Source organism: Gossypium hirsutum, chromosome D11 (assembly GCF_007990345.1).
Source record: "Gossypium hirsutum isolate 1008001.06 chromosome D11, Gossypium_hirsutum_v2.1, whole genome shotgun sequence".
Taxonomy (NCBI): Eukaryota; Viridiplantae; Streptophyta; class Magnoliopsida; order Malvales; family Malvaceae; genus Gossypium; species Gossypium hirsutum.
In genome coordinates this window covers 25,524,974-25,597,062 of record NC_053447.1, presented here as the reverse complement: position 1 = coordinate 25,597,062, position 72,089 = coordinate 25,524,974, and the positions used below count along the sequence as shown (strand labels likewise).

Sequence of the window (72,089 nt, the reverse complement as noted above, 5' to 3'; positions counted from 1 at the left end):
AAACATTTTTATACAATTTTTAATGATTTTCTAAACTCAGAACAGAGGACTCCAGAAACAGTTCTGACCTTGTCTCACTAAAATTCACATATCTTAAAATATAAATTTCCTTTTTCTACACCGTTATTTTTCCATGAAAATAGGCTCAACAAGATTTAATTCCATATATCATTCACCCTCTAATTAATTTTATACCATCCTAGGTGATTTTTCAAATTTACGTCACTGTGCTGCCTGAATTCTGTTTCTTTGCAAAATTTTATCCTTTCATGATTTCCATGCATAATTTATCACCTAATCTTTCATAACAACAAACACCTTCATACTTAACCATTTTAATGACCATACATCATCAAATACTTACACATCATTCTTTAGCAAAATCATAATTACAAACATGCAAATTGACTAAATCCCTATACATGCCATAATTCAAACGTGTTTCATCACAAAATACCGAGCAATTTTGGTTGATAGTGTGGACGATCTCCGACTTCTTTAGGATCCTTGAAGTAGCTTGCAATACTATACGAGGAAGAGAAATAAAGGAAGTAAGCATAAAGCTTAGTAAGTTTACTAGCAATAAATAACAACATTAAACACAAATAATTAAACTCAAATGTCTATATCTCTAGTTTACTTTTTAGTTAATCTCATTCTAGTTCTCTTACTTGTTTACTTAGAATACTTGTGTGCATAACTTTCTCAACTCTTGCTGCATCGTTGAACATCAATTGATAGTATAATAACTTCTTAACTCTTATAACTTACCTGAGCTTGCCATTTATGCTTTAAACTGAACTTTCATGAACATGATTCGTTTACAAGCCCGTTGAGCTACATTGGAATAATAAGAATACTCGGGTCTCTTCTGATAATAACATGCCAAAGCCATGTCCCAGACATGGTCTTACATGGGATGTTCTCATGTTGGTGCCCATGCCATGTCCCAGGCATGGTCTTATAGGGGACCTCTCATCTCGGTGCCAACGCCATGTCCCAAACATGGTCTTACATGGGACCTCTCATCTTGGTGCCAACGCCATGTCCCAGACATGGTCTTACATAGGACCTCTCATGATCTCAAGGATGCCAATGTCATGTCCCAGACATGGTCTTACATGGGATCTCTTTACCCAAATGTCATGACATTTGTATCCAGTACCATCCTTATGTATCAACGGGACTTTTTAATTTTTATTCTCTATCATCTCATGCTTGGATCATCATCAAATAAACTCATAAAATAAATTCATAATTGCTGGAAAATAACAGCATTAATAATAAATATTGAAATATTGCATTTATTTACCGTAAACTTACCTCGGTATCAAATATAGTCCAATTCACCAACTTAGTCTTCAACTTTAATCTTCCCTTTGTCTAACCTCGAGTTTCGTTCTTCTTGATTATGGAGCTTGGAAGCTTGAAAACCCTAACTATGGCTCCCCCCTTGCTGATTTCGTCCTAATGAAGAAGATGATGATTTTTGCCATCTTTTTCCCTTTTAATTCTTTTTATTACTAGATTACCAAATTGCCCCTAACTTAAAAATTTTCTATTTCACTTATTTCATGTCCATTTTTGTCTACCAAGTTACCAATGGTCTAATTACCATATAAGGACCTTCAATTTAAAGTTTCATAACAATTGGACACCTCTAACATGTAGAACTCAACTTTTGCACTTTTTACAATTTAGTCCTTTTGACTAAATTGAGTGCCCAAACGTCGAAATTTTCGAACGAAATTTTCACGAAATCATTTTGTGAAATCATGGACCATAAAAATATAAGAAAAATAAAATTTATTCATCGGATTTGTGGTCCCGAAACCACTGTTCCGATAATCTTAAATTTGGGCCATTACATCTTATCTCTATGAAGTTGCAGTAGAACAAATCATAGCAAGCCTTATCTCCCTGAAGTTGCAGTGGAGCAGACTGAAGATAGCAAATCTTATCTCTCTGAAGCTGCAGTAGAGCAGATTAAAGCCATAAACTTTATCTCCCTGAAGATACAGTAGAGCAGGATAAAGTTATTAATCTTATCTCCCTAAAGATGTAGTGGAGCAGATTGAAGATATTAATATTATCTCCCAAAAGTTGTAGTGGAATAGATTAAAGCTACAAGTTATAAATCTTATCTCCCTAAAGTTGCAGTGGAGTAGATTGAAGATAGCGAATCTTATTCCCTTGAAGTTGCAGCGAAGCGGGTTGAAGCTACAAATCTCATCTCAGACCAGGCAAAATTGGTCATTTTTTATGTCTTTGCTCCATTCCCGTTACACGACAATGAGTAAATAGGGGTAGCTGTAATAGGCCATTTTTGCCCGGGCCCAACAAAAAACAAACAAACCAAAAAAAAATAGTTAAAGTCCATTACAAAGAAACTAGACCCAAATTACCAGCCCAAATCTAAAACCTATTACCTAAATTACAAAACCTAAAAAAAAAACTAAAAACCCTAAAGCCTAAATGGCCTAAAACTAAACTAATTTTCAGCCAAAAAACGAAGGGCAAAAACCCTAGCCGCATGCCACGTTGGCATCGCTGCCTCTTTGCATGCGCCTGACCCCTCTGACACCACCGTCAGCCTCTGCCACCTCATGCAAAGAAGAACAAGCACGTAACAGCAAATAGTAGAGAAATAGATAAAAATAATATGTAAAAATTGACTATAAAGGCCGGATTAAAATGTATTCTTGAAAGAGGGAGAAATAGACAAAAAAAGGGCAGATCGAAAGAAAAAGATATAAAAAAAAATGCCATAGTTTTTTTAAAAACAGAGGTATATTGTTGTCTTTCTTCGCATATTTATTTTAGATATAGCATATATATATACGTATATATTCAAAAAATACAAAATTTTTTACCTTTCTTGCGATCAGAGAAGACAGGATCGAAAGGTTCTCTTTGATTTTTTTTTTTGGATTTTTAGGGCTTTTTTAAGGCATTTCACCCCCAAATCGGGTTTCTACTCGAAAAAAGAACAAAAAAGGGGTTTTTGGTGTTTTTCGGCCATCGCAGATGGTGGCGCCGGCACGGCGGCGATTAGCCGGACCGACGACTGGAGCTAGGCCGGAGAGGGAGGGCTGAGAGAGAAGAAAGGTTTTTTTTTAAGGGGAGGTTGCAAATGGTTTTTTTTAGGTTTTTTTTAAACTTATATAAACACCCTAAGCCCAAAACGGCGTCGTTTCAAGGATGACCCGACAACCCGACTCGGATCTCCTAGGATCCACATGTTTTTTAAAGGGGGTCTGTTTGCGCGAATAGTCCTTCCGCTTTTTAATTATTTTGTAATTAAGTTCTTTTATTTTTTTAATTTTTATCCTATAATTTATTTCGATTACGTTTTAGTCCATATCTGAACGACACCATTTTGGAGGAGAAGGGAGAATTTCCTGTTTAGTCTCTCCCTGTTATTAGTGCGTTCAGCTTAGTCCTTCCCTTTTTATTTATTTCTATTTTGCCCCCAAATCTTTGTTTTAAATTTCAATTTAGTCATTTTTTTGTTATTTTTGCTATTTTAGTATTAAATTAATCAATTTAATGTTATTATTACTATTATTATTTTCCCCTTTCTATTTATTTACTCATTATTATTACCATATTATTAAATTAATGAGTTTCGCAATTATTATTTCTATTATATTTTTTACCTAAATATTTTAAAATACATTTATTTTATTATATCGTTTTATTTATTTCTATCTTTTTATATATTTTCAAACTCTAGATTGTTTATTATTTATTATTCATATTATTATTAATATTATTATTATCATTATTATCTTTTTAATTTACATAGTATTTATTTATTCATTTGTTCACTATTAATTTTTTTATATATATATTTTCTTTTTTACTTATTTTTTTATTAGCTTGTTTGTTCTATTTATTTTATTCAATTTTCGTCTTTTCAATTATCATTCGTATTGACGCATTTATTATTCTATTATGCATATTAACATTGTACTTTATTTCTACCAATTCGTGTTACAAAAATCATTATCCAATACATAAAATTTTTTTAATAAGCAATATTTCGTATTTTAGAATTCGAAAGGTCGTTCTCTAATTTACGGGATTTCAATTTTCTCAATAAATCCGAATACACGACCTTTTTTCAAACATAAGTTTTAATAATTTAAGAAATTAAGAAAAGATCGTGTTCTAACTTACGGAATATGATTCCTTTTCTAAAGCCGAGATAATCAAATATCTTTTAAAGTAATAAAACTTTTGTATTTATTCTCGTTTCGGGGATTCAAGACATTACGTCCTAACTCACGGGATATAATTTTTTCCTCGATTGACGTGAAATACGCCCTTTTCTAAAGAATTTTCAATTAAGCGATATTTTAACAAAGGATCGTATTTTGAATCTCTTCAAAGTTTTGAAATTTTCGACATTAAGACATTAATTAATCAATTAGGTACTAATTTTTGGCGTTACGAGGGTGCTAATCCTTCCTCGTACGTAACCGACTCCCGAACCCATTTTTCTGAATTTCGTAGACTAAAATTGTTGTTTTAATAAATTAAATCATTACGAGGTGATCCGATCACACCTCATAAAAATGATCTGTGACGACTCCATTTTCGTTTTAAATAAAAGTCGACGACCTTTCCAAAAAATAGTTTCGACAAGTTCCATCATTGAATAAGTTGTGTTGTAAGTGAAATTACAAGGTTTAAAATAAAAAAGTTATGAACGCTAATTTTAAACAAAATTCTTGTCATAGAATTTGGTATCATTACCTTGCTGTCATTGCTTTGTAAAACCGACTGTTTGGTAACTAAGAAACCAAGGGAAAATATGAGAGACTGAGTAAAGATGATTATTTTATTTCTCTTCTTATTCTGAAACCATTCAAAGCTTACAATTGACTAACTGATGACTTTGACTAACTAATAGACTAACAACCCTGTAACAACCGTACCAGATTTTTCTACAAACCAACCCTAGTGGCTTACCGACTTATGACTGATCTCTAACATTCCCCTGGTTTTATTCATCTCGTTCAAACTTTTGCACACCAGTGTATGCAACTACTTCAAGCTTACTCCTCAACTTGTCAAAATTAGCTGGTATCATAGGCTTAGTAAGTACATAAATTATTTGTTCTTCAAATGGAATGAAATCCTATTTAGGACCTTTTCCCTAAGCTGCACAATGTAGATTCGAATTTACGTTCTTTTCTTGAGAATAAAATGTACTTTAATATTGTACCCAATACTTTTAATCGATAAAAAAATGATAAAATACAAACTATTATTAATATATTATAATTTCAATACTTTTAAGTGAAAGATTAAATATAAATTAACTAAAATAGTCATTATAAATTTTATCTTTAATTTTAAAATTGGGTAAACGGCACTTACCCCTTAGTGTTAGTATAAAATATACGTATTTCCCTATGATTTCAAGAATGTTCATTTTTTTCCTCAGGTTTGAAGCTACCTTCAGATATATTGCATGAAAATTTATTAAAAAAAACAAATAAAAGAAAATAAAAGAGAACACAAACAAAAAGTAATTATCATAACTAACAGTTTTTGAAAAAAATAATCTTACAGCTAACAAGGTCCTAACTTAATGGACAAGGTTAAAGACCTCACAACTTTAAGATTTCAATTTAAGTCGCACTCTGTATAAACCATGTGTGTTATTAGTATATATTTATTTTGATTTATGTCCCATAATATTTGGGTACAGTATAGAATATTTTTTGTGTATGTCTAAATATATTTTAGTTATCAATGTTTAATTCTAGTTATAATTATTTAAATATACATTTTGTAATTACAATGTGGTTGTACTCCTAATAGCAAGAAGATAACTTACATATATATTAATTGAAAATATGTTATGATTAATAAATGATTATATTTGAATATAAAGCGACTTATAATTCAATTTAACAATAATTAAGTATTTTTATAATTGATTAAAAATTATTATTTTTAATTGAAAATCATTGAAGATAAAAAATAAAATAATTAATAAGGGTGAAGCGCTTCATTCATTTAAAATTCTTTTAATAAATAAATTTTAGGTAAATTTGTGTATTTTTCATCAAATCTTAGAAAATAAGTGAGTATTTTTCAAACCTTTTGGGACTAAATTTTTTTTCTTTTCGAAGTTAAGAGGCTCCTTTAAAATTTTATATACTCATTAAAATTTAAAGGCTTCATACCTAAATTATCATTTTAATACCTCGATTTTTTTTATTAATTTAGTATGAATATTTTCATTTTATTTATCATGTTATCCCAACCCATACTTTCTTTAAAAAAATTTTATGCAACAATAAGAGGTCAATAAAACTTATTATGTATCCAAAATGTTACCTCAAAGCCACATCATCAATGCCAAGTTATAAATAAAAGGGAATTTTAATTAAAAAATCATAGAAATGCATGCAGTTCCAGAAACAAAAAAAAAATCTTTAAAAACTTTAAATTTTAGAATTTATTTTCTGATATTATAAAAAAATGAAATCATGAAGATGTAAAACATTTCAATGTTTTTTTACTAAATAAACCTTAAAATTCTAAAAGAAAAAAAGCTTAAAGAATTCATAAAATTCTTAAAAGTTAAGAAAGTTCTGAAAATTATTCATATCCTCTATTTTTTTTACCAAAACCAGATGTTAAAATTCTTCCTATAAGTGAACGAGATGGTCATTTGTAAATTTTCTTTTCGTTCTTATTTTACTATTATTTGATCTTTATAGAATTTAATACAATAATTACTCCTATGTTCATAATTTTTCTGGGTAAACTAATAATTACTCAACTATCAAAATTTTTTATTTTAAACACTTCAAATAAAAAAAATTGTTATTTAAGCACCCACGTTATATAATTCGATTATTTTGATCATTGATGTTAAAATCACAAATGGTAAGTTGACGTGGCAGTTAAAAATTGATAGAATAATAAATTTAGTCCTCAACTTTTACATATTATATCAATTTAGTCATAATTTTAAAAAGCTAACCTTCTAAATTTACAAATAGCCTCAATTTTATCCTAACTTGGAAAAAATCAAAGAAATATATAAAAATACATAAGTATTTTCAAATATATATAATAAATTTAAAATATGTCAAAATAAAAAATATTGTTGATAATAAATAATATATATTTAAAATATATAAGTATATATAAATATTTTCAAAAAATATAATAATAAATTTAAATTTTATAGTAATATTTTATTAATATTAAATAAATATAATTATATTAATATTAAATAAAAATCCCCCCAGTCCCTCTCCCTCTCCCTCTCCCCTCCCTTTCCATCTTCTCCTCTATGCCTCTTAGTTTTGGCGGCCGACTTTTTAATATATTTTGAAAGAAAACATTTGAGTATATGTGCTTTTCTTTTATTTTCTGATCTATATTATTTTTTAAAAGAGAAAGGAAAACACTTACTACAAGGCACGTTTTACATGTATACAGCTTTGGCCAACTATCTGAAGTGTCAATAAAGGTTTAGTATAGACGGGTAACCTGACACTTACATATATTTAGCTCGAACGAGCAACCCAAGGTCATTTAAAGGTTTAGCCCAGACGGGTAGCTTGACCTATATGTTACAATTCTTCCCAAGCTACTTGACGTGTCAATAAAATGTTTAACCCAGACGAGTAACTTGACACAGATGGATACATATATATGTTCAGCTCTGACGAGTGATTTGCAGTAATTTGGTATAGCAGGTTAAACAAGTCTCAAAAATTTATTTATAAGCCTTAGGATAACTCAGTTGTGTTGGCTAAATTATCTACGTTAGTAATATTACTTAAAGGTTAAATAAGTGGGACAGTATGAACCAATGTGATGTGTAACTATATTTATAAGTTCTGTACACATTGTTCGCCCAACTGTAACTCTGTTAGGCAGTATTACTAATAAGATGTATTTCTTTGAAGATTTGTATGTTTTAAGTATGAAGTCTGTAATAGTAATGTAACACCCAAGCTCTAGATCTAGTGAATTGAGTTGGGTTTAGGGTTTTACATGATTTGGTATCAAAGCCTAGATTTAGGCGACCCTCAGACTATAAAAGATAAAGGAGCCCTATATGCATAGTGTGTCAAGCCTGGCTTAGTTCCTAAAGAATGGTAGACTCTTCTTACCATGAAATTTGATTTTTCTTTAATAGTTAAATGATCAAAACGTTAAAGATGGAATAAAGACGCAAAGGAAAGGTAAAAGGATCATTTCGTTGATAAAAGATGCGGTAAAAAAAAAGGGAAGATAACTAAATAAAAAGTACAAGGTAAAGCAAGGTAAGGTGGGAATTTCGATTGTTTGGGGTGACCTTCAAAATTTTGTTCCACGCCTACTATGTCCCCTTCAGCACTCTCAGCAATGAGCATGGGTGGGACAAAAGAGACAGTAGACTATCTCCACTCCTCCTGAAAGGCTTCCCACTCTTCACTTTCGGGATTGTAAACATCAAAGTTGAGTGAGTCCATGGAAACGCCCTTTAAACGCTCGAAGCTTACGTTGCTCTGGTTGAAAGGATTAAGTTCACTTTCCACTTTGGAAGAGCCTCAATGAGATTTTTCTAGGTATCTTCTTGATATTTTCTCAGGGCCTCCTTTTGGGATTGGCGCAACTGCTCTACTTCAACTTTGTGCCTTTCCTCTTGGGCCTTAGACCTCTCCTCGAAGGCAGATTTTTCCTTCTCGAAGTGCCCAACCTTATCCTTAAGATGATTAATTTCAGTTTAAGCATACCCATACTCGTTCTTTAAAGCTGTAGGCTAGGCAGACAGCCTTGCCATTATGTCGTTCGAGTTTTGGTACTTCCGACGAATATAATTGACCGCCACCGAACGTACCAATGTCTAGAGAAGAAATTCTGCACAAAAGATGAGAAAAGTGGTAACCGCAAATATATGGGTTAGGTCTTAATATAGTTACAACGGAGTAGGGAAGTACTCTGAGGATTGTACCCAAGGGAGGCAAGCACTAAATTAATTCTAACCTAAGTGTCGAAACCACTTTTTTTTGTAAAATGGGTCGACTTGGATTTTGAAAAATGAAAACAGAGTCGCCACCAATCCTTTTTATTTAGGTGTGATCGGATCACCTCATAATTTAATCATTTTAATAAAAGTTTAAATTTACTAAAATGATAATTTTTGGTCTACAAAATCCAGAAAATGGATTCGGGAGTCTGTTACGCACGAGGAAGGATTAGCACCCTTGATACACCCAAAATTGGTACCTTTTTTATTAATTGGTGTCTTAATATTGAAAATTTGCAAAGATTTTAAAATACGATCCTTTTATTTAAAAAAACACTTGTATAAATCAAATTACATGCTAAGACTCTCTTATTTCGGAGAGATAAAATGTCACACCCAATGAGTTAGGATATGATATTTCTCATCCTCAAAAATGAGTTTGTCTTTTGATTTTTAAAACTCATGCAATGAAGTTTAAAAATGATATTCAATTGTTTAAGTCAGATGAAAAATCGAAGCCCAGTAATTTAGGGCTCAATTTCTCAACATTCCAAACATAGAATATTGCCTTTTTTTTAAAAAAATCATCATCTCGAGAAAATAAAATGTCATATCCAATGAGTTAGGACACAACGTATCGAATCCCCAGGAATGAGCTTTTTTATTTATGTGTTTTGATTTTTTTTTTAAAAAGATACTCGATTACTTAGATTCAACGAGGAAAATTGAAATCCAATAAGTTAGGCCTCAATCTTCTCGAAGATCCCAAATACCGAGTATTGCGTTATCTTCAAAGCTTTTGAATAAAATGATTTCAAAACTTAAACTATATTAAACGCAACTTTTTGAGCGAATAAAGCGAGATGGAATAATAATGTACTATGTGAAGCGATAATTTGTAAACTAAAATGTACTCTAATGAACTACAAATAATCAATAAATACAAATAAGCAATACAATACACATAAGAGTAATAATCTAGCATCACATATTATGTAAATATCAACATTAATATTTGAAGGCTAATGAAAAAGCTAATTTAAAAAAATACCAAGCAAATTAACACAAACACAAATAAAATGTACAAGTTTTTAAATAACTAAAAAATGAATGGTATGAAAGAAGGGAAATTTCAAATCATCCATATATAATCAATAAATTATACTTATTAAAATTTATTAAATAAGTGATTAATATGAAAACTTGAAATAGATAAAAAAAATAGGGTTAGAAAAAAAAAATAAAAAATAATATATAAATGAATTTTTAAAGTAAATGTTGCATAAGAAGGAAATCAAATAAGTAATATACTAAATAATATATATTAGTCTAAATAAGTAATACATATGAAATGATAATTTTAATATAAATAATAATATATAATAATATATATAAAAAATTTAAATAAACAAAGTATATATAAAATAGGGTTTAAAAATAGATATGTAAAACAATTTAAATAAGTGATAAAATAAATAAATAGTACATGAAAATGAGTTTTAAATAGCTAATATAAATCGAATTAAAGCAAATAGTATAGGATAATTTTAAAATAATTAATTTATAAAATAACTTAAAATAAAATAATATACAAAGCAACTCAACATAAATAATTTACAAAGCAAGTTAAAATAATCATATAAAAGTTTAATGTAATATATATAAGAGAAATTTTAAAATAAATAATTTACAAAGCAAGTTAAAATAATCATATAAAAGTTTAATGTAATATATATAAGAGAAATTTTAAAATAAAACAAATTAAAAATAAACAAATTTTAAAATAACATATAAAAAATGGTTTAAACTAAATAATATATATAAATAAAAAAATATGAAAAAAAGTATTTAATATTAAGTTTGAGCTCATTAAAAATAATAGGATAACAAATAGTTAAATAAATTAATAAATAAAGCTTAAATAATTTAATTGGGTAAGTAGGGATTTAATTGAATTTAAAACAAAATCAGAAGGGAAAAACAAAAATAAAATAAAGTTGAGGGGCAAAATGAAGCGCGCGAATAATATGGGGGACTAAGTGAGAAATATTTCCTGCCCACCAAAACGCTGCATTACAATATAGACCAAAATGAACAGTATTCAAAATAAACAAGATAAATAAAAAATAAAAAAAATGGAATTAAAAAAACGAACCAAAGCAGAGGGACCAGTGTCGTAAATAACCCTACTAAATTTACATCGGACTCAATGTTATTATTTAAAACCTGATCTAGTTTATTATTAACACTAGTTAATATTTCTTTAGACTCATGGTTTAAGTCTAAATCTTTTATATTACCTAAGTTATTTATTTTTTCTTCTACAGAACTTACTTTACTAAATAACCTACCAAAATAAAAAGAAGTCATATCAACAAGACTATTTATACCCTTACTCAGAGATGAAATGTTGTTTTCATTTTTAGAGTCTATATGCGTAATATGATCACAAGTTTTATCTTTAAACTGACACTCGATTTGCTCCATAACGTTTATTTCTGGTACCTAAGACTGGCCTGTTATCCTAACGTCTTCACACAACGCCTAACGTCCTCCCTGGACTCAACGGCAACAAGAAGACAGATAAACAGATATAGGTTTTGAAACAAACAACTGTGAAACAAACAGAAATGTAAATCCTCAGCCGCCTCTGGGTCGGGTCATCAGGTAAGGCTCAATACAACACCATTTTGGAGCCATTGAAATAGACTTTAAACGGTGCCGTTGCATGGCCTTTATAAAACTAAAAAAAAAGAAAAGTAAACAGGTTTCTAGCCATTTTGAATCAAATAAAAACCCTAGCTGCACGCTGTTTAGAGCCTGGTCGTTCGAAGGCCAATCGATCCTGGCCTGAACTCCGATTGTGACGGAGTGAGCAAGGATTCGACACCACTAGGTAATTTTCTTACCTCTAAATCATTTTTTTTTCCCTTTTTTACATACAATGAGTAAATAAATAGATGAGTCCAGAACAGAAAAGAAAAGCAACGAAAAGAAAAAAATGTCTCAAATCACTTTTAGAAAATTTTGATTCTTTTTTCCTTCTTCCATTTCTTTTTTTTTTCTTTACAGATTTTGTAATCGGCTTTTATAGCCGAAACGAAAAAAAGGAGAAAATAAATAAAAAAATAAAATCTATTTTTCACAGTTTGCTATTTGCTGTTGTTGCCTTTGTTTATGTTATTCCCTTTTTTTTTGTCATTGCTCGTTTGTGTGTGTATTTTGTAGGAACAAACCAGTTGTACTGACGTGGCGGGGCACGAGGGATGGGTGGCGCACATGGCTGTTGTGTGAGGGAGGAGCGGCACGCGAACAGCTTGCTGAGTTAGGGTTTGCTACTGTGTATTTTTCTGGGCTAGGTTAATGATTTGGGCCATTTGGGTTTATTATTTTGGTTAGGTTTATTATGTTTGGACTTGGGTTTTAGTTATTTGTTTTTTTTATTTGGACTGGTGTTATTTTATTTGGAATTTTATATTTGGTTTATTTTAGTTTGGGTTTAATGGGCCCGGGTAGAATTTGGGTTTTACAGCTACCCCTCTTTACTCATTGTCATGTAACGAGAATGGAGCAAAGACTTCCAAAAGGACAATTTTTTCCCGATCTCACCGAGTCTTGACTTCTTGGTACTGCTCTAATCCACTGTGTCTTATTGCTTCGATCCACTCCGCTGTAACTTCAGAGGTATAGGATTCATTGTTTTAATCTACTCCACAGCATCCTCAGGGAAGTAGGTTTAGTAGCTTCAATCTGCTCCACTGCAACTTCAGGGATATAAGATTGGTATCTCCAACCTGCTCCACTACAACTTTAGGGAGATAAGGCTGGTGGCTTCAATCTGCTCCACTGCAACTTCAAGGATATAAGACTTGTTATGGTAGATTTAATCCGACCTACTGTAACTTCAGAGGTATAGGATTCATTATTTTAATCCGCTCCACTACAATTTCAGAGAGATAGGATTAGTAGCTTTAATCTACTCCACTGCAACTTCAGGGAGATAAGGATTGGCTTTGGTGAATTTGATCCAAACTATTGCAACTTCAGAGGTATAGGATTTTTCATTTTAATCAGTTCCACTGCAACTTTAGGGAGATAGGATTAGTAGCTTCAATCTGCTCTATTGCAACTTCAGGGAGATAAGATTTGGCGTTGGTGAATTTGGTTCGACCTACTGCAACTTTAGAGGTATAGGATTTGTCATTTTAATCCGCACATTGCAACTCCAGGGAGATAAGATTGGTATCTTCAACCTGCTCCACTGCAACTTCAGGGATATAAAGTTTGATATAATCTTCTCTACTGCAACTTCAGAGAGATAAGATCTGCAATTTATAGCTTCAATATGTTCCACTGCAACTTCAGGAAAATAAGATTCGCTATCTTCAGTTTGCTCCACTGTAACTTCAGGGAGATAAGATTTGCCATAATGACTTTAATCCATCCCACTGCAACTTCAGCGGTATAGGATTTATGGTTTCACCGATCTCTTCTCTGAGGAACATGTCCTGTAAAATCCATTTCATGGGCCTATTTATGCCTAGTGATTAGGATGTTATGATTGGAATGAATCAAAATCTCCTAACTAGATGTGTATGAATGAATGCAGAATGTCATGAGAATGATCCCTTAATGTTTGAGTTGTTATTGCTCGTAATCAATGACCACGAAGATGAAACAATGCTCATTAGATACCTTCGGCGATATTGGCCCAATGACATCAATGCCCCACATAGAGAAATGCATGGAGAAGTCATAACGTGAAGAGGTGAAGGAGGTGCGTGTATTTTGTCTCAATAAATTTGGAATTTATGGCACTTCTTGGCATAATTGATACAATCTCCTTCCATGGTGGACCAGTAATACCCGATCTCATAATTTGTCTAGCCATTGGCATGCGTTCCGCAGATACCCTCATGGACTTCTCCAAGATTTTCCTAGCCTCTACAGCATCCACGCATCTTAATAGGACCTGATCCTTTCCCCTTTTGTATAAAATCTCTCCATCTAAGACATAGTCAATGGCTAGTCTCCTCAATGTCCTCTTATCATTCTTTGTTGCCTAGTCAAGGTACTCACGATTCTTAACATATTGCAGTATATCTTGGTACCAAGGATGGTCATCCCTTTCCTCTTCCTCGATACTGTAGTAATGAGCAGGGGTCTCATAAATGCTTATCTGGATAGGCTTCATGTCCTCTAGTTTGCTCACTTTGATTATAGAAGCTAGAGTAGCCAACGCGTCAGCCATCTGGTCTTGTAGGAGATAGCAAAAAGTAATGTTATCAAACTCATTAATCAATTCGAGAACCAGCTTTCGATAACTAATCAATTTGGGATTTCTTGTCTCCCATTCCCAATTTGAGTTGGTATATCACCAATACAGAATCCTCATATACCCTTAGCACTCTGATTTTACATTCTATGGCTGTATGAGTGCCCATGATGCACGTTTCATATTCTGCTATGTTGTTTGTGCAATCAAAACCCAATTTACTAGCAATAGGATAATGATCTCTGCTTGGGGATACTAAGACTGCCATAATTCCATTGCCCACAGCGTTTCAAGCTCTGTCAAAGTTTAACTTCCGAATGCGATCCACGTGGGAATTTTCTTCAGTGGTTGCCACATAAATCAAGTCTTCATTCAAAAAATCGAAATTTAAAGGCTCGTAATCCTCCAAGGCTCTACTAGCTAGAAAATTCGCTATTGCACTCCCTTTTACAGCCTTCTAGCTCACATAAAGTATGTCAAATTTGGAAAGCAAAATCTGCCATTTGGCCATCCTCCCATTCAAAGCAGTCGACTCCATCATATACTTTAAAGGGTCTAATTTTGAAATTAGCCAAGTCATATGGTACAATATGTACTGCCTTAGTCTCCAAGTTGTCCAGATTAGGGCACAACATAATTTCCCAATAGGCGAGTATCTCATTTCACAATTAGTGAAATTCTTACTGAGATGGTATATCACTCTTTTTTTCCTTCCTGTCTCATCATGTTGGCCTAGCACACATCTCATGGAATTATCAAACACTATTAAATACAATATCAATAGCCTATCTGGGCTAGGTGGTGACAGTACTGGAGTATTAGACAAATACTGTTTTATCTTGTCAAAAGCTTCTTGACATTCTTCATCTTATACACTTGGATTATGTTTCTTTAGAAGACAGAATATGGGGTCACATTTCTTGATTAATTACGAAATAAACCAGGTAATGTAATTCAATCTTCCTAGAAAACCTTGAATTTCCTTCTGAGTATGTGGTGAAGGTAAATCTTATATCGCGTTGACTTTGTCTGGATCGATCTTGATTCATTTTTCACTGACTATGAAGCCTAATATCTTTTTTGACCTAGCTCCGAAAATACATTTTGCTGGATTGAGCTTTAGCTGGAACTTCCTCAATCTTAAGAACAATTTTCTCAGGATTTGTACATGTTCCTTTTCCGTTCTGGATTTTGCAATCATATCGTCAACATAAACCTCGATTTCCTTATGCATCATGTCATGGAACAAGGTTACCATGGCTCTTTGATACGTTGCTCCCGCATTCTTTAATCCAAATGGCATCACTTTATGGCAAACGTTCCCAATAGGGTTACGAATGTAGTCTTTCCTATGTCTTCGGGATGCATCTTTATCTAATTGTATCTACAGAAGCCGTCCATGAAGGAAAACAGTGAGTAGCCTGTTGTATTATCCACCAAAATGTCAATGTGAGGCAATGGGAAATTGTATTTTGGGCTGGCTTTGTTCAATATCCTGTAATCCACACACATACGTACTTTCCCATCTTTTTTAGGGACTGGGACGATGTTGGCTACCCATTCTAAATATTTGACCATTTGTAAGAACCCAGCATCAAATTGCTTTTTGACTTCTTCTTTTATTTTTAGCACAATATTAGGCCTCATCCTCCGGAGTTTCTGCTGAACTGGCTTACAGTCCTCTTTTATAGAAAGGCAGTGTACTACAATACCCGTACTCAACCCGGGCATTTCTTGGTATGACCATGCGAAGACATCTTTGAATTCTTGGAGTAATTCAATGAGGTCTCGCTTCGTCTTTGGGGTAATGTCAGTTTAAATTTTCACCTCTTTTCCTTCTTTCAAGCTCACAATTTCCATTGATTCTTTGTGAGGTAGGATTTGTTTCTCCTCTGGTTCTACCATCCTTAACAAGTTCGGAGATAAGCCACAGTCTACGTTATCTTCAAAGTCATGGGATCCCTCTAAACACAAGTCTTGTTTAAAAGAAAATTCTAAGTCTGTAGCAGCATCACTCATGTCATTAATATCTAGGGACCTATTGTAGGTACAAAAGAATATACAAAGAATGTATGAATTTAAGAATAATTATTTATACAATATGATTATGAATGAAATGAAAGAAAATTTGGAAGAAAATATTCAAAAGAATGAAAGAATAATTACTCATATGAAAAGAACGAAAGAATATTTGCACAAAATAAATGCAAAGATGTACTTCATTAAAAATAATGATGTTTAGACATGAGCCTATTTCACAAAGGGGTTCTTATCACTTCTAGGCTAAAACCAATAAGAGTGTTTTGAACATTACTCTGGGTAAGTTCTAAAAACTACAGGAATTTCTTCTGTAGTCCAATTGTTTAGTACGCTCCTAGGCTCATAAGGGCAGATATCTAACAAGGTCCCTCCTTCAGTTGCTTCTTCGTATATGGCATTAACATTTAAATTCCCTAACATTCCTTCCGGGCCTGTAACTTCCTCAAGGAATTCCAACTCTTTATTATCCATCATGTCCTGAACCAAGACTCTGAATTCTATGCACTCTTAGATCTCTTGTCCCACTTCATGATGAAACTCACAATAGTTTCCTCTCTTTTCATAACTTCTTTCTGAATCTGAAATAATTAACCCCCTTCTTGACATCTCCTTCTAGACCCATCTCAAAAGAATTTTTACTTCTGCAATATCTACCTTGATTCTTCTCCCCATATTTTCACTCATTATGTTTACCTCATTATCACCATGATTGGGCAGCAGATTTTTCATACTGGATGAATCATCGAAATTGACAATGCCCATATTAATGAGCCTTTTGATTAACTTTTTAAAGGCAGTACAGTTTTCTATAAAATGCCCCGTAATTCCTACATGGTATTCGTATTGGGCATTTGCATCATACCATTTGGGGTACGGGGGTTGTAGAGGTTTTAAGTAGAAAATGGAAACAATGTGTGCATCAAATAAACTCTGATACAGCTCCCTATGCGACATTAGGATTGGCATGAATTGGAGCTTCTCAGTGTTTTGCTTTGTGCCGGATTCTTGTCTTGATGAACCTTATTGACCAGCAGCCACCTTTCTTGGCTGACTTACAGTAATCGATTTAGAGTAACCCTTATTATATGTACTTGTGTTGTTCACTTCATTTTAATTTTTCCTCGAGGCCGACCTTTTGTTACTTTCTCCGGCATCTATCTTCCCACTTCGTATGGCATTCTTAATCATCTCGTCATTCATGACTATATCTGAAAAACTTTTTGTAGTACTTCCTAGCATATATGATATGAACGGGGCTTTTAGCTTGTTGATAAAGAGTACCGTAGTTTCTTTTTCTAGGAGTGGTGACTGAACTTGGATGGAAACTTCCCTCTAACTCTGCCCATATTTCCTAAAACTCTCATTCGGTTTCTTCTCCATGTTCTATAGAGTAATTCTATCAAGAGTCATATCTGTTACATGACTATACTGCTTCATGAATGCTTAAGCTAAGTCCCTCCATGAACCAATCCTAGTACGGCTCAATTAGTTGTACCATTTGGATGCTGCCCCCACCAGGCTGTCCTGGAAGTAGTGTATTAGCAGTTGATCATTGTTGACATCTCCAGTCATCCATCTACAAAACATGGTAATGTGAGCCTCAGGGCAACTTGTCCCATTGTATTTTTCAAAATTTGGCATTTTAAATTTGCAAGGAAGTACTAAGTCTGGAACCAAGCTCAGATATTTAGCGTCAATTCCATAATGACTATCAGTGCTTTCTATTGCTTTGAATTTTTCCTCTTGCCATTTACACCTGTCCTCCAACTATTTTGGCAATTCTGCCTTTGCTTTTCCTTCTCTTCCACTTCATCAAAATCAGGGATAACAGGATTAATTGGGTTATCTCCTAGGTTTGAACTTGATCCAGCTTGAATGGTATTGGCATCGAAGTACCAGCCTAAAATTGTTGAGGTTTAATTGTGACGAATGGTCTCATTGGGTACATTTCAGCTTGGGTTTGTACATTTGGTGGAGTAAAACCCAGAAGATACAGTGGCTCCTCACTATCCTCCCCAGGATTGGCCACGGGACCTTTTCCCTTATCCATTCCCCCAGCCAATAAATGGTTCAACTGATTCATTATGTTTTTTTGAGATTCTAGCACTTTTTCCATCATATCTTTTTGGATCTTAGCCAGCTGCTCTTGCATTTGCATTTGTAGTTGGTCTTGCATCTCCCATTGAAGTTGTTCAAGTCTCTCTAATCTTTGGTCCATGTCTGTTGTCTTTGCTTGGGTACTGTAACGATGTTTGGTAGGTAGGTTTTTGTCGGTTTCCAGATTAACTGAAATATTTAAAAAAAAATTAGGATCTTTTGGTGGACTTTAATGCATATGATGTAATGAAATGTAATGCAGATGAATGGAATGAATGTAAAAAGAGTCGTTGATTCTGATTCAATTCTATTAGAACAATTTTACTAAAAAACAGATCTCTTTACATAAAGCAGATATATATACGACTTTGCCCTCATACACCTAGCGAACACATTGATCCTTTTCTTCATCTGGATGTTAAGATAAATCTCACAAATTTTCCAATGGATGTCTCTACTTGCTCATTTTTCTTTGATCTGGGCTGCGGCTCATTGCTCACTCATCCTCATGATGCCCATTAGCTTCTTTTCAAAAGGTCAGGAAGTTGACGACTCTCGAATAATCTTTGTCAACTTGAGTCATCGGGTAACAAAGCAAAGTCGTGTACTCCTCCGTTAGACTATCACCCTTCTCTTGTTGTGTTTTCTTAGAATATATTCAGGCAGTCGTATTATCTTCTACTTTATCAAGAAATCCATTTTCCATTACAAACTCTCTATTTAGCAACTGAACGTGAATCAACACCTCTTTTTTATGATGAAAAATACAATGCAATCATAACCAAAACAAAACGAAACAGGTTAGTACAAAGCAAAAGCAAGCAAGAAAAAAATAAAATAAATAGAGCACCTATTCGGGTGACCATTAGGGTTTCGTATGGTTTTACCTAAGGTAGGCTCTTAGGGTTCACTGTATGCGGTTCAGTCCTAAAGTAAAGGTACCTGAACCAGTAGATTCCTCGATCCTCACCCATTATAGGTTCATACAGACCAAGTTCAGTTCAAGGGAATACATTTCCCTATGACTATACGGAGATGAAAATCTCAAGAAGGCATAGGTATGGATGTATCCCGAAAGTGATCCACTATCATATACGGAGGTGAAAACCTCACGAAGGACTAGTTTCTCACTCCTACTTAAGAGGGTGTAACCGAACGGTTATGCAGTGATTAAAAACTCAAACCAATAAAGCAAACATACCACAATAATGCAGACTATAAAAATGCAATGAAAGGATCTTAAATTTAAATCGAATTTTCAACTTAAGACAAAAAGATAGAAAATAATCAATTTGTGGCTCGACTCTCAAAACCAATCCCCAGTGGAGTCGCCAAGCTGTTGAAACCATCTTTTTGTAAAAGGGGTTGACTTGGATTTTGAAAAACGAAAACGGAGTCGCCACCAATCTTTTTTATTTAGGTGTGATCGGATCACCTCATAATTTAATCATTTTAATAAAATTTGAAATTTACTAAAACGATAATTTTTGGTTGACAAAATCCAGAAAACGGGTTCGGGAGTCGGTTACGTACGAGGAAGGATTAGCACCCTCGATACTCCCAAAATTGGTACCTTTTTTATTAATTAATGTCTTAATATCAAAAATTTGCAAAGATTACGATCCTTTTATTTAAAAAAACACTTGTATAAATCAAATTAAATGCTAAGACTCTCTTATTTCGGAGAGATAAAACGTCACACCCAATTAGTTAGGATATGATATTTCTCATCCTCAAAAATGAATTTGTCTTTTGATTTTTAAAACTCATGCAATGAAGTTTAAAAATGATATTCAATTTTTTCAGTCAGATGAAAAATCGAAGCCCAGTAAGTTAGGGCACAATTTCTCAAAATTTCAAACATAGAATATTGCCTTTTTTTTAAAAGCATCATCTCGAGAAAACAAAATGTCATATTCAATGAGTTAGGACACAACGTATCGAATCCACGGGAATGAGCTTTTTATTTATGTTTTTAATTTTTTTAATAAAAAGATACTCGATTACTTAGATTCAACGAGGAAAATTGGAACCCAATAAGTTAGGGCTCAATCTTCTCGAAGATCTCAAATACCGAGCATTGCGTTATCTTCAAAGCTTTTGAATAAAATAATTTCAAAACTTAAACCATATTAAATGCAACTTTTTGAGCAAATAAAGCGCGATGGAATAATAATGTACAATGCGAAGCGATAATTTGTAAACCAAAATGTACTCTAATGAGCTACAAATAATCAATAAATACAAATAAGCAATACAATACACATAAGAGCAATAATCTCGCATCACATATTATGTAAATATCAACATTAATATTTGAAGGCTAATGAAAAAGATAATTAAAAAAAAATACCAAGCAAATTAACACAAACATAAATAAAATGCACAAGTTTTTAAATAATTAAAAAATGAATGGTATGAAAGAACCGAAATTTCAAATCATCCATATATAATCAATAAATTATAGGTATTAAAATTTATTACATAAGTGATTAATATGAAAACTTGAAATAGATCAAAAAATAGGGTTAGAAAAAAAATAAAAAATAATTTATAAATGAATTTTTAAAGTAAATGTTGTATAAGAAGAAAATCAAATAAGTAATATACTAAATAATATATATTAGTCTAAATAAGTAATACATATGAAATGATAATTTTAATATAAATAATAATATATATAAAAAGTTGAAATAAACAAAGTATATATAAAATAGGGTTTAAAAATAGATATGTAAAACAATTTAAATAAGTGCTAAAAAAATAAATAGTACATGAAAATGAGTTTTAAATAGCTAATATAAATCGATTTAAAGCAAATAGTATAAGATAATTTTAAAATAATTAATTTATAAAATAACTTAAAATAAAATAATATACAAAGCAACTTAACATAAATAATTTACAAAGCAAGTTAAAATAATTAAAAAAAAAGTTTAATGTAATATATATAAGAGAAATTTTAAAATAAAACAAATTAAAAATAAACAAATTTTAAAATAACATATAAAAAATGGTTTAAACTAAATAATATATATAAAAAATAAAAAAATGAAAAATAGTATTTAATATTAAGTTTGAGCTCATTAAAAATAATAGGATAACAAATAATTAAATAAATTAATAAATAAAGCTTAAATAATTTAATTGGGTAAGTAGGGATTAAATTGAATTTAAAACAAAATTAGAAGGGAAAAATGAAAATAAACTAAAGTTGAGGGGCAAAATGAAGCACGCGAATAATGTGGGGGACGAAATGAGAAATATCCCTTGCCCACCAAAATGTTGCGTTACAATATGGACCAAAATGAACAGTATTCAAAATAAACGAGATAAATTAAAAACAAAATTAAAAAACGAACCAAAGCAGAGGGACCAGTGTCGCAAATAACCCTACCAAGACTAAAACACGCGGATCTCAGTTGCCTCTGGGTCGGGTCATCGAGTAAGGCTCAATACGGCACATTTTTGGAGCCATTGAAACAGACTTTAAACAGTGCTGTTGCATGGCCTTTATAAACCTAAAAAAAAAACTGAAAAATAAATAGGTTTCTAGCCATTTCGAATCAAATAAAAACCCTAGCCGTAAGACGTTTAGAAGCCTGGCCATTCGAAGGCCAATCGATCCCATACTGAACTCCAATTGCGACGAAGTGAGGAAGGATTCGACACCACCAGGTAATTTTCTTACCTCTAAATCTTTTTTTCCTTTTTTACACACAATGAGTAAACAAATAGATGAGTCCAGAACAGAAAAGAAAAGCAACGAAAAGAAAAAAAATGTCTCAAATCACCTTTAGAAAATTCTGATTCTTTTTTCCTTATTCCATTTCTTTTTTTTTCTTTACAGATTTTGTAATCGGCTTTTATAGCCAAAATGAAAAAAAGGAGAAAAGAAATAAAGAAAATAAAATCTATTTTTCACAGTCTGCTATTTGTTGTTGTTGCCTTGTTTCTGTTATTCCCTTTTTCTTTTTCATTGCTCGTTTGTGTGTGTATTTTGCCGGTACAAGGCCGTTGTACTGACGTGGCGAGGCACGAGGGATGGGTGGGACGCGTGGCTGTTGTGCGAGGGAGAAGCAGTGTGCAAACAGCTTGCTGAGTTAGGGTTTGTTGCTGTGTATGTTGCTGGGCTAGGTTAATGATTTAGGCCATTTGGGTTTGTTATTTGGGTTAGGTTTATTATGTTTGGGCTTGGGTTTTAGTTATTTGTTTTTTTTTATTTGGACTGATGTTATTTTATTTGGACTTTTATATTTGGTTTATTTTAGTTTGGTTTTAATGGGCCCTGGCAAAATTTGGGTTTTACACTAAGCATAAAAAGATTTAATTAACACTCTAATCGAATTATAGTACAAAGAATTAAAAGGAAGGTTTTTGATAAATTATACTAAACATAATAATTAACTTTCATCTCACACTTTATTGTTCAATCAACTAGTTAGTACCCCAGCAAGATCTTCCGATACGTCCACTAAAATTGAGTCGGTAAGAACTACTTATCTTTCGACCTCATGATCCAAACCGATTCAGGGTTAATTTGTTCACGGATAGGCCATACCAAATTTATGTTAATTCTCACATTGATGACTTTCTAGGGCTGTCAGGCCTGAGGTTTAGATTCCTCATTTCCTGAACAGCTGATATGTTAAGAAATCCCTACAAAACAGTTAATTATTCATACCTCCACTCGCTAATCCCCCACTGAAGGATTAGTTCCTTATGGATCTAGTAATCAATATAAACTTAAATGAAAGAATGAACATAAAGAACAATATCAAGAATAGAGTTTAGAAAAAGCATGATTTGTATTTGAAATTAAGCGTAGAACTCTCACAGAGTTTAATAGTAATTCCATAATCTAATTTCTTCACAAAAGTAAATAACAAGAATAGGAATAAAATCTAAAACCTAAGAAAAGGGAAAAACTAAATACTAAAACTAAAGAGAAAATTATACGATATGAATGGTGTTCGTAACATGTGTTAAATGAGCCTATTTATAGAATTCCGGGTGGTCGTCATCCTCAACCCTAGGTTAGTTGCCATCCACGTGTTTAATGTTTGATTGTCTAGACCAAAATACTCTTGGATCGTAATTATTTCCCATATAGATGCGATGCTGCGACACACCAGGTCTTGTGTTGTGACATCGAGGGCAGTATGCTCAGCTTCAAGGTGTCTTCAGAAGTATTCGCAATATCCTCAGGCTATGTCATGACATTGAAGGCAAAATTGGATTTTTCTTATTCTGCTCCTTATGTTATGATGTCCCATGCTCCGTGTAGCTACCTAGCAACCAATATTAAGTTAATACGCCTTCTAACGATCTCCTGCGCACTCACAAAATATATTAGCTCACATTTAGTCCTCATTCGGCCTCTAAGGTCAATAAAAGACTCAAATTACACATTTTTATTAACTTATAGAAAACTTACTAAAATGTAATTAAAACTTAATTAAAATGCTTATATTCAAGCTTTTAAAGTGCAAAAATTGGTTTAATCTGTTACACCGAATTACGACAGATCAATCAGCTAAGGTGTTTTCTCTAGATTTTTTGGATCTCTTCAAGTGTGCTATTTTTTTTAGCGTTTGCTAGCATCTCGGAAAGCTCCACCTCAAAGGCTGAGCTCGAGAGATGAGATTTCTAAAATTTGAGCCGTAAGGGAAAAAGGGTCCCCACAGGATTGGGAAGAAATGTAGTAAGAGAATGCTTCTCCAAGGGAAAATGTGGTAAGTATGCCAGACCTCAAGAGAGGAGCATATGGCCAGTACACCAGGCATGAGAAACCATGCAAGTGGAAAAAGAGTTATAAGGAAGTGTAAGTAGAGGTAAACAAATTTGGAGGAATCTGCCAAAATGATGAAAGTAATAAGGAATAAGGCATAGGCGAAGACCCGACAAGAATAAAAGAAAAATAGGTCGTGCTAGAGCTGGCTTAAATATGGAAATGTAAGAAAGAAAAATCATTCAAGGTTGCAAGCAAGGATCTAAAATCCAGAGCCACCAGGAAGTGTTCAATGAAGTGGTATGGGAGAAGCCAATCTTGTAAGGGGAACAGGAATTCCATTCCCAGGATAAGAATTTTGTCCAGGGGACAGAATGTCTATTAAGACTATTACCCTTTAAGGAAAGTCTATTGCGGGTATGCTACCATAATGATGGCTCGTAAGAAGAATATGTGTAAGTGGGATGGTAGACTAATATAGTAATATAAGCAATGGCCTGACAGGAAAATGAGACAACTTTTAATCACATGGGGTAGGAGAGGTCTCAGGTTAGTCTTGTGCATAAGGCAGATAACTAGAAGTAATCTCACACTGCGAGCAATAAGGTGGAATGAGAATGGGTTTGCCCAAGTGGCAAAGCATGTTGAAGATTTGCATGGTCAGGAAATGTCAACAAGTCTTTCGAGGCTATGGTATGGAAATGAGAAAGTCTGTTAGGGGATGGTTAATCTATGGATGTCCACCAACGAAAGTAAGTTCTAAGAACCTAAAGGAAGGAAAAGATGAGAAGTAAGGATAGGACTCACTGATATAGCAAGGTGTCCAGGATATGGTCAAGAAGAGAGTCCTACTAGATGATTGTCTCAACGAGAGCAGAGTAGTTCAGAGGATAGGGTGGAGTTCGCCACCCTGATAAAAACACTCGCCTTGAGTAAGCAAGGAATATTTATATTTATTTTATTTTACATTTCTTACCCTTGTGAGTTTGGGTTTATTTATGTGTAACCTAGTGGAGAAACTCATTAAGTTCATTTAAACTTATAGCAGTTTGTCTGATGTTCACAAGATTTGCGAGATTGTTCAAGGACTCAGAGGAGAGACCAAGCTAGACGAATAGTGAGATCGGGGTTTGTAGGTAGTTCAAGTCATGCACATAAGAAGGGGGTACTATTAGAGGTTTCGCCTCAAGACCAGTAACAACGAAGCCAAATAACCTCTCTAGAATCGGGATGTTTTAGGACAGATAGCCCTCAGTAAGATTTTAAGGGTTATATTGTAAACAAACAATTTAATTAGAAATAGAAATTAGAAAGATTAAGTATTAAGTGGCATAATGCCTTAGATGTATGGATTATGTAACACCCCTAACCCGTATCCTTCTCTAGAATAGGGTTATAGAGCATTACTGGAGTTTACAAATTCATTTTCAGACATCTCATTTCATCAAGCATTCATATTTATAAGTAATCAAAATCAAAACATTTATGAGATATCATTAACCAATTTAACTTATACAAGTCATTATAACCATAATCAAATAATCCAAAATTACAAATAGAACCAATGGATAATGTGATATATCTCCAACAAGTTTCCAACCCAATCGAGCTTTCGATAATCATTTCAAAACATATAATAATTATACCTATTACCAATAATAATTCAATTCCAATAATAAAATACACATATATATAATATTCATTACCAAATAGCATTCACTTTTATTAAAATTATACCAAATATAGTTCATACGAACTTACCAGGCTAAATTGCAAAAATAGCAAAATTCAGGGACATTTTGGAAAAATTTTATTTTTCTCAAATTTCCACCCAATCTTGATCTAAATTAATATTTCATTAAATTTACTAATTTAAATAATAAAACAATTCATTTCATGCAATTTGGTCACTTTTTGACATTTTTAGAAATTTACCCTTAAAGTTTCACATTTGTTCAATTTAGTCCCTGAACCTAAAACAGGTAAATTGACCATTTTTAACGAAAACTCATGCTAGTTGAAATAATCATATATTTTCCTCCTCCTCCTCTCCATTCCACATCCTTAATGTATATAACATGCTTATATGTAACATTATCTATAATTTCACTATTTATTTATATATTCATTCAAAGTTGTCCACTTGAGTAGTAATCACTAAATTATTCATATCTTGAGTTACGGAACTCCAAATTAAGATCCGCTAATTTTCCCCGAAACTAGACTCACATATCTTCTTACTTTTAAATTTTTAGAATTTTTAGTTTATCCAATAAGTACAGTTTATTCTTTAAAGTCATCCTTGTTCTGCTATCTGACAGTTTCGACCATTCTTCACTAAAAATTAATTATCTCATTGTACGGGATTCGGATGATGTTACCATTTGTTTCTATTAAAAATAGACTTATTAAGGATTTTAATCATGTAAATTTTAACCCCTAATTATTTTTATGCAATTTTTTATGATTTTCCAAATTCAGAATAGGGGAACCTGAATTCATTCTGACCTTGTCTCACAAAATTCATTATATCTCATGATTTACAATTCCATTACTTACACTGTTTCTTTTATGAGAAACTAGACTCAATAATATTTAATTCCATATTTTTCTCATCCTCTAATTCGATTTTCATGATTTATGGTGATTTTTCAAATTTAACCTACTGCTGCTGTCCAAAACTATTTTAGTGCAAAATGTTGATTACTAAATTTATAACACCCTTATTCCCTTTCTCTATAGTATTTCCCATCACTTTCTCTTATTTTTATTCTCTAACATATCAAGAACATAGAACCTTATATAATAAAATTCTACATTAACATCAATTTCATACTTTTCAATAATATCAAACTCAAAAATAATTTGAAATCTTGATGTTCTTACCTTGCTCTATTGATTTCAATCTTTAGCTTGATTTTCTCTCTCATCCAGCCTCTATTTCTTGAATCAAACTTGATATTCTAGCTCCCCATAGTCTCCTTGTCAATTTTCTCTCTTGGTGGTTATGGAAATTTCTTTGAATTCTATGTGAAAATGGTGGATTTTTGGTAAAAAGGACCAAATTGTAAAGAAAAGAAAACTTTCTTTCTTTCTTCTTCTTCTCACGTTAGTGCATGGGAAAGATGATGAATTCTCTTCATCTTTCCTCCCTTTTATATTAATCATTTAATAATAGAATAATACTAAAAATCTTAATAAATATTAATTAAATAATTTTTATCTAATTATTTAATTAAAAATATCACCAACATCATCATTACCTTCTAGAATTCTCTCTCTCTAATTGACCATTTTGCCCTTTATAATCTTTTAAAATTCCATCCTTGAGTCATCATTTAATTTGGTAAAATTACAATTTAGTCCCTCAAAATTCTTCACCTTTTTCAATTTGGTCCTAATCCATCCATTTTACTTAGTTTCTAGATCATTCCACTCTTAAAATATTTACACCATTGGTCCTTTAACTTTTTCAAATTTACACTTTAACCCCTTAACTTTTGAGTATTTACTCTTGGGCAACAAAACTTTTCTCACTTTTGCGATTTAATCCTTTCTTGAGCTAATATGTCATAATATACTTCCCAATGTTGACATAGCTCCAAAATTTCCTTTTTTTATTTCTTTATTTATTATATCAAAGATAATATCTTACTGTAAAAAATTTTTTTTTGGGTATTACAGATTATTATTTTCTAATATATTCATTCAGTGGTTTTATATTTCATATTATTTATTGATAGTTAGGTTAGCAAGTGTTAAGTAAGTATAGGTTAATTTATGACGCTCCACACTTGAATCCAAAGAACAGGTTGGGCATGGGGTGTTACAAATTGATTGGTATCAAAAAATAGGTTTAGTCGGTCCTCTAACCTAGAAGATTTGAAAAAGAGTACCCAATGTGCATGGTGGTCGAACTGGCTAAGTCCATTAAGTCCTTAGTATTGTTAAGAGAATGTATGTGGTAGGTAGATGCATGCGCCTAGATTGGTAAATTCAGAGGCAAGTACCAATAGCTGAATATACATGGAAAGAATAATTGAGAAAACATGGTAGTAGAAATTCCAATAAAAAAATGTTGAAAACATATAAGGAAACTACAAATAATGAAGTATAAGTAGCTGAGTATGGAAAAGCATAAATAAGTAGGCAACTGGGTCGATAGTATTTTACTTCTTGGCTGATCATTAGGATAAAGTAGGAATGACTTTGCTGATCCTTGGATATGTAGAACCTAAGGATGACATTAGCAATTCTACAAGAGGAGCATAGGATTCGCATTGAAAGTGTGGCATAGCGGCTGATATACTTGGTTGCAGCGCTGAAGATTGACAATGAAGGCCCTTGTGTCAGGTTTGGTTGGGGGATAAACGACAAAAGGTGAGGCAGGAAGTGAGCGATGCTGGCATGGATTCCCCACCATGTTACAGTATGAGTCGTAGTGAATTGGGTGCAAGGGAGAAACCTCTCTAGTTCTTGAAAAGGGCTCTCTCCACATTCTGGACTGACTGGAAGTAAAACTAGAATATAATCCCCCACGATAGAAATTCTCCTTTAAGAGAGAATGAGAAAACCAGGGGAAGTGCATGGCCGACACTTCCCTCGATTCACGCCAAGACCACAAGTAAGGTAGGAAAAATAGATTTCCTTGGGGAAATAGGCAAACCCCTATATAGTATTGGATTATCAGACCAGAAACAATAGAGGTTGAGGAATTAATTTAAGAGAAAATTTTAAGGTTAGGATTAGTAGGGGAAGCTACACCCTAGTAATGTAATCAGATGAGAAAAAGAAAGATAAGAAGAAGAGAACTGAAAAATAGATTGGAAATTAATCAAGCAAAAGGCTTGGATGAGTATGAACTTCCCCACCATGTTCTAGTTATTTATAGCCACGAAAGAGCGTGGGAAGTTATAGAAATTTAATGAGTGATAAGAAATCGTTCAAACTAACCAATATTAGTAGGACACTTGGTAGCATTGGGAGAAGGAAGCATCTTTTGGCAGTCCCAAGATGGGAATGGATGCCAACTATTACCCAATAGAGTGTAATCGCTCAATAAGGAAGAACCAGTCAAAGGGCTATTTAGTAACAACCCCTTTTTTAGTAAGGTAGAAAACCTTTGTTACCATTGGAGCAGAATTTCGAAGTCAGAATAGTCGCTTTAAAACTTCGCTAAGATAAATGGTAAACGATAAGTTACTGACAAGCTTGGCTACCCTGTGAAAAGAAAGAATTGGCATATCAAGTGGGCAAAGTTAACGTGTGAATGAGCTTAGAGGTTTCAAAATATTCCGCCAAAAATAAAACCAGTGTTAAGTTAATCGGTGCTCATTTCTGAGCATCCGCCAAATTAAAGGATGGAAGAAAGGATTGTAGATCAAGGTAGCGCAATGGAAGGATTAAAAGTCTCCAACAAGTTGGCAACTGAGGTTCACCAAGGTTATGAATCTGCAAGATGGGCGGAGTTAGAGCATAAGCAAATTTAGGATTTGCGGAATCACCTGCCAATGATAAGGTCGAAGAGTTAGTGGACAGACGATGTTTGCTATGGATGCACGCTAAGTTATGATAGTAAAGAGACGCTATGAAACGAAGAACTCCGCAATGGAGAAACTAAGTGTCCACTAAAGAGCCGATACTCTTATTCCTCTAGGTAATAAGAATCTACCAATTGGATGGAGCTAAAAGGAAATGAGAATGTACAAAGGGATCGAGTTAAGAGAATTGGTAAGAATAATGGATGAGGGTTTTGCAAACCCTATGAGGGCAAGATGATGAAGGGTTATCAAAATTTTCCTTTGAGGTTGTCATGACAGGAAATTTCAGGGACAAAATTTATTTTTAGGGGGAAGAGTTGTAACACTCAGAGATCTAATTACCCAAAAATTTAGAATAAATTGAGGGCTAAATTGAAAGATACTGTAAGTTGGCAGCCTCTATGGAAAGAAACAAAAAAGTTGGATTGGACATAGTTGAGGACAAATTCTAGTTTGGTTAAGATGGAACCCTTAGGTTCCTTAGTGGGAGACATAATAATTAGCAATGAACGAATCTTATAAGGTGGGAAATAGCGCGGTAAGGGTAATAAATAGCTGTGAATGGCTTCCCAGGGATGGTTTTATTCCTAGTTAGTTTCATTCTCTCTTCATCATCATCTTTTTCGATAGCTCGAAGAAGGAGGCCATGGAAGGCTCTGCATGGAGCAGAATTTATGTGAATGGAAATGGAAAAGTAGGGAAACCAATAAGCAGTTGCTGCTAGGAGAATAGAAGCTCTGGCAATTAATAGGGTTAAGCTATGGAACGATGAAGTTTTAAGTGAGTTCCTAACTCCAAACCTGCTGTTATGGTTTACGCTGTAAGTATGGCATGTTTGCATAAACATAAGATATGATGATATGTTTATGCATTGCATGGATGTGGCAAAAACCCTTATGGGGTAGATGAAGTTAGGAAGAGAAATAGGGAGAGAACCTATTAGATATTGCCTCGAGCGAAGCTCCAGATCTTACGGAGGGAGCACTATGGTGTTTGAGCATCAAGTTTAAGTGGAGTAAAAGAGATAATGAGAGGAGGATTTAAGAAATAAAATTATGAAATGGTCTTTACTATGATGGTAGTATCGACTGGTCCTTCGGGGCAACACCATGACGACGGTATATGGCGTAAGACCATATATGAAAGAGGTTATGATAGTCTGGTATAAATTACTTGCTATGATGACGTATATGGTATAAAGTACTTGCTATGACGACGGTATATGGCATAAGACCATGTATGAAAGATGCTATGATGACTTGCTACAAGGTATAAGGTATATGGTGTAAGACCATAGATGAAAGAATCTAAGGCATTCTGGTATGAAGTACATAATGTAAAACAATGGATGAAAGATGTCATGGCAGCATGGTACAAGGTATAAGGTATACGGTGTAAGACCATAGATGAAAAAAGCTACGGACCATAGATGAAAAATGTTACGACAGCCAGGTATGATGAGTAAGACCATGGATGAGAGACTCTATTATATCATGAGGTAGTACACCAAGATGGCGAAGCAGAATAAGACCATGAATGAAACACTCCATGGCATCCACAACACCATATACCTTATACCTTGTACCATGTTGCCATGACATCTTTCATCCATTTTATTATGCTACGTACCTCTTACTATATTGCAATAACATCTTTCATCTATAGTCTTATACCATATACTGTCGTTATGTTGTTGCCCCAAAGGACCAGTCGATACTGCCATCGTGGTAAATACCTTTCCATGATTCTCATTTCCTGAATCTTACTCTCATTACCTCCTTTACACCACCTAACCTTGATGCTCAAACACCTTAGTGTTCCCTCCACAAGTCTTGGAGTTTCATCCGTGGCGGTATCTAATAGGATCACTCCTTATTTCCCCTCCTAACTTCATCTATCCCATTGAGGTTTTTCCCCACAGTTATCATGCAATCATGCACATGTAATATCATGATACTTAACAATATGGAGCACACCACGCTCATATAACATGCCACATTTACTTCATGCATATTTTCATGCAAATTATTAATACTCATGTAACCATACGTTTTACGGCACACTTAGATAGTAGAGATCATTTAAACAAATTTGGATTTTGTAACTTACCTAAAGCTACATTGTTTCCACAGCTTAGCTTTCTCGAACGCTAGAGCTTCCATCCTCCTGGAAGCTAAACATTACAACTAAAATTTATTGGTTAAACTTGCATTTCATCTTAAAAGCTTGGACTTCCAAAAGCATGCATAACCCCTAAAATGGTTCTAATTGTCCGTAACTTTATTTACCTATTTTTACGCACACAGAGAAGCTACAAATCTTTTCGGCTTACTAGTTTCCCTACATTTTCCATCTCTATCCTTATGAAGTCTACTCCATTCAGAACCTTCCATGGCTATTCCTTCTTCAAATTACTAAAGAAGATGAAGAATGGAAGAAAATGAAATAGATATGAGAAGGAAATCATTCATTAGGAAGTCATTTCCAACTATTTATAGTCTTTCTCGCTATATTACCAACCTAATAAGAACTGTGTAATCACAACCATTATGTCTCCCACAATGAAACCAGCTAGTTCCTTTTCAGCTGAACCAAAATTGAATCTCAACCATGTCTAATTCGGTTTCTAAATTTCCTATTTCTTTCAATAGAGGCTGCCAACTTTTGGTCTCTTTTAATTTCGTCCTCCAATTATTTCAATTTTTCGGGTTAATTAAAAATTGGGTGTTACACATTAACATTAAACATGACATCCTTTGGCATCTTCTACATTCATATACATTTCAACAAAACAACCAATAGGTTAGTTGTTCATGCATCAAGTACTTACAATACAAATCACCTATACATATTCAACAATTCAATTTAACATAATATATGTCATCCCACTCATACTCATTTCATGCACATATAATCCAAATCCTATTCATGCCACATTCTAATCATACTCATTTTGCAAAACAAACAACTTAATTCAAGTTCACATTTATCAACCATTATGTTTATGTTAAAATCACTTTCATTTCTATCTTTCACCCATAGAACTAAATTAAATTGAACTAGGATACATGGGACTAATTTGCTCACATAAGCTAACATATTTAGGCTACTAACACTAACTTTAGACCAGGGTTTGATGCTACTAACACTAGCTTCAGAGAATCCATAACATATGTTGGATCTCAAGCCATCATTTTAATCTTTGATCACAACACCCATTTGTTCATAAAGCTAGCATATTCGGGTTGTTAACACTAACTTCAGATCAAGGTTGCTAACAGTAGCTTGGTTTGATGTTGCTAACACTAGCTTCAAAGAATTTGCAACAATTTTTGGACCTCAAGTCATTGAATTAATCCCTGATCACAACACTTGTTTTTCTTTTAAAACTTTAATGGCATGATATTCTAATCGATTACCGAGTTCACATGGATTTAATTACCATTTCCTTATCAAATCAATTTCTCTAAAATAGTTTATACATTTTGTATAATTCATACCATCATTTCTTTACCATTTTATATCTCGTATCAACTCATAGTTACCATATAATTCATACTTTACGATTTAGTCCTTTAGATGCCGAAATCATCAAAAATATACATATATATATAAATTTACAAGTATAATCATACATTTCAAACATCAATAATTTCAAGAATTCATCAATGGTGGAAACTTTAACAGTTTCACAAATTGTTACACATGTTAGCTAAGTCAAACTCTCGGGACCTCAAAAACATAAAAATTACAAAAAAATAGACTTGAGATTGTTTACCAATTGAAGAACTAAAACTAGAACGTACAAACCCTATTTTTCTCTTCTTAAGTTCGATATGAAGAAGATGAACATGGAAAATTGATTTATTTTTCTTTTAATTTAATATTTATACTTAGTTTAATGTATAACTAATCATAATTAGCATAAGTAAACCTTATTAACTTGATATAATGGTGATTAACAAATTTGGAGGATGCAAGTTGTCAACCACCACAATTTAATGGTTTAACAAAGGTTTAATTGCTTAATTGGTCCTTAAACCAATTAAAAATCCATTATGTTTAAACTTTTACCACTTTTACAATTTAGTTCATGTACTCTAATTAACTATTTAAATGGAAAATTTAATCGACCAAACTTTAATTAAAATTTATAATAATCTCATAAATATTCTTACTCATCAAAAATGGGGTTCCGAAACTACCATTTTTGACACCACTGGCTTTTTGATCGAAACATTTATACCTTAACTAACTATCCAATTAACAAAATCGCTAAACCAAAATTCAATATAATACTAAAATTAACTTGTAAATATTAATTAATAATATTTACGGACTCGATCATTAAAGAACGAGGATTCGAAACCACCATTTATGGTACCATTAAAAAATAGGCTATTATAGATACCTCCGAAATTTTTCTAGAATTTGCATTTGGTACCTAATACATTCCACCACATCTTCAAAATAAAGCTTTATTTGCCCAAAACATACACAAATGCTAATCATGAACACATATAACATAACAAAATCAATCCATTCATCCAACCATCAACAAGCCATACTAATTCACATTCAAAACATCTCTACTTAATACCTATCATGCTCAAAATCATGTTCATACCATTTCCTATCCTTAAGTACCTAAACACATACCTATATAACCTTCAATTAAACATCAAACACACCAACAATAATAAGACTCCAACCATTATCACTACCTCTCTATGCCTTACATTCGATTCAAACCGTTATTAAACCCCACTTAACATACTTAACATAAGTAATGAGTATTCATCCATATATTAGCTTCAACATCCAAATAGGTATACAATATCTTCCAAACCAACATTTCTAACAATGACCAAAATATCAAAAGACTTCTCTAAGTACATGCTGTAACGGCCCGTTTTTAGCGGTGTAAGAAACAATGGTTTCGGGACCACAAATCCGACTATGAGTTCGTAATTATTATTTATTTTATATGAGTCAAATATAGTTTATATTGAATTTTGATTTTATAATTTTTATTAATTGAACACATAATTATGTATAAGTGGTTTGCTCTTAAAGTCAAGTGGTTTTGGAAAATGAGGTATCGGGATTGTCGGAACCATTTTTTTAATAAAAAGGGGGTTGAATTTAATTTTGAAAACGAAAACGAATATGGGAGTCGCCACCAATCCTTTTTGTTTAGGTGTGATAGGATCACCTCATAATTTAATCATTTTAATAAAAGTTTAAATTTACTAAAACGATAATTTTTGGTTTATAAAATCCAGAAAACGGGTTCGGGAATCGGTTACGTACGAGGATGGATTAGTACCCTTGATACGCCCAAAATTGGTACCTAGTCAATTAATTACTGCCTTAGCGTCAAAAATTGAAAACTTTGAAGAGATTTAAAGTACGATCCTTTGTTAAAATGTTGAAAATTTTCGAGAAAGGGAGCATATTTCACGTTAATCGAGAAAGAGAATTACATCTCGTAAGTTAGGACATAATGTCATGAATTCTCGATATGAGAATAAACGCCGAAAAGTTTATTTATTGAAAGGTATTTGATCCTCTCGGAAGAAATCGTACTCCGTAAGTTAGAATACGATTTTTCTTAATTCTCGAGATTATTTTAAAAAATTTGCTAAAAACGTTCGTTTATTTGGATTTATCGAGAAAATCGAAACCCTGTAAGTTAGGGAACGACCTTTCGAATTTTAAAGTTTGTAATATTGCTTATTTTAAAAAACAAAATTTTAAGCATCGGATGAAGATTAATGTATACATAACGGACTAATAACAAGTGCAAAAATATAAATAACAATAATACGAGCAAGACTAAAGATAAGATAAATAAAAAGTAAACTAATTATAAAAGAATAAATAAACAAATAAAAACTAACAAAGAGTTTTAAATAAAATTTGAAAACAAGCAAACAAATAAAAGAATGAAAATATTAAATAAAATCAATTTAGAAATGACGACAACAATAATAATAGCAATAATAATAACCATGGTAATTCAAATTTTGAAAGTATAATAAAGTAGAAATAAATAAATAAATAACAAAATGACATAATAAAATAAATATACTTAAAATATTTAGATGAATATTTAAATAAATAAAAATGCAAAGCTACTTAATATAATAATATAGTAATAATAAATAAATAAATAAAAGGAAATAATAATAATAATAATTTATTAATTTAATCATAACATAGCGAAATAACAAAAAAAAGGGCTGAATTGAATTTCAAAAACAAATTTTGGGGCGAATCAGATATAAGTAAAAGGAAAAAGACTAGATTGAACGCGCGGATGAGAATGAGGGACCAAATGGGCAATAATTCCCACCCTCCAAAATGCATAGCTTCAAAGGACAAAATTGTAAAGCAAAATAAATTACAGGGCAAAATTTAAAAAATAAGAGGACCATAATTGCAAAATAATTTAAAAGCGTAAGGGCTAAATGCGCAAATAGACCCTTCCACAAAAACACTCGGATCCTCTTGCGGGTCGGGTCACCGCACGTGTTAAAGGGTGAAACAATGCCGTTTTAGCGCCTGGAGCATTGGCCCAAAACGACGCCGTTTCATAGGGCCTATTTAACTTAAATTTTTTTTTAAAACCTCATTTCTTCCCTTCTCCAAAAAAAATTCTCTAAAAAAGAAGAACCTCTCCCTTCAGCCCATGAATCCGACCAGGATGGTTCATCGGACCATTGTGGCAGCTACCGGTCACCGGTGACGGCACCGTCGTCTACAGTGGCCAAAAAAAAGAAAGAACCCCCAGCCTTGTCCTTTCAAACCTCATAAATCCAAATCCTAGTCCAAAATTCCCAAAATATGAACAAAAAACACCCAAAAATTCAAGAAACCTTTCGGTTTTCAGCCACCTATCCTCAGAGGTGACTTCCTTAGCCGTCCACGGTGTTGAAAACCCGAATACAAGTGAGTTTCTTATCCCTTTTCCCTTTTATTTTATTTTTGTATGCAAAAAAATAAAAATAAAAAGTAGAATCAAACGAAACACAAATTTAAATGAAAGTAGAAGTAAACCTTAGGGATTTTTTATTGATATCTTTTTGTTCTCTTCGTATTCGATTCTCTAAAAAATATTACATTTCGTTTCGGCTTTTATAGCCGATTATGCTACTATTTTCTACTGTTTTTGCCTCTATCTTCTCCTTCCGTTGTGTTTTGCAGGGCTAGGCAAGGTCAACGGAGGTGACCTTGCCATTTCGGTAAAAGGAGACCAGGGGAGGGGTCAGACCTCAGGACGAGGTGCCTCGGGCGGTACGAAAGAGGGGAACAGCGCCAGAAACCCTAGGGTTTTTGGCTATTCTGAAAACTTTGAAAGTTTTGGGCCATTGGGCCTCTTTTCTGTAATTGGGTATTAACCCCCTTTTTTGTAATTATTTTGGTTTCTATTTTAGAGGCCCGAGCTAAATATACCAATTACAGGGACCTTGTTTCTATAAAATAAGCTCGTAAATATTTTTATTAAATACTTACGAAGTTATCATATTGATATGTTGAGGTTTGGTTTGGAAATTTTAACATTTAGATTGTTAATTAATTAAAAAGGACTAAATCATAAAAATCATAAAAATCATAAAATTTAATTGTTATTGAATAAAATTGGTTAAATAAGCATAGAAACATTTTAAAAGGGAGTTATATGGTAATTTAACCATAATTAGATTATGGTGGATGGTTAATGGGTTGTTTTTAAGTAATTTATATGTTAAATTATATTTATTTAATGATATATGTTAAAACAATAAAAGTACAAATAGTAAAAACTTAACAACATTATCTTCTTCATTCATGTTTTTATTCCCACCACCAAAACTCCATTTTTGAAGGGATTGAAGGTTTGGCCAAGCAATCATCTTGCATGTGAGTTGATTTTATATTTTTAGTGATTTTTATATTTTTGATATTGTTGTAGCTTAACCTAGCTAACCCGGGGACTAATTTGTAAAATTAATAAATGTTCAAAATTATGTCATGAATGAATTTTTTATGTTTTTGAATTTTGATGATAGATTATTAAGCTTGATAGTTAAATATGACTATTTTGTAAAGTGATTTTGGCTAGTTTTTAGTTAGATGACCGAAATGATAAAATATTAAATTTGACATGAAATTCTAGTGAAATTTGAATAATTATGGGTTGCAAGAGAATAATAGAAAATTCGGCTAGCATGAAGTTGGTGAAATTGTGATAGATTTGAAAGTTTCGGGTTTAAGGACTAAATTGGATAAAATGTAAAAGTTTAGGGTAAATGTGTAAAAGTTTAGGTCAAAAATGTAAATTTAAATGTTTTATGATATTGAATTGGTTAGTTGAATAAAATTATTATATTTAGATCAAGAAATGGATCAGTCGGTTGATAAACACAGGAAAGAAAAAGTCGTCGAGTAGTACTCGTCGTGTGTTGACAGCTATCGTATTTTGGTAAGTTCGTAGTGTTTTAATAAATATGTTTTTGTAATTATTAATTGCTGTAAAATCTTGAAATTATGATATTATAAATGTTATGCGTTGAGATTAATTTATTATAAACGAAAGCTAATGTGAGTACGGACTAAGTCGTGAATTGTTGAATATTGAGAAATATGAATAGTATAATTTCTGAATGAATGTAATTTATTACAGTGTATGGAATTGCTTATGAGGAAGTGCTTCTAATTTGTTAATGTGATGAATTCATTTAAAATGCCCGTTTGAACGTAGTAAACGATTAGGATACGATTGGCATGCCAATAGAGTTAGAACGCGTGCTTGTACGGGACTTGCACTTTGGTGCCTCTGTTTGCACTTTGGTGCCTCTGTATACACTTTCGTGTCTCTAATTGCACTATGGTGCCTTTGTATGGCATTTGATGCTTTCTGGTGTAATGGTGTTAGCTGTGTATCCGAGTTATGTTACTATAGTTCAGCGGGCTAATAAAACTTGAGAATGATCTTTATATGATTTGTCAAAGTATGTGATTGATATCAATAGAAATATGTTTTTGAATGTAAATGCAAGAATGTTTGATAATCTATGCAATGGCATAACCATGCAAATGATTTTTTTTAATCTATTGAAGGAAAATGTGATAATTGATGATTTAATTTTGGGTAAAGCTCACCTATTTTTGTAAATTGATTGTCAAGTTTTTGTAATCTAAACTATTTTAATTTCAACTGATTAATTGAGGTAAGTTGGTTTAGATTTAGCTATGGATTTACTAAGGTATATAAGCTTACTTTGTTTATTCTTTGTTTTTTGTAGTTAATGTTTTGCGAAACTTGACGGACGGATCAACTTCAAGGCTCACACTATCAAGCTTTTGTCTTAGTAGATTTTGATGTATAATTTTAGTTATGTGGCATGTATATAGGGTTTTGAAGTTGAAAAATTCAAAGGTCTAGTTGGATATGTAATGTGGTTAAAGTTTGTATATGATGTTAAATTTCGTATTTCATGAATAACTTGTGATGAATGTCTGAAACTAATTTGGAACATCATTTTGATGCTGTTTTGGGAGATAATGATTTGTATTATTTGGTTTGTAAACATGATTATGGTAACTTGTCATTTGATGTTTTACTTGGTGATTTGTTGTGGAAATGGTCATTTTTTTTATAAATCTTGGAACTTTGGTTGAGGTAATTTGGCATTTGAAAGTTTCGTATAGATGGTTGATTGTAGCTTATGTTACTTGAAATTTATTTGATGATTGAATAAGATTGATATGTTGGTTATGTCTTATTCTATATAGTTGTTATTTATATTGAAATGTGGTGCCAATAAGGGCATATAGGTTAGGCACATAGGTTGAAAGTGAATTAGTATATTTTGGTTTTTTTGGTACATTTTTTAATAGGCTAATGTGGTGGTGAATGCATAGCTTAGTGTCTAAAAAATTGTAAGTGAATTGGCTTGTGTTTGAGCATATTTTAAGCGCACATGGTCTGCCACATGGTTGCATGACATGGCCATGTGGGCTCTTAGATTTTTCGTGCAGGCTCGTCCATACAGCCTCAGAAAGTTACATGGTCTTGCAACACGGTCGTGTGACTCTAAGTTACACAGGTACAATGAGTTACATGGTTTGGCCATACAATCATGTTTCTTAGTCACATAGGCTGAGCTCTGTCACATGACCGTGTGACCCCTGTTTTCACTTTTTACTCAAAATTTTGTAAAATTTTCATTTTAATCCAGAATTGTTCCCAATTTGTTTTAAATGTTCTGTAAGCTCAAATTAGGCCCCGTTTTGATTGAATAGCATGAAAATGATTATAAATGAATTATTTGGTTATTTTTAATTAAATTGTGAATGATGTTAAAGTTTTATAGTTGTAATATGTTATAGCTTAGATCGGGAAACTAGATCAGGTATAGGGTGTTACACATGCCAAATGTTCAACAAAAGAAGTTCACCAGAATTTGTTGAGATCAGGATTCTGAAACGATGATGAAATCGACACTCGATGATCCGATAAGCACCTAACCTGCGCACAGTAAAACAAAACTGTATGCTGAGAATAAACTCAATGGTATTTTTATAATCAAACAATGTAACATATGTAACATAACATCAATAGTTTAAAACGCCTAAAGAAAATGCCATGTATTACCAAAGCCAAAACATGTATTATAATGTATCATTTCATCATGTAAATCATTTCACTTATGTACAATTAATCAGTATAGGAACATCATGCTTTAATTTAACATGTTTGGAATTTAGCCATTCAATTTATCTCACATTCATGCTAACCTTCTAAAATTATAATTCCGATGTGTGTAATCATTCACCATCTCAAATGATTTCATGTATCATTATGCAATTTACATTTTAATTCCCTATTAACCCGACTTGGACTCAGACTCGAATGGATATATGGATCCAACCAATCAGACCAATTTGTCATCTAGTGCCTCATCGGATGATACCGAAGTAAATAGTTAGGTACGCAATGCTCATCGGTATAATTGAAGTGATTTGACACTCAGTTCCTCATTGACATTTAGTTGAGGTAACCTATACTCTACCTATCTTATGACATGCCAACTATATCCGACTTTGCCCAAATAGTTAATAGATTACATTTATTCAATTTCGAATATAGCTCAATTTTTTCAATTCATCATTTTCATTTCACCAACCATTCAACAACCTATATATATATGCATACCACACATGATTCAAACCAATTCAAGCCAATTTAGCATTTTCATCAAGTTACTATATTTTTAATTTAGTCCTCTATATCAATAATCGATTGAATTCGTATCAATTTAGTTCAATTATCAAATTCAGCTCAACTCATATTCTTACCATGCAAAAACAAAACAGAAATGCGATAACCGAAGTAGTTCAAATAATAGAAATACAAACTAGAAACTCTAAGTTATTCGTCGACGACTTTAGCTTTCCCTTTCCCTCTCGAGGAATTTGGGTCGACCTTAGATACAGATTAACATAAACATGCAATTTCATCAATATTCAACCAAAATTAGAATCAATTATCACTTTTTAAAAATTTTGCATTTTATTCAATTTAGTCCTAAAACCCAGAACTTACATAAATTTCAAACCAAAACTCCAAATTTCAATCTGATTTCACTATAGTTCATTAGGGAATTCCTATTTCTTATTGCAATAGCAATTTTTACATTTTAGTTCCTAATGTACGAAACTGTCAACTAGCTTTACAATTTAGTCCTTTTTAACCTCTAAGCTTAAAATCTACCAATTTAATTCCTAAAACCTTCAATTCTCAACTATTGAAACTTTCAGAAATTTAACAATGTTACAAATTGATACAAAGACTAGCTAGATTAAGCTCCCATGATCTCAAAAACATAAAATTTACAAGAACATGACTAAATTAAGTTTACCAATTTGTTTCTTAAAGCTCAAAACCCCTAGGGCTGAATGTTTCTTTGTCTCCTATGGTGGTTCGGTTGCATGAAGAAGATAAGAGAATTGTGTTTCTCTTTCCTTCCACCACATTTTTATCACATGTTTTTATTTTATAACATAATTAATTTAATCATAATTTTTATAACATATAAGTTTTTTTTAATCTTATTGGTGAAACTAACTATTTGAAATTCAACAGACCCCCTGTTTTCTTCTTCTTCTTTTTCTTTTTTCTTGAAAAATAATTGAGATGAATGAATTTTTTACCATAAAACCAAAAAAAATTATCTATTTTTGAATGTGAATTTTACTGATCAGTAATAATAATACCAGGCATTTTGATATACATGATGATTTTAAGTTCGTTATGAACTTTATCATATTTCTCAAATAAAATTAATCAATCCGGGTTTCGATTTGATTCGTATATGGATACAAAAGAGTGAGAGATTTCTACAAAAGAGAAAATTTGAGAGTTCAAATAAGAGGATTTTGTTGATTCATTTGTCGATCTAATTGATATGTAGCTTACCGTCCACTACCATTTCTAAAATGGTATACCACTTTAGTCCTTATTCCATTTTCTAATTAAATATCTAAAGCAATTGAACTTTTACTACTATTATAATTTAGTCTTTATACCTTAATTAATCACTAATTCGGTTAATTCACCTGTCAATAATTCAATTTACTTATATACTAACTTCGTAAATATTTAATAATATTTACGGGCTCGGTTTAGGGCAACAGAGTCCCAAAACTGTATTTTTCAACACCACTAACATTCAGGTTGTTACAGTACTTGAGATGGATAGTACAACAGTTATTCATTTGATTCAAGAAACTTCAGTAGAATAACATCACTTAGCTGTGTTACAAGCTATTAAAGATCTATTCCAACTATCTTAGATGGTTCGGGTTACACATGAATTTAGAGAGGGTAACCGGGTAGTCGATGGTTTGGCATCAATGGTGTCCTCAAGGCCTCTAGGTAGGTATATTTACATGCAACTAGCGGATGAAGTTTTTCAATTGCTACACGATGATTGCTTTGGTATAGCTTGGCCTCGCCTAGCCTAGTTATGATTTTTATCCTTCTTCTTGTACCCAAAAAAAAGTAAATTATGTTACATTGGGGCTTTAAAAAATGTACAAATTATCAATTAAATTTCAATATTAAATATTTTTAATCCAAATATTTGTTAAAAATAAATTTTATTGTAAAAATCAAATATATGTATTATCATTATGTTCCTAGAAAAGTACTTAGTGAACCAAATGTGATAATGCACTTTATGGAAATTTTAATCAACACCTTCCGATTTATACCAAACATTGTAAAATAACTTTCTTAACAATTACATTTTAAATAATTACATTTTATTAAAATTATAACGCTAACTAAAAGTGAAAAAAAGTGTTAGAGATTGAAAAAAAGGAAATGAGAGAGATGAAATGATAATCTTTTCTTTTATTTGTTTTAGAAATATTAATGATTGAGAAATGGAGCAATTTTGAAGATAAATTGATGAAAAATAATTATATAAGTTAGTGGTTAATTTTTTTTTAAATTTAAAATTTTATACTTTTTAATTATTTATGTATTTTATATTTTTAAATTTTATAATAATTTTTTGAATTTAATATAATTTATTATTTTATGTATTTTTTATATTTTTAATTTTTAGAATTAGTACTAAATTACTTAATGCATAAATATTAAGAGATAAATTTATTATAATCAAGATCAAATTAGCATAATATATAAATGTCGATAAATTTGTTATTATATTAATTTTATAGCAGTCATATCATCTTTCTATTACATAAAGACAAAAATGACAAAATTAAATAATTGAATAATTATTTTGCAACTTTTTCATAAATTGATAACTTACTAAAAATTAGATTTTTTTATAAAAATATTAAAAAAATAAAAAATCGTAAAATTTTATAAAATTCATAAAAATTAATGAGCCCTAGTTTTTTTTCAATTAAAGCCATTATATGTCGCAACACAACGTGACATGTGACAAAAAATAATAAAAAATAAAAATCAATAAAAGTTATAGAAAAATTATAAAATGCTTCTTTTGGTATGATAATTTTTATAATATTTTTTTACAAAATTTATATTTCTTTACATTTTGTATAATTTTCTTACGACTTTATAAAATTTTATAAATTTTTTATATTTCTATATATTTTATAATATTTTTATTTTTTTTATAAAAATTTACAATTTTTATATTTTTTTATGATTTTTATATATTTTTTTCTAATTTTTAGTAAAAGCATGGGCTTAATTGTTTTTTTTTGAAAAAGTTTGAGGGTCTTTTTGATGCATTTTAAAAATTCAAGTACCTAATTGAGTAAAAAAATAGGGGTTTAATTATTTTTTTAAAAGATTTGAGGACTTTTTATTGCATTTTAAAAATTTAAATACCCAAATAAGTGTAGAAAAGGAAGAAGCTTAATTACTTTTACTTTGAAAAATTTAAAAACTTTTTATATCTTTAAGCCGTAAGGACACAATTTTTCCAAAAAATTATTAAGTAAACGCACGACAGCCTTACAAATCATTTGATATCTCTTCCATAATTATTAATAGATGTAAACAATTGTTTCGTTTGGTGTCTTCAATATAATGAGATTCAAAGTCAATTCAAGTTGTGGCCAAAAGTGTTTTGTTTTTGTGGTGATTTTAATTTTATTTTAAAAATATTTGTAAGCGTATATCATTCGCTTCTAAAATGTCAACGTACGCTGGTTATGATAATTTATATTTAATAGTAATATTGAGGTTTTAAAAAGATGGAGGTTAAGTCATCATAATAACTGATTGTAATAAAAATGTAAATTATGTATTTATAAAGTTTATTAATTTCATTGAGTGGTAAAGATAATTGATAATTAATATATTTTCAGCTTTGATATACAGTACAAACTCTTGCATATTATTGAAAATTTCTTTCTATGAAATCTCAACGTTTACGTGCAAAGAAACAGAAATGGAAAAAGGAAAAAGATAAGGGAAGCAGAGAAGGGGAATTCTATCTGTCCATCCAAACAAAGGAATTGTATTTGTAGCTTCTTTATTTTCTGAAGTATGCACAGTGTAAATTTGAAACCAGATTGACACGTTTCTTTCCCCCCAAAATATATTATTTTACTTTTCCAACCCGAAATTGTAATAATTTATTGAAAATTAAATTAAAATAAGAAATTAAATATATTTCTTTAAAAAAAACAGCACAAACCTTACTCGAAAAATTTATTACCATAATGGAGATGTTACAATTAGGGCTTGAAGCTTGACCCGCCAAATCTTCTCTGTTTATCCCTCCGGCTTTGCATTCTTATGAATCGGATCCGGATCCTCAAATTTACTGTTTCGGCCTCGAACCGCCTCGTTCTTCGATAATGGCGGCGAAATCTTCGCCCTCTGCTTCTGCGGATAGATCGGGATCTCCTAAGGACTCCTCGGTATCTCTCGCTCTTTCGATTTCGCTTTCTCTACTTGACATGCATTAACTAGATCTTTCGTTTCGTTCTGATTGAACTATTTTTGTTTGACTTTTCTTTTTTTCCAATTTCTGTTTCAGAATTGTCGACCTATTTGGTAGTAAGATTCATCTGCATTTTGTTAAATGTGGCTGATTGTATTTGAATTTATTTTTGCATTTTAGGGGTTACTACTTCATTAATATGTAGTTTATATTTTACTATATACAATTATGTAGGCAAAAATGTGACTAACAGATTTTAGGGTTTGTTTTTGAGTTAGGCTATCATCTTATGTACAAGGTATATAATGTAGGTGTAGTTGTTAGAAGCTCGTGTTATGTTTGGAAACATAATTTGAAAATTAGGATTTGAATTTTATTTGTTATATAAAATTTGAGAAGGGAATGCATACATTATGTATAAAATAGTTATGATTCACTATGATTATATATTAGAATGGTATAAAACATAGATTTCGAATTCACAAATATTTATAGGCATCCATTAAATCAATGAGTTTGATAAATAATCACCAATGTTAAATTTAGATGCGCTTTATTACATAATTTACATTATCTTTGATGTACAAATTCAAAATTCGAAATCTAAGTTCCCTAATGCAACCTTAGGGGTCAGAGGTCAGTTTATTCTTCCTTTCCTTGGTTCAGTTAATTTGAAATGTATTTGTTGAAATTTTCTAGTATATGTTTGTCTCAAATGCATATTAATTTTATCATCCTTGCTATTGGATTTTTCATTTTTACACAGATGACAACTGATGAAAAAGCTCCCACTGTTAAGGAGGTTTTATTGATTATTGATTCATTAAAGACACAGCTGACAGCTGACCGATCTGTTTTTGTAAAGGTGAACTCCTAGGCTAGTTGATTATTCATCAGCTTAGAGAATGGTTATATATACTAATCAGTTTGAGTTCATTTTGGTTTCCAGAAAAGATTGGAAGAAAACAGACAAAAATTGGGTGGTATAACGTACCATCTCTACAAATTGTCAAATGAACGAAGTAGTTGGATTAGTGATACTGATAGTGCTCCGGATTTATTGACAAAGAGGCAAAATGATGCACTAGGCATGCAAAATGGTATTGATGCAAGTAATGGGGATAAGGATCGTTATAGCTGTCAAGAATCTTCTACAGCAGTTCTCATGGGATCTAGTATTCCAGTCAAGAATGCTGTTCGTCCTATTAAGCTTGCAGAAGTCAAAAAGTTGCCACCTTATACTACGTGGATATTTCTAGACAGGTTTGTGAGGTCAACTAGAGTTTTTGTCTACTTCTCTTTTTTTACTCTGTTTCTTTCATATACGGAATTAGACCATGCAATACTGAATACAAGGACTGCATGACATGGGCACGGTACAGAAAAGGTAACTGAAAAGATGACATGAAACAAAGGAATAATATGAACTAGACACGAATGCATGAATGTTGCAAAATCTATATGTAGACTTTTTAATATATCAATAACATATCAAATTTTATATTAATGTAAAATACTTTACACGCTAAAAAAAAAAAAAGAAAAAGAAAAAGAAAAAACTTTAAGCACAATTATGATTTATGAGACAACAAAATGCAAGAATGCTACATGGAAACATGAATTGCTAGGTCTATGTGGTTTTACTTATATGTTTTCACAATGACTCTTGTTTATCCAATTTTAGAAAATTTATATGAAGAATTGAAGGATTTGCTATGGGGGGGTAAAAAAGGTTGCTTGTGTTGAATAGCTGATTTTAGGAATAATTCTTTGAATTTAAATAGGAAAAGATAATAACGAACTCTTGCTCACTTAACTTGAAATTTGGTCTCTATGCTTGCAATTCTGTCCTCATCTTTTGAACCATTTTAATCTGTCTTCCCTGAGTTGTCAGTTAATTTTAATTTCTTCTATTGTAGAAATCAAAGAATGACTGAGGATCAATCAGTGGTGGGTCGAAGGAGAATTTACTATGATCAAAATGGTGGTGAAGCACTTATCTGCAGTGACAGTGAAGAGGAAGTAATTGAGGAAGATGAAGAAAAAAGAGATTTTGTGGAATCTGAAGACTTTATTGTTCGGTTGGTATAATTATATTATCTATTGTGACCATAGTCGTGTTTATGTTCCTTTTGTTTTCATTTTATTGGATTTTTTTTTTTTGCTTTTACTTACTTTTCTAGTGGAGAAACCTTGAAATGCTCTAGAAACATTTATATTTTTATGTGATTTATTGCTATGTTTTGCAAAAATTAATATTTTGTCTATGTATAAAAGATGTATTTAAATATTCAATATTAAAATATACACAATCTCCTTATTTTTAAAATAATAATTGTTAGTAGATTGATGGTTATTGGATACGTTACAAGTATAGTAAAAGAGCTGGCTAATAATTAAACTATTTTTAAAGGAAAATTAGGGGTGATGAAGACTTCTGTAGCATCTAGTTTGCTTTGATTTGTGAATGTTATTTTAGGGGTTTCTTTGTACCTTTTGGATGTTTCCCATGTTATTTTGCTTATTTAACTTCTTCTTTCTTAATAGAAAATAATCTTAGTTCTTTTCTAGAAGGAAAATAAGCTCAGTTAATTATGCTACTTTTTGCTAAATTCTAATGCCTATGTTGTTACAAATTATATTTTTTTACTACTTGGACCTGTAAACAATCTTTACAGGATGTCTTAGAAAATGTAGCATACGATTTAATTGATATAGCATTTTTGATTTGTGATATTTGTGTTCTTAAGTTGTTTATATTGACTTTGTGGACCTATAAGGCTGTAAACATATCTTACAAGGATTTTTAAAATTGTTGCCTGTAACTCAATCCAATTATAGCTTATAATTCACACATCTTCCTATCATCAACTTGCCAGAATGACTATCAAGCAAGTTGGTTTGTCTGATCCAGTACTGGAATCACTAGCACAATGTTTGTCTAGAAGTCCTTGTGAAGTCAAGGTATGATTTCCACTTTTAGCAACTGCAATATTCTTTCGAGGGGACTGTTTTTCTCTCCTATCATTTACTGATAAAACTGGTCATAGTGTAAACTTTCGTCTAGCTGTTCCCCATTTTCTTTTTGCTGGCTTTACAGAGATATGAAACACCGTCAAACATCTTATACAGGCAAGATATGAAACCCTTATGAAGGAGGAAAAGGATGCTGGGGCCTCTAAGAATGGGGATGTTGAAGTGGAAAATTGGAATTCTTTTCTTGAAAAGGATCTTGAAGCAGCTCTTGATTCTTTTGACAATTTATTTTGTAGGCGATGCCTTGTAAGAACTTTTCTTGCTCTTTATCAGTTCCGAGTTGCTTTTTGCTGTCTTTTAATTGTACCCTTCCCCCCTGTATTTGTAGGTGTTTGATTGCAGATTACATGGATGTTCTCAGGACCTTATCTTTCCTGTGAGTTGTTCATGCAATTCTAAAGATTTATATTTGTCAGAGTAGTCATAGATTCTTATTTTCTCAGTACATTATATTAGCAGGCTGACAAACAAACTCCATGGAACCATCCAGATGAAGAGAATGTGCCATGTGGCCTGCATTGCTATCGTACGGTATATGTTTGACTAATCTCTTCCCTCTTTAAAACTTGATTTACTTAATAGTTATACAGGATTGAATAATTTAATTCTAGGTTCTGAAGTTAGAAAGAAATGGAACAGTTAGCTCACCAATAGATCCCGAAGAAAAGTTAAACTCTTCATCTGATGGTGTTGGGGCTCGAACATCATCCCATAAGAAATCTTCTGGTTCATCTGCTAGGAGGAAGGTAAAATCCTGCCATAGTGAAAATGCTTCATCCAATGCTAAAAATCTTTCAGAAAGTAGTGACTCAGAGATTGGACCTAGGCATGAAGACGCCTCACCTATTCCCCAGTTATCACCTTCTAAGAATAAAATTGCTGGAAAATCTGGAATTCTCAAGAGGAATAGCAAGCGAGTTGCTGAACGTGTTTTGATTTGCATGCGCAAGAGGCAGAAAAAGATGGCAGCTTCTGCTTCTGGTTCTGCTGTGAGTGGAGGTGTTTCACCTATAGGCATTAAACTCCAATCTGATGTACAAAAAGAAAATGAAGATGTTACGTCTTCTTCACAGAACGTGAAACCTCCAAATACAGGACGATCTAGGAGGAAAGAGTGGTCATTAGGAGTCCAAGGAGAATTTTCTGAAGTTCCTTCCAGTGAGATGATTAATGGTTTGGCTCAGGCTACTAGCAATGGTGGCATGAGAAAAGAAGAGTTTTTGGATGAAAACTTATGCGAACAAGCACCAAATGATGATAAATCTTGGAAGGCTATTGAAAAAGGTCTTTTTGAGAAAGGTGTGGAGATTTTTGGCAATAACAGGTGTGTTTATGGTGTTTACATTATGTTTTAAGTTGGTTTTTATATGCAGTTGATAGAATGTGCACCGCATTTGAGTCAAGTAATTTTATGAAAGCTGTTGCCTATCTTATTGTTATTTTAACACTAAAGAATCTATTTTCATCAAACTCAACAGTAGGTCTCTTCAACATACTCATTTCCTAGTTTTTTCTATAAGATATTGTTGAAAGTAGAAGTTATGATAATTTTCTTTCCTTCTTATTCTCAAAATTTACAATCATCAGGACTCATAGCCTAAGAGTTACTTTTGGCATATGTACTTTCCAGTAAATTGATGCTGTCTACTTACAGTTTACTCTTTTTCATGGCAGCTGTTTGATTGCCAGAAATCTTTTAAATGGATTGAAGACATGCTGGGAGGTTTTCCAATACATGACCTGCTCTGGCAATAAACTTGCTTGCCATGCAGCTGATGGTGTTATGTCTCTTCTTGATGGGTATTCCAAGTTTGACCTTAATGGATCCGTGGTTAGTAATGTTATTTGACTTAGCTTTGCAGGTTTGGGCATTAGGACTTTTTGCTAGACTATATACTTCTAACATTTTCTTGTCTCTAATTTCACATTCTCTTATGTTTCTTTTTTGTTTTCTTATAACACTAGGGAAATAATGAAGTAAGACGGAGATCAAGATTCTTGCGCAGAAGGGGTAGAGTCCGTCGTTTGAAGTATACCTGGAAATCAGCTGCATATCATTCAATCAGGAAAAGGATTACTGAGAGGAAAGATCAGCCTTGCCGGCAGTATAATCCTTGTAGTTGTCAAACAGCTTGCGGAAAGCAATGTTCTTGCCTTTTAAATGGGACCTGCTGTGAAAAATATTGCGGGTGAGCTGTTACTTTTTCAAGCTATATTCCATTAAAATATTTCGTCAATTCATTCCGTCCTTGTCAATTTTGGCTTCTTTAGCTTTCTTAGATTAAGATATAGATTTATGGTATCACATATGCATTGGTTATATTTTTATGTTGGTTCACATATTCTCTCCTGATATTTGCTCGCATGTATAGATGCCCTAAGAGTTGCAAGAATCGATTTAGGGGCTGTCATTGTGCTAAAAGTCAATGTCGAAGTCGTCAGTGTCCATGCTTTGCTGCAGACAGGGAATGTGACCCAGATGTTTGTAGAAACTGTTGGGTCAGGTGAGCTCTAACTTTGATTTTCCCTTTTATTGTTGTGTTAGTAGCCTTAAATGGGAAGAAACGAATGCATCTGCATGCCTAAAAATATGCAAAAGTAGCATTGAAAAGAGATACTTATTTTCTTTGGTAGTGTTGATGTTAATTTTGTATGTTTTCTACCTCTTGGGAAAGGTTTATGTTAACTTTGGCCATGATGTAGCTTAATCTGCTTTCTCAATCATGTTTGGAGATCGTACATGCTTCCATGTATAATTTATTTCTACTATCTCACATCTATGTGCTATTAGTTTATCATCAGTAATTCATAAATCATTTCTAGAATAAACTTTTGTTATCATAATAAAATTTTTCATAGATGCTACTAATACATGAGTAACATTTTAGCATCTTGAACCAAAATGTAGTTTCTGCTAGTAGTGGCTTTTCTGCTTTTGAATACAAGAGCACAATGTCCATTCTATGTTCTTTGGGGGTTTTAGGTGCATCTTGATTTTAAAATTCTGGGATATGTGAGTTAGATCAACACTTATAATGCTATTATGATGCTTGGAATCTGTAAATTACTAGAAATTAGGAAGCTAGAAATCAGGAAATGATACTGAGTAATAAAGATGAAATAATATCCCTAAACTAACTCCTAAAATCTAGAAATTAATAAATTGATTAACTGTCAACATTTCCCCTCAATCTGGTGAATAGATGTTCATCTTGGTCTAGGGAGCCCCTTTGTAAGGGCATCCGTTACCTGTTGTTTGCTAGGCACATAGGTCAAGCAAATTACCTCCCCATCTATTTTTTCTTTGATAAAATGTTGATCTATCTCAACATGCTTCATTCGGTGGTGATGAACTGGATTATGTGCAATATTTATGGATGCCTTATTGTCACAAAATAGCTTCATAGGTCCTATACTAGGCACATTTGGTTCTTCCATTAACCTCTTTACCCAAATCAGCTCACTAAGTTCCCAGTGCAAGGGCTCTGAATTCAGCCTCTGCTACTGCGAGCTACAACCAGTTGTTGCTTGCTTCTCCAAGTAACCAAATTCCTCCAAATCAGCTTACAATAACTTGATCTGGACCTCCTATCTTTGACTAAACTTGCCCAATATGCATCAGTAAATGCCCCCTCACTTCTCTGGTAAATTTTCTTGAAGAACAAACCCTTTACCTGAAGTTGATTTTAGATATAGTAGGGTTTGATTGACTGCTTCAAGATGCCCTTGACACAGAGAATGCATGTACTGGTTGACTACACTTAAACAAAAATTGCAATATCTGGTATTGTGTGAGAAATGTCCCCGCTAGATGTTGATATCTCCCCTGGACTCCCATTGCCTGCTTTTCCAAGCTTCATATTCACAACTATGGGTGTTTCAGCTGGCTTGCAACCAAGCATTCCAGTTTTATTTAAAAGATCCAGTATATATTTTCTTTGAGAGACAAATACCACTGTTGCTTTTTTCCACTTCCATTCCTAGAAAATTTCGTAATTGCCCGAGATCTTTGATTTCAAATTCACTTCTAGGAGTCTTCTTAAGCCTCTCCATTTCTGTTGTGTCATCTCCTGTTAAGATAATATCATCCACATACACAATCAAGATAGTTTTGTTACTATTATGTGAATGTTTGAAAAAAAAAAGAGTATGATCAGTCTGCCCCAAGGTTTTTAGAACTGGACCGGTGGTCAAACCGATCCGATCGGTTCAATTGAATAAATTATTAAAAATCATAAACATTAAAAAAATAGAAAAGGCCGGTTCAACCTGTTTTTTAGCCTGGCTCATACCGGTTTGTAGGTCAACCAGTTCAATCCCTTATTCTGGACCGGTACCCTGGCTAGTTTCCCATCCAACTGTCTAATTGGCTAATCCGGTTCTGAAAACTGTGGTCTGCCCTTGATGATAACCTTGCCACTTTATAGTCTCTGCAAATCGATCAAACCATGCTCTAGGAAATGTTTAAACCATAAAGTGACTTCTTCAGTTTGCATACCTCTGTGTTGCCAGGCGTCCTATCAAAACCTAGAGGCAAGTCCATGTAGGCCTCCTCATCAAGTTCTTCTTTGAGGAAGGCATTTTTTATGTCCATTTGATGTAGTGCCCAGTTGAGATTAGATGCTAGAGGCAAATCAATGTAAGGCCTCCTCATCGATAATTAAATTGAAATATTCTCAACCAGTATCTGTTAGAAGAATTTGATTGACCTGTCAAACTGATTTTTAACCATTTTGTGGAATGCTGGAAAATGAAGGTTGCATTTGACTTTTCTTTGAGAGGGTATGCCCAACATGCTCTAGAATGGTCTAAATAAAGGTTATGAACCATTGTGTTCTTGAAATACTATTTACCCTCGAGGGACCCCAAATGTCACTGTGAATAAATGAAGAAGGCTTAGATGACCTGTATGGTTGACTTGGATAAAGAGTACGTGTATGTTTGGCTAATATACAAGTTTCACAACAAAAGAATTGATATCTTTGTTTATAAATAGAGATGGAAACAAGTTTTAAGAAAGGGAAAACTAGGAAGACCTAACCTATTATGCCATAACATAACTTTACTAGAAGCCAATTGACCACTTAGTACAGCCAGAGCTTACTTGTCTGTTATCCTTAAGATAGTACAGCCCATCTCGCATCTTAGCATTGCCAATCCTCCTTCCCAACAGTAAATCCCGAAATTCAGCAAATGATGGATAAAACCTAGGCACACAATTTAAACAATTTGTTAATTTGCTAATAAGCACTAAATTGCATTTTAAGCGTGGAACATGAAGTACAGATAGTGTCATTTCCGCCAACTTTACAGAACCTTTTTCCAGCAACAGGTAATAAAGTACCATCAGCAACCGTAGTTTTTAAGTTTTCCAGGCAAGGAGTATGGGTAGAAAAAAACTTTATAGTAAACTGTCATATGATCTGAAGCTTTTAGACAAGTAGGAGGAAAAACAATTATCTTTCTAGGCTACCCCTAGAAGGTTTAAATAATACCCTTGAAGAACCCTCTAGAGTTGCATCTGCCATGACTGTTCTATTAAAAAATCAGAGAAAAAAATGGCTCTTGATACCATGTAAACAGAGAATAGAAAGAATGTCTGTAAAAGAGAATAGAAAGAAATTACTGTTATTTTTCATTAAAAAATTCTAGGCTATTTATATGCAAGAACTATCTTATTATGATTCTTAGAGTCTGTAAATTACTAGAAACTAGGAAGCTGGAAGTCGAGAAATGATACCGAGTGATAAATATGAAATAATATCCCTAAACTAACTCCTAAAAATATGATTAATAAATTGATGAACTGTTAACATATACACATATTTCAACTTTCCATATTAGCATCTTATCCTTGAAATTGACCTTGCAGTTGTGCAGATGGCACTGGTACTCTTGGAGTTCCTCCACAAAGAGGTGACAATTATGAATGCAGAAACATGAAGCTTCTTCTCAAACAACAGCAAAGGGTAATAGCGTTTTATCTTCATTCTCATTTTGTTATTCCCAGATAGATGAGTGCCTATTGGCTTGGTGTGTGAATATGCTTCAATATATAGTTTTAAATATTCAAGGAAGACTGAATTAATTAGTCCCCCCTTGTTTTGTTCACTCCAGTTTTAATAAATCAAATGGACTCCTCTGAAACATTGATATATCACTCTTGTTTAAGGTCTCCAGAACTGGGACATGACTGTTCAAAGCTATTCCGTTAATATATAAGATCTTGTGTTCTTATTTGCCTCAAGAAATGAATAGTGATTGCATTTGGGCCTTAAAGCACCTGGAAGTGACAATGAGGATTTAAAACTTTTTGTGGCATAGAAAATGTTGTTCTATAGACAGCATATAAGAAGCACCATGCTTATCTGAGGCCAGGAGTGGACTGCTTTGGGGCATTACCGCATTACTACTTGAATAATCCTTCATTCTGATGCTTTTTATATTCTCAAGGGGTGGGATGGGTGGGCAGGTTGGAGGATAACTGGTAGTGGGTGGACAAACATATAATAAAATCCATTTTATTACCTTCTAGAAAATATAAAATGGAAGTGTCCTTTTTGTGCTTATTCCGTGTGTAGCAGAGCTGTTCTGTTTGTCACTGACTAGAAAAATATGTGAGTCAATAAAAGTTACATATATGTGTTGACAAGACTTGCCTGCGATATATGCACAGGTCTTGCTTGGAAGATCAGATGTTTCTGGATGGGGAGCTTTCTTGAAGGTAATACATGATTTGTCAACTTGATTTTTCTTAAGTCTTTTCTTTCTGTTTTACACACTGTTTAAATTTTGGGCATTCTTCAGAATAGTGTTGGCAAGCATGAATACCTTGGTGAGTACACTGGGGAACTGATTTCACATAGGGAAGCGGATAAACGTGGAAAGATATATGACCGTGAAAATTCTTCATTTCTCTTCAACCTGAATGATCAGGCATGCCCTTAAATATTTTCACCTTTTTTTATTTTTTTTTGGGGGGGGGGCAGGGAAGGGGGTAAGATGTAGTATCTTCTCTCTTTCCATGTACTTAGCAAATGCTAATTCATTGGATATGTAATCCTTTTCAGTTTGTTCTTGATGCTTATCGAAAGGGTGACAAGTTGAAGTTTGCGAATCATTCTCCTGATCCTAATTGCTATGCAAAGGTACACTATATTTTGCCTGCAGGAAATACCTTGTTTGTCTAGAATGCCTGGACATTAAATTATGTGTTTTTTTTTCTATTTCTGATTTCATCCTGACGCCGAGCCATCTCGCTGCAGGTCATTATGGTTGCTGGGGATCACCGGGTGGGAATATTTGCGAAAGAACGAATTAATGCTGGAGAGGAACTTTTCTATGACTATCGTTATGAGCCTGACAGAGCTCCTGCATGGGCAAGAAAGCCCGAGGCATCTGGTTCCAAAAAAGAGGAAGTTGCTCCTTCAAGTGGACGTGCCAAGAAGCTTGCTTAACCCAACCATTCATTTAAATCCTAAATTCAAAATTCTTTTGCCATTCTTTCACAGGTAGAAGGATCATTCTCATTCTCATTGATAGATGATAGGAGAGGTGAATATTCTCTCATTTTGTTGGGCACTCCATTGTCATCTCTACCTATAACTTATTTGATTTTTTTTTTAAATATATGCTTTATTGCAATCTTGAACTGGGGAAAAAACAAAGAACTCGCCACTTACCATCTTTCAATGGATCAACCTCACTTTGAAATGCCATCTTTCAATAGTAGAGATCTTTTTGTTATGAGAGGGTGAGTGTTGCTGTATAAGAAATTAAGAAAACAACGCAAGTGTAATTAATCCAAACTAAATGAATGATTAAATAGATATTAATTTATAAAATTTAAAATAGATAATCAATTTATTAATTTATAAAATTTAACATAGATAATCGATTTTGTTGTATATACACTTAGAATTCTGAAGTTAAATATTCTATAAAAAATATAGAAGTGGAACAAATGTACACACTACAAAACTACGAGGTAACATCTTGAAAGTATTAATCCAATGCCTACTCAGTTTGTGAGTGGAATTGAATTAATGATGGTTAGTTGTTTATGTATTTATTTTTTTGGTGATTAATTATTCATAAGTAAAGTAAAAATAGTAAAAGAATACAAAAGTAATTTTAGTTGCAGTGATTTTGGTTAATTATAACAATAGTGATCTAATTATTAGCGTATTTTTGTTTTGGTTACCTAAGTTTAATTTTTTTATTCTAGTCATTAATATTATTAAAATTTAATATTTTGGTCACTCTCAGTTAGAGTTGTTTATGGGTCGGGTCGGACCTAAGTATGATATTAGCATACTTTATATTTGTCAAACTTGACTCGACCCAAAATATTGGTTTAAAATTTTGTCCAAACCTGTCCATAATATATTTTAGTTGCAAAAGACTAGCTCAAGTCTATTTTAAGTCTGCTTATATTATTTTTTTAATTTTTTTAAATATATTATATTTTTAATATTTAATAATTATACATAATTTATTTATTCAAATTTTTTATATAGTCATCTTAACATTATTTTAATGTTTACATTAGAGTGATTATATATTTAGTATATGTTTATTTTTTTAATATGTTCTAAATTATATAATAAATAAAAATAACATAATATAAAATATTATAAATTTAAAAATGGATTGGGCTAGACTCGGGCCTTAAATGTTCATAATTTAAATAAGCCTAATTTTATTGTTTAAGTCCATTTTTTGGGCTTAATATTTTTGCCTAAATCCTCCCAAATTTTGGGCAGGCTTTCGAGCTTGAATAAGTAGCCCGATCCATGAATAGGTCTACTCCTAGTGCCTTTCTTTTATTGGCATAATAATAAGTTCACCCTCTAATATTTATAAATTTTGTCAATTTAGTCCTAAATCTAAAGAATCCAACAAATTTAGCTTTCAACTTTACACATTTTGCCAATTTTGTCTTGATTCTTAAAAGTAAAAATTTTAATTTTTTTAAAAGTTCATTTTTTGATAAAAATGCCTGCAAAATTATAAATTGTTGATTATTAATTTCTCTTTTTCTGACATGAAATTTATTTATTAAAATAATACATTTAGAAATAAAATATTTAAAAACCACAAATAAGACTTAAATCAAATTCAAAATATTTCTTTTTTAGTTTATTTTATAAATAAAAAAATTAATATACGTTTGGCCTTTCTCCTTGGTCATTGTCAAATTTGTCAAGCATTAGGCACAACCCTTGCCCAAAACCACTGGCACCAATAACCCTTACTCTAAATTTCTTGATTTTTAAATCCTTTATTATCGCGTCATCAAACTAGGAATTGGTTGTGGAGCTGCCGACATGGCCTTCCACCTCTTAAGTTTTCAAAACCTTATTCTCACTTATATATTTCCAATTATACTCTCCCTCAAACATAACCTCAAATACAACAAACTCGTTATGGGCAACAACTTAAAGATATCGATTCCCACACTTTTTGACCTCAAGCTGTAGTTTTTGACCCAACTTGAACATGGTGGTCGTTAATGTTGGAAAAAAAAGGAAAAGTTGAATATGCATAATTCTTCTTTATGGGTTTTCCCTTGAATTGTTTTATTTATAAGAATATTAAAATTATTTTTTAATAAATTAATTAATTTTATGTTAGGAAATAAGAAAAAATAGTTATTCATTTATTTATAAACATTTATTTATAATTTTATATGTATTTTTTTTATAAAATCTTATGTATTTTTATCGAAAAATAAACTTTTAAACAATTTTTTATTTTTAAAGTTTTTTAATTTTTAATTTTTAAATATCAAGACTAAATTGACAAAATGTGTAAAGTTCATGGTTAAATTTGTTGAAGTTTTTAGATTTGAAACTAAAGTTATAGAATTTATAAACATTGGAAGGCTAAATTTGTCATCATGCCAAAAAAAAAGGCCACCATTAGTGATTTAATAGGGAAGTGACCAAAATATTAAATTTCGATAACGTTAGTGACTAAAGTAGAAAATTTTAAACTTAGATGAACAAAATAGAAACACGATAATAGTTGAGTGACTATTTTTAGAGTTTATCCTGATTTTTTTTTTCTGCAATAAGTAGGGGCACTTTTTTTTTAAGTGTGAAAATGGGAGAAGTGAGTTAATAAAAAATATGGTTTCTTTTAAAAAAGAAATAGAAATATTAAAATTTCTTATAAATATATTGTATTTAATTTATAATTTATTTTTTAATTAATTTACTAATTGAATCAATCTCACTTAGTAAGTGTAGTATTTTATTGACCTTAGGGACAGGATGAGGCCTAAAGGTGAGCTAACATACTTAATGAGTGTGCATGAGACCATTCAAAGACATAAGAACTCATGGCTAGTCGCTGTGTTGCAACATGAGATTGCAACATGAGAAGTTTAATGTCACAACATAGGGAGTAGAATACAAGAATATTAAGTTTATCTTGGTGTTGCGACACATCCCTGAAGCCACCTCTAAACCAGAGCATACTGCCTTCGATGTCACGACACAGACACTAGGGTGTCGTGACACCGGTCCTATACGGGATTAATTACGAGTCAAGAGCATTTTGGTCTGTACAATATAAATTAAACACGAAAACGTCAGCTAACCTAAGGTTGAGGATGACGGCTACCCTAAATCTATAAATAGGCTCAGTTAGCACTTGGTTAAGGACAACTTTTCATATTTTAAGTTTTTCTCTGTAATTTTAGTTTTAGTTTTTCTTTCTCTTAGGTTTTAGATTTATTTTACAATTCTTTTCATTACTGTTCTTTGGAGAACATGATCTGTAAACGTGATCAAAATATTGTGGATTCCGTGCTTCATTCAAATACATCTCAGGATTTTTCCTAAACTCTGTTCATGAATTGTTTTTAATGTTCATCTTATTTATCAAGTTTATTGTGTTTATGAGATCCATGAGAAACTAATCCTCTTATAAGAGATTAGTGAGTGGAGATGTGATTAATTAATTGCTATGTAGGGTTTTCTTAGTGGATCAACTATTTGGGAGAGGAAGAACTTAAATATAACACCTTTAACCCGTATCCTTCACCGGAATAGGATTACGGAGCCTTACCAGAAAATTTTAACTTAAAACATTCGATTAAAATCATTATAAAACACATCATATTCCATTCAAACACATGCATAACGTCCCTTTTTCGAGCCTTCGAGGCCTTAAAAACACTTTAGAAATGATTCGGGACTAAATTGAAAACATTTAGAACTTCATGGTAAAAGATAGAAAAATTTATGCTATAGGGGTCACATGGCCGTGTGGCCAGGCCGTGTGACTCACACGGCTGAGACACATACCCATGTCTTAGGTAGTGTGGGCATTTGAAGTAGGGACACACGACCATGTCCCACCCCATGTCTGTGCTTGTGTAACTCTCTAACTTGGTTCACATGACCAAGCCACACGCCCGTGTACCAGGTCGTGTTACTCTTGAAATATAGCCTTTAAAAACCTACAGGGGACATATGGCCATGTCGCGTGACCGTGTGTCACACACATGGCTGAGACACACGCTCGTGTCTTAGGCCGTGTGGACAAGAAATAGGCTAATTTCAAGCCATTCCTTTCACCCATTGCAAGCTCACACCTATAAGACATTTGCACATACAATCAAGCTTCAAAACATACCTAAAACATGCTTAATAAAACCAAATTGAATACCAAATTCCAATAAACCAATATGCCATATAGGCATTTCAAATGCAAACATACAATTTGTCTAAACATATACATGTACTTAACACATTTCATTCATCAACACTTAATTCATTTTCTATTACAAAACTCATCATAATTTGACCACATTTATACCATTACCAATAGTTCATATCTACCTCAAAGCATACTCCAATTGGTCTCATTATAAACATACCAAATGGTCATTCCAAACATGCCTAAACATAAGCATATTTAACTATACCATATTAGATTCATGCCATATCAAAATAACTTTACCATTTGGACTATTTCTCACATATAATCAAAACCATCAAAATGACACAAATCTATTCATTTCCAAATGGTATCAACAACCAACATTTATTCATACCATATTTCAATCATACACATCTATTCAAAACTTTTCTAAAGCATACTATAACTTGACCATGTTGAGGTCAATTCATCACCTATCACTTTGGCCATTTAAAAATGCATTAACACATTATCAAAATAACACACATCAATAAGGAATCAAAAATACCAAGTTTACATCAACCAAAATGACATATACATGTCAAACTTATCAATTACCATAAACCACAAGTCCACCTATACATGCCATTATAACCTTGATCAAGACTCTACCGATAAAATTGATGGATAGCGTGATGGATCTCCAACTAGCTTCCAACTCAATCGAGCTTTTGATAATCTGTAAAGTAAAGAAAAATAACTACGTAAGCAATGTATGCTTAGTAAGCTCGTATAAACTTTAAGCATAAAAATTTCATTTCGATAATAAACTTATTAGAATAGACATAACCCTATGCCAATGCTAAAATTCATAAATCTATATGATCATCGACTCACAAATGAGTAAATTCATTAATGTCACATATATTTATAATATATAACGTGATAGGATTTTATGGGACATAATGTATAACCATAAACCTTTCTATAAGATTATACACATTTCAATTTAGTTACTTTCCATTCTATTCCCAATGCTTATCATAAGCCTAAACGGCATTATCAATTCCCGACTTAGTGTATTTACCCTTGATATAAATATATTCATCCATAGCATGCGCAATTTGCTCACATATAAATACATCATTTATCACAGTAAACTTTTTATAACATCATAATACATCCCAATTACGTACTTAGCATTTCATTTCATTTTCTTACCCGTTTCATATGCATAATACAAACATAATCATAAACATCAATCATATCCACAAGCTTGACATAAGCCTAAGCACATCTACAAACATGTTAGTTCATTTAAACATGATTCATATGAATTTGACATGGACAACCATTGTACTTGAGCACAACTTAATTAGATTTATCATCCATCTCATAACATATCATGTTTTTCATGTATCACCATTTCAATGAGTTTCATGCATACATATCTTAATTCATATTGAACACTTACCATTTCATTTGTATAACATATAAGACATAAATATAGCATTAACCATATTCACAAGTTAGTGATTAAACATATAACTTAGCAAAAATCACCACATGATAAAATAACTTTCATGAATGCAACATAGAAGCATTCATACTTTTCATGAGCATGGCTATACACACTTTAATCATCAACAACTCATACCTTTCCATACTTTCATGACATTGCCAATCGGAACACTTACTGTTCCTTCCCTTTGTATGCTCGTTGAACCACTTAGAATAATACCAGATATGTGGGAAAGCTTACACAAAGTGTGCTAAACATATAGTCGTAGCTCACACGAGCTGTAAAATGGGCCTGCTCACACAAGCTGTCGGTCAGAATGTAAGCTACACGATGCTGCTTACACAAGCTATCGAGTATCTGTAACTAATGCTGGACCTCAGCCATCGGTAGGACATTCAAGACTAGCACCCGAAACATAGCAACCTGGGTTTGCTTACACAAGCTACCGGTCGGAACGTAGCTACACGGTGTTGCTCACACAAGCTGTTAAGTATCCGCAACACATGCTGGAACTCAGCCACCGATAGGACATTCAAGACTAGCACCCGAAACATGGTAATCCTAATGACATGTCATCTGTATCCTATATATTCCTAAGGTTCAAATGGGACTCAATAGTCGTCGTACGTCGTTGAGTTTCCATTGTTTCTTGACAAGGTAAATTGCATAATAATATATATATTGATTCAATCACAATAGAATCACATGCTAACATTCAATTAATCAACATTATACAGAATTCAATTCATACGAACTTACCTGGCTAAATTGCAAAAATGATAAAGTACAGGGGCATTTTGGTAATTTTTATTCTCGATTTTCCACTCGATCTTGATCTAAATTAATAATTTCATTTAATATATTAATTTAGACAGTAAAAAAATGTACTTTATGCTATTTAGTCATTTATGACATTTTTACAAAATTACCCCTAAAGTTGTACTTTTATTCAATTTAGTCTTTGAGCCTAAAACATGCAAATTAACCATTTTTATTGAAATTTCACACTATCCGAACACTTATGGTATAAAAAACAGCCCATTCATGCAAAAATTTCACATCAAATCCTTGAATTTTTACTATTTTAACAATTTAGTCCCTAATCGATAAATTCATCAAAAATCACTTAATAAATACTTTTAAATAACAACTAATATCTAAAATTCATAATTTAACATCTAGAATCACAAGTTTCATTAATGGAAACATTAAAAATCTTTAACAATTTCAAAATCCAAGGTACGGGCTAGCTGGACCTAGTTGTAATGATCTCAAAAATATAAAAATTTAAAGAAATGGGTGAAAAATGGCTTACCAATTTGGCTTTTCAAATTTCCGAAACTCCAAGGTTAACAATGGCTTCTTTCTCCCTTAATAATCGGTGAAGAAGACAATGTAAAAGATGAATAAACAATTTGGTTTTATTTATTTTAATTTTAATTATCAAATTGCCATTTAACCTTGGTTAACAATTAAATAAAACACCAATTTCAGGTCCATAATTGTCCACTAACTCCTTGAATGGTCTAATTATCATTTAATTCCCTTTTTGTTTATTAAATTAACCATTTAATCACTCAAATCAAAAAGTGATCAAATTTTACATCTTTTACGATTTAGTCCTTTTTAATTAATTAACTATCGAAACGTTAAAAATTTTCAATAGAACTGTGATACCACCTTAATGACACTCTGTAAATATTTATGAAAATATTTACGGCTTGGTTTATAGAAATGAGGTCTCGATACCTCCTTTTATAAAACCACTTGACCTTAGGGTCTTACCACTTGAACTTAATAAATCGCTTATATAACATAATTTATCAAATCAAAAACCTTTTTAAAATCACATTGGACTCTTAAATATTAAATAATAATATTTACAAACTTACTCGTCAGATTTGGTGGCCCTGAAACCACTATTTTCGACACCACCAAAAAATAGGCTGTTCCATTAAACCTTAGGCTTGACGACCCTAAGAAATCATTTAGGTGATAATTAACCCAAAATTGGTATGACCTATCTGTTAACACCTTAGCCCCAAAATAGTTTGGACTGTGAGGTCGAGAGGTATGTAGTTCTTACCGACTTGTTTGTTTAGTAGAAGATCAAGAGATCTTGCTAGGGTAACGACTAGTTGATTGAATAGAAACCTGAAATAAGAATTAATTATGACCACTGAAGCGAGCTAATCACCCATGTCTAGATCTGATTAAGTTTATAAGTTAGTTTTTCGAAGTCTCTTTTATTTGTGCTATTTTTATTTTATTTCTTATCAAAAACCAAAATTTTTCCTTTATATTTTATAGTAATATAATTTATTTAAATTAATAATTACTCCTATTTGTGTTTAGGTTAACATTAATTTAGTACTCGCCTCTCTTGGGTACGATCCTCAGAGTACTCACCTACTTCATTGTGAAAACTATATTACAACTTGACCCGTATACTTGCGAATACCACCTCAGTTCTACATTTTAAATTGTAGTATTTACACTTTGGCCGTTGGTATGTTCGAAGGCGGTCAAGTTGTTGACGCTATTGCTGGGGAGGCAACGTTATTAAATTAAATTAAATTTCTACATTTTAATAGACTAATTAGGAAAATTTTAAATTATAGATACGATCTTAGTTTTTTTATTTACTTATTTATTATAGTTTACTATTAATTTATTCTTCTTTAAGAAATCTTAGCACATACCCTTGAAAAGAGGGAAGAGACCTGCATAAATAGCCATTGAGACCCGTTCAACAATACCATGGACAATTTTGACTACATGTGGTTCGATGATGAAATAGATTATGACGATGAAATTTATGAAGAAGGAGTTTATGAAGAATGAGAAATTCAGGAAAATCAGAGAGTGTTAATGTTAGAACTAAGCCAGCTAGGAGATGAAGTCTCAACATATTAGCAGGACAGCAACAAGAGTACAAATATAGACATATCTTGTCACGGGTTTGATCAAACTCAAAGCAAAAGAAAAGATGAAAAGGAAAACCCAACAAAAACAATATCCTGGAAAGATAAAATCTTAAGTAGCCAGGCACCACTGATTTGGGAACACAACCAAAAGGAACTAAGTAAACTCAATGAGGAGATAATGGAGCAAAAGGATGTTCAAGTTGAGACAAAGCCAATAAAAGAGTTGACAGCTGAATGTAATAATGAATCAAAAACTAAATTTTCCCTCTTGACAACATAGATTTAATCACAATTAGAGGATAAACAACATCAAGAAATAAGTGAAGAGGTAAGTTTCTCATTCCTACTTCAATAATTCTATGAGATGTTAACCTTTATAAAACCGATAGTGGAATTGCCAAAGCCTTCAAACTCTATAAGAGAAATTAGGAAAGAATGTGACAATTGCAAAGAGGATGACACATTCAACATAGATACATTTTGCAAAATAATCATCCTTAATCAGACACCTCAAAAATTCAAAAGCTTAGGGAGTTTCACGATATTAACCAAGCTAGGGACTATACATGTTGACAGCGTCTCAAGCGACTTAGAAGTTTTTTTTTTAATTAGATAACCCTACCAAGTAAGAAACTAGAGTTAAGGGAACTAGAAAGCACCCACTTCTTAATAGAACCATACGATAAAGTCGACACTCAATTGAGACAAATTTTGAAAGAGGAAATAATTGAACAACGTAGGTATAAGATGTGGACCGAAAATATAACTCTAGATTTCAAGGTAAACGTGGAAATATCCCTTCTACTAAGATTCTTTTTATAGACCTTATAAAAATTATTAATGAATCCAAGAAAAGAGAAATCAAGGGTGGAAGTGAAATATACCGTGGGAGTGCTTCACAAAATTAGGACTACAAGAGGTATTCAGGACTACTAGGTTACAGAATATTTATAAACGTGGCTAATTACTTTGATCTGTGGAACGTGTTCTCAGTGATAAATGTAGGATGAAAGAACATATTCAAGGATCGGGATAAACGAAGAAAATTAGAATGGCATGACGGATGCTAGACTAATACCGACAGAAACAAAACCAAAGAAGCATCCACGTATACACTGCCAGAGTTGACGGATGAATCTGCCAGCAAAACTTAATATTTTCAAACTGAATTAAAATTTTATGTATATTATTTTACTTTTTAACTAACCAATAATTTAAAATATAATTTTTTTAAATTGATGTTTAATACAAACTGAAACACTTTGAGAATTGAGAATTGTGGATGAAACAGAGTCAGTGTCGCAACACTGACGACAGACTTAAGAAATCGAGAAAATGGTCTTGATGTCGCGACATAGAGTTAAAAAAAATCAAACGTGACATCGGTATCCTGCCAAGGAATTCGTGCACGGAACATTTGTGTCATGACATAGATGCAATTTTTTGTAGGGTCGACTTGACCCATTGTGCAACCTGCCTACTATATCCCTAATTTTCCTAATTTTTAATTCTAAAACACCGAAATATCTAAAACCCTTTTTAACCAAAGTTTTAAACCCTCTTGAGCTTCAAATCCTTTCCAAAAATTTTCAAAAACTTTAAACCTTTATACGTCAAAACCCCTATTTTATTATTCTTCTTCTTCTTATATTTCTACAAATTTCCTCTTCTTTTTGTAATATTATTTGGTGCAAGAACTAAGAGTATAACATTGACAAAGCAAACCACAACAAAGCTTTTAAAGGAATTCAAATAATTAATCGAGGTTAAGGGTTTATAACTTATTTTTACTATTTCATTGAATACATTGCTTGATGGTTTGTTAGTTTCTAGAGTACGACTACATTGAATATGCCGCCTAAGAAGCCTAGGAAAACAAATACACAAGAACCACCAACAATCTCGAATCCTTTAAAATTTTGAAATCACAATGCTTAAAAATATTTCCTCGAACTTCAAGGTAAAACCTTTATTCAGGAAAGAGGATTTGAACCATCGATGGTTTTGTGCAATGAAATTTGGTCTTTAGTCTGGTATCATAGATGAGAGCATTTTTGTACAATCCCAATAAAAAATGTTGCTATTCCTCTTATGGAAGAATTTTATGCTACTCTTAGGGACGAAAAAACCCGAAGACAACATGGTGTCATGTGGAAAACGATAATAGTATGAGGAAAGGACGTGCCATTCTCCCCGAAAAGATTTGTAAATATTACGATGCCCCATGCTATGAATTTTATTTTTAAAAAAATATTGATTTAACGGAATTTAAAGATATCGATATAGAAAGTATTGTCAAATATTTAACTGAAAATAGAGGAGAATGTAACCTCCACCCAGATATTGGATTTCTAACTAATTTGAATCAAGCCATAATGTTCCCAATCGCTAAAATATGGATGCAATTTATTTGCACTAGAATTAGCCTGCTCTTAATGTTTCTAATTTCAATACTTTCTGAGCTATTTTATTGTAGGGAATCTTGTAGAAGAAACAAATATGCATTGGGGAATGAATCCATCAAAGTATGAAGAGATGTGTTAGTGGCCAAAAGGTTGAGATTTTCTTTCCCCACCTCGTGATGGCACTTTGCAAGAATGCAAAGGTTCTAATTGAAGAAAACAAGTAAGTCATGAGGTCAAGAAAGAGTTTGATAAGCAATTCCATATATACTCAATTTTTCGAGCTTAGTCAGAAACAAATCAAATATTAGAACCAAAGAAGAAAACAAAATATGGATGTTCCCACGTTTCTGAAGAGAAACCAACAACAAAAGCGAGGAAATGAATGGAAAAAGAAGATTCAAAACTAGAATGGATGATTAAATGGATGCAAGAATTAGGACCGATAATTATAGAGTTCACACGACAAAATAATCTCAAAGAACCAAATTACCTGCTGAACATATATGCATTCAGACCAGTCTATATTTACTCAAGAAGTGAAGACAAGGAACAAAAAAACAACGAAGAAGAAGAGAATGAAGAGGCCACCGAGCAAGAATTTTAAAGGGGGAGGATGATGATTACGAGGTGACATTCCAAACACAATAATCTACGCCAAAAGGACTAATCATCCGAAGCCCAACTCGACATACACAATCGTTGGGAAGGGGCTTTGCGCGAGTACATGTCTCGGGGAAAGTGAAGGCACTGATGGAGAGGGGGTAGATGCCCTATTTTGATGATTTTGATGATGAATGAATTTTAATCTTTGGATTGTAAAAATTTAATTTTGGATAAATTTTAGTTTGTTGCTTTAGGAGTAGGATTAATAGTAGACTTTATATTTGTTTTGTTTCAAGGTTTTTATGCAGGAACCCCACATGAAAGAAGCACAACAATTTTAAGCTTATAACGAACAAGGACAAAAACATCCACCATTAGACCATTGCAATGTCAATATTGATTGGGTAACTTCTTTCCTTATCTATTCAGGGTTGCACATTAGGGACAATGTGCTATCTAAAGTGTGGGGGAGATAACATAGGAAATTTCTTCTTAATTTTTATGCTTTTCTTTTAATTTTTTATTATAAATGTGTGCTTGAGCTTGTAGAAATACAAGTGATTGGTTAGGAGCATGTATATAGTTTGATTGTGTTTACTATAAATTTGGCATGATAGTGAATGATTTTAAAATTTCAATTATTAGACTACTAAGTTCTGTATATTACACTGTAAATAGGCATTGAGTAATTGAATATACCAAATGATATAGAAAATACAGGGAAACGAGCCCCATTTTTAAACTTGCATTCACTTATATGCTTTCCTCTACAATACTTGCTAACTACTTTATTCACATTGCAAATATCCCCTGGAATACCTAAAGAAGTAGAGAGCTGATTTTGGGGGTCTCTCAACAATTTAGGTGGAGGTATTGAAGATGATCTGACTACATCGTGTTTCAATTAATTTCTAACCTTGAACCTGTATTGCTTTTTATCAATACATTCCTTCTCCCTTTTGTCTTCACATAAATTTGTCTCATGTTTACCCAATTTATCAATCAAATATATTTGATCATCTGTCGTACTAATATTTTAAGGAGAGAGGGAGTGTTGAAAAAGTCACAATCGGGGGTAGAGATTTTCAAGCAGTAAGATTCACTCGCCCAAACTTTGAAAACTACCGATTCATCATGCCCAAAAAGGCATTTTTTATATCACTTTCTAGCATTTGTGGAACTGACAGGCTGTGACTCACTTCCTGTTCGGAAGCTGAAACTTTACTATCAACTTCATCTGGTATGGCATGATTAGACTCGACCGACATTGTATATCTATAAGAAAAAAGTCAGATCGAATCGAAAGCATCATACAAGTACATGTTATTGTGGCATGTATTATCTAGCCTCTACACTCGCTATGTTCAGTTCTAGAATCGACTAAATCGTAACTCTAATACCACTAAATGTAACACCTCTAACCCTTCCCTAATACCAAAATCAAGTTACGGGATGCTACAAAAAATAACAGAACATTTAAATGAAATTTTAAATCAAGAATTCATTTAATATTCAATAAATCTCTTAAAACATACAATTCATGCTTTTCAAACAAAATCAACTTCAAACAAACTTAGAAAAGCTCTAAAATAATCTTAGAAGTAAGAATGGCCTAACTTGAAAACTTAAGAAAAAGTAAGGAAAATTATGTAATCGAATACTGCTTATAGAAGTAAGACATATAGAATAAGTTCTTAGTATGAATGCATTAAAATTGACTAAGTATATGAGTCAATGGATGTGCCTTCGAGTGAAGTCTGCATTATGCGAGCTTGGTGGTTTGGCGGGCTCTTCTAAAGAGTACACGCCACCCAAATGTTAGGCGAAGTGTTAAGCCCTTAATGTTAAGACCTTAATTTGAAAAGAACTGTATGCTTTATTATTATTTTATTATCCTAGTTGAACAATCTGGTTAGACGAACGTGAATTTGGTTAGTATAGGACTAAATTTCTATAACTTGTTAGACTTACATTTATGAAGAGAGAGAAGTGCTTAGTCATAAGGAATGAGGGGTTTGGAGGGAAATCAGACTTATCCACTAATTTTTCCTTCTGAGTATATTTGTATAAATCAAGCTTTGGCTTCTTGAGTAAGTTTTATGCTTTCTTTGACAAATATATTTTCTTCCCAAACTTTCTTTGAATTTTTCTCTTAGAAAATACTAGACTTAAGACTTGCTTGAAGATTTGGGTTCACTGTACTTAGGCAACTCCACCATCGTTTGGCACCTGGTAAATATCAATGAAACTCAAGTTATTTTGATGACTATTTATGGCCCCCTAAGGTTTTATGTTTTAGGGTCAGTTTGAGGTGTAAGGGAGGAAGCTTCCAGATTGTGAGTTTCTTGTTAATGTTCTTATTAAACTTGTTTAGTTTTTCTGGTAAAATGATATGATAAGCTAACTCTTTATATTATAGCTCAGGAAAATCCTAAAAACTCTCATGATAAGGGTAAGAGTTATTTTCTAATCTTTCTGTATTTGACTGGTGAGTTCCTTCTTGCCTCCATGTGTGTGTATAATGTTATTGTTTATGTTTGATTGAGGAAAGCACTCTTATCCTATAAGATGATATGTTTATGTATGGGTAATGAAGGTTCATGGTTATAAGTTTGAGTTAGTTGTCTGTGTAAATTGAGTAGGGCCTCTCTTCCTTTTTAAGCCACCACCCATTGTTTTTGGAATGAACAATATGAACTGAGTTATGAAAATGAAATCATGGCGACACCTTTAATGAAATGAGCATTGAACTGGCAGATCACAATACATGAAAAGGGATCATGTAGCCTCTGGTAGGGCAAAAGCTATTACAAACCAAATTGGCAAATCATGATGGAACAAATAAAATGAATGCTAGGGCTTGACAATTGGCTTGTGTGTGACTAGCACGAATAAAGTTGTCTGTATGGTTGCTGGTTGCTTGGGCTTAATGTATGCACCAAAGGAATAATGTCTGTAGTAAAGTCTGTTTGTGTGTGGTATTCGCCAACGGCTGAACTGTTTGACTTGCTGAGTTGGAAAGATTTAGTGGTATTATATATAGCTATTGAAATGTTTGCTCCAAAACTCACTAAATTCTTTGAAATTATTTAGTTACCTTTCTTTCTCAAGACTACTGACGAAGTAAAGGACTTTTCGAAGACTACGCCAGAGGACATCTATTCGTTGAGATTTCAAAGTATTTTATATTATGCATTGTAGACACCTATTTTTGTTCGAGCCCAATTGGAGGCCTATTTGTACCCTTTAAATTTTTGTTCTCTCTTGGGCCCGTTTGAAGCCCACCCGATTTTGGTAAATTGGAGACCTTTGTTTTTCTTTTCTTTTTCTTTCCTTTTTGGGTTTGTCAAGGGCCCAAATTATTATGATCATTTCTACTACTAATATTATTATTAAATATCATTATTATCTTTTTTACAAATAAATAAGATTGAAAAATAATATATATACATGAAATGAAATAAAAACAGGAGGTGGCTTTTCATATTATTATTTTTTTATAAAAAAGTAAAAAAAAAAACAACAACAAGCGTGCTTTTTCTTTTTCTTTAATTTTGCTATAGACATGTCATGAGGGATTGGGTTTTGAGTTCTAATGAAGGGGAAGACACCGGACCGTCGGTCTTCCGCCCCTAGGAACCCCAAAAATCATGTTTTTTTTTGCTTTTCCCCTTTCTAAAAATCCCGTTTTTTTAAAAAAGGCTTGATCTTGATAAAAGTTTTGATTTTTTATGTAATACCCTGAAAATTTATACAGTAAGGAAAGTAAGATAATATCTCTGATATAGTAAAATAAGAAAATAAAGTGCTAAAAAGGGGTAATTTTGAGTTATGGCAATATTGGGAAGTATATTATAACATATTAATTCAAGAAAGGATTAAATCGCAAAAGTGAGAAAAGTTTTGTTATCCAAGAGTAAATACTCAAAAGTTAAGGGGTTAAAGTGTAAATATGAAAAAGTTGAAGGACCAATGGTGTAAATATTTTAAGGGTGGAATAATCTAGAAACTAAGAAAAATGGATGGATTGGGACCAAATTGAAAAAGGTGAAGAAGTTTGAGGGACTAAATCACAAATTTACCAAATTAAGTGGTGACTCAAGGATGGAATTTTAAAAGATCATTAGAGGCAAAATGGTCAATTAGAAGAGAGAGAAATCTAGAAGATAATGATGATGTTGGAGATATTTTAGATTAATAAATAAATAAATATTAGTTTATTAATATTTTAATTTGATTTTTTTTCAATGATATTATTTTATTATTAATAATTTATTTAGTATATATATGTGTGGAAAGAAGGATGAAAAGCCAGCCATTCCCCCCATTTTTGCATGCATTAACGTGAGAAGAAGAGGGGAAGAAAGAAAGCTTTGTTTTCTTTACAATTTGGTCCTTTCACAAAAAATCCACCATTTTCACTTAGAAATCAAAGGAATTTCCATAGCCACCAAGAGATAAAATTGACAAGGAGACTATGGGGAGCTAGAATATCAAGTTAGATTCAAGAAATAGGGGCTGGAGGAGAGAGAAAATCAAGTTAAAGATTGAAGTCAATTAAGTAAGGTAAGAACATCATGGTTTCAATATATTTTTGAGTTTGATATTATTGAAAAAGTATGAGATTGATATTAATGTTGGGTTTTATTATATAAGGTTATAAGTTGTTGATATGTTAGTGAAGAGAAAATAAGAGAAAGTGTTGAGAAATAGTGTAGAGAAGGAAAATAAGAGTGTTATAGACTTAGTAATCAACATTTTACACTAAAATAGTTTTGAAACAGCAGTAGTAGTCTGACTTTGAAAATCGACCAAAAATCGTATAA

At 32.3% G+C, this 72,089-nt stretch overlaps 1 protein-coding gene across 7 annotated transcripts; it reads left to right on the top strand.

Moving 5' to 3' along the window:
• Nucleotides 1–44,558: 44,558 nt before the first annotated feature.
• Nucleotides 44,559–55,872, top strand: LOC107913232 (histone-lysine N-methyltransferase CLF). 7 transcript variants are annotated; one of them, XM_041103937.1, is made up of 17 exons: nucleotides 44,559–45,095; nucleotides 45,885–45,983; nucleotides 46,068–46,381; nucleotides 47,038–47,199; nucleotides 47,998–48,082; nucleotides 48,251–48,400; nucleotides 48,483–48,530; nucleotides 48,614–48,685; nucleotides 48,775–49,478; nucleotides 49,829–49,985; nucleotides 50,120–50,343; nucleotides 50,527–50,658; nucleotides 54,027–54,123; nucleotides 54,831–54,878; nucleotides 54,962–55,090; nucleotides 55,225–55,302; nucleotides 55,420–55,872. In XM_041103937.1, exons 1-17 carry the CDS (start codon nucleotides 45,033–45,035, stop codon nucleotides 55,609–55,611), a joined length of 2,754 nt encoding a protein of 917 aa, XP_040959871.1. In that variant the 5' UTR covers nucleotides 44,559–45,032; the 3' UTR covers nucleotides 55,612–55,872. The 7 variants fall into 7 exon arrangements, 4 of the variants coding, with proteins under 4 accessions (XP_040959871.1, XP_040959868.1, XP_040959869.1 ...); XM_041103934.1 differs by having other exon boundaries at nucleotides 48,766–49,478; XM_041103935.1 differs by having other exon boundaries at nucleotides 48,611–48,685.
• Nucleotides 55,873–72,089: the final 16,217 nt, after the last annotated feature.

Bases quoted from the DNA above. Each gene is read 5' to 3' on its own strand.
- LOC107913232 (XM_041103933.1), top strand. From the start codon at position 45,033: ATGGCGGCGAAATCTTCGCCCTCTGCTTCTGCGGATAGATCGGGATCT. The intron at 46,382-47,037 runs GTTTGTGAGGTC...CTTCTATTGTAG, and splicing joins ACGTGGATATTTCTAGACAG to AAATCAAAGAATGACTGAGG. The intron at 47,200-47,997 runs GTTGGTATAATT...TCAACTTGCCAG, and splicing joins TCTGAAGACTTTATTGTTCG to AATGACTATCAAGCAAGTTG.